The sequence below is a fragment of the Oxyura jamaicensis genome, chromosome 1, assembly GCF_011077185.1.
Source record: "Oxyura jamaicensis isolate SHBP4307 breed ruddy duck chromosome 1, BPBGC_Ojam_1.0, whole genome shotgun sequence".
NCBI classification, from domain to species: domain Eukaryota; kingdom Metazoa; phylum Chordata; class Aves; order Anseriformes; family Anatidae; genus Oxyura; species Oxyura jamaicensis.
The window spans coordinates 181,536,887-181,603,216 of NC_048893.1; the positions used below are offsets into that span (position 1 = coordinate 181,536,887).

Sequence of the window (66,330 nt, forward strand, 5' to 3'; positions counted from 1 at the left end):
TGGAGAAGAGGAGGCTCAGGGGAGACCTTATTGTTCTCTATAAGTACATTAAAGGAGGCTGTAGCAGAGTGGGTGTTGGTCTATTCTCCCATGTTCCTGGTGACAGGACGAGGGGGAATGGGCTAAAGTTGCGCCAGGGGAGGTTTAGGTTGGATATTAGGAAGAACTTCTTTACTGAAAGGGTTGTTAGGCATTGAAATGGGATGCCCAGGCAAGTGGCTGAGTCACCACCCCTGGAGGTCTTCAAAAGATGTTTAGATGTAGAGCTTAGGGATATGGTTTAGTGGAGGACTTGTTAGTGTTAGGTCAGAGGTTGGACTAGGTGATCTTGAAACCTGCTGTTGTACACTTAAATTACTGTTATACCTGCAGACTCTAGTCAAATGAAGGCACATTCCTGTCAGGTTCTACCATTCAAGAAATCAGTATTCTGCTTGAGAATACCATACATAATCCAGAGCCATTTGGCTGCAGGCTATTTGGCATGAAAGTGCTCTGATTCATATAAGAGGTCTGCTCCCCCTTGAGTTGGAGGCAGTAAACTAATGCCTGAGGACTTCATGAGAAAATGAACCACAGCCAAGAAACATATTTAATGAGGTTCATTTATTCTCTGATTTATTAATCTGGCACACTGAAAGAAGTGGGGATCCTACTGTGACCACTGAAAGTAATGTGCATTGTAACTTCACAGTCTCCTTCCATTCATAGTGCAATATTTGCTACGCAGTTAAATTAGTTATGAACACACACTTGACACAGGCTGCCTTTCTGCTGAATATGACCTTCTTATGGCATTCATTATTAAATAGTTATTGTACATGCAGAAAATGTGATGGACAACATCCCCTAATGTAGCCCACTCAGTTAGTGTTTGCAGAGTTACAACGTTATTTGGTTGGTTCTAATCTTCTCCCACATCCAGCCTCTGGTTCCCAGACATCCCAGCTCTAGGACTGCTCATAAAAATAATAACAATAATTTTAAAAAATAAATTTAAAATATTAGATTTATTTTTACCTTTTTTTTTTTTTTTTTTTTTTTTCTCATAGCAGAGTCAAATGAATCCTTGGCAGAGAGTCAGCTTTATAAGTCATTATCTCAGAGACTTGCAAATATGCAGGCTAAGGATCCTTAGTGCCCTGTGGAGCTCAGCTACTGAACAAGGGAGTAGGGAAGGTACTTCATACTCACAGCAGCCTATCTTATTTATATACTAGATATGCTCTCGAGTTTTAAGATGTACCTTCAAGCCATCTGCATGTTCCTGGGGATTAAGGAAACTGGATGCAGTAATAAATTCTCTCCTCATTTAGCTCTGTCCGTGTCAATGGAATTCAGCCAGCAGAAGTTGCTGCCTGTAGTTTTTAAGGTCATGAAGACCTCAGTGTGCATCTGGTCTCTTACATTGCACACACCAGAGTTTCCTGCAGAAGAGATTTTTCTTTGTGCTAAACAAGCTATGACTGTGAGTCTGAGCATCCTTGTGCATTTCAGAAGGACGTGCAGCCTTGATTACAATTCCCATGCAATTTTGAATTTGCCACCTACCTAAGTGGATGGTTCTACTGATTAACCGCAGTGACTGTTATAATGCTTCATTTTACTGCCAATCTTAATTTTAATGAGGACTTAATAAGTGGATGCTCACCTTCTCAGACACAGGGCTGGAAGGGATCTGAAGTACTGTTCATGTACTGGTCACACTACTTAAACCTAGAGTTAAAATAACAAGCAGTTATAGCCTCAGCTTACATACAAAGACTCAATAGCTTTTACTTACAGAACAAAAATCCTTAGCACTCGCCAGTTTGCTGTATACAGGTCTTATGTGGACTCTGTGAATTCACCTCATTAGAAACAAGGAAGCCATAATAATATGAGTAAAAAGTGGTTTTGTTACAAATAGATCACAAAATAATGCCTGCAGTCATAAAGTATAGTGATTACAAGTCTTGACATATGATTATTGCTTATTACATTAAAATGATGGTATTTACCTGACAGAGGAAATATGTACTATTATCATAAAAACAGGATGTTATTATATCTAACCATCAGTATTATTCCAACACCTACAACTCACTTGTAAGTTTTTTAAACAACGTTTTCAATAAAATTTCTGACATTTTCATATTTCTCAAAGTCTATGTAGGATATGTTCAATAACTTGGCAACAACTTGTATGATTTCCTATTTCTGTGGAAATATAATTTTAAATGGGTTTTCTAATTAGGTCAAACAGGCTTAAAAAACGAAAAGGCTGAAATCCTGCCTAAATGAGGACAGCTCCTTTTTGATGTGGTAATTAAGTTTTGGTAGAACTATAGCAATAATTCAGAAGCCTGAAGTGCAGAGACAGAAAATTTTAAATGGTCAAATGTTTTATTAACGTACTGGGTAGAAATGAATATGGAGAAAATGTAGTGGAAGAAAGAAAGAGGGAACATGAAAATAAGAAGATGACAAAATACTGAAGAGGAAAGGATAAGAGAAGTAAAACAAGATGGAGGAGCAAAAGAGAAAAAAATAAAAATGTGAGAAAATGCAAAAAGGGAAGATGAGAAGAAGAGATCTGGGTGACAAAATGGAAAGGAAAATGCAATGGAAGCATATGATAAGAAGAAAATGTGAAAAAAAATGTAGCTGTATTTAAACAAAAGTACGTGTGCAAACCAATCAAACTGAAATTTTGGAAAGGTAATTGAAAGCAAGAGTAGGTCAGGTGAAAACCATCTACCAAAGCAAAGCCCCAAGTATCTACTGCAGGACAGCTAATAAATTGCCAAGATAACCTTCTACATATGTTCACAGCTTGACTTCAGGAACTTTTACCATCCTTAGTTATAAAGTCTAACAGCATCTTCTTGAGGTAAGCATCATTTCTTGTCATTTCTCCAATGAACAGACAGTAATACGGGAATACAGTGGATTTTTGCCATTCACAATGTCAAGCAATAATTTTCTCTGTTGCCAAAATCAGAACAATAATTCCCAGGCTTCCAGATCATGTTCATGTTCTGAAAAGAACATTTAGAATCATCATAGGACAATAAGAAGATTGATAGCAGACAATCTCATCCCCAATACTACCTAATATATACAATTTAAAGATTCTTTTCTATGGCACCAGCTACAGTAATTATCTAAGAATGGTGCTGTGTGAAAAATACAAAGCAAATTAGCAGTATCAAAAGCTTAAAAAGATTGCCAGGCAACCATCGTTTTGCATCATTCAGGGATTGGTTTGTACAAATGCACTTTATTCTGACTTGGATGATTACAGCCTTTCTCCATGATCACCCATACACGTTAGGAATTGGAAGTGGGGTTACCACCTGCCTGCTCCATTAGTGGCAAGACAATTCCTGCTTTTCATTCTCTGTTTTACATACTCTGTGCTGGTGCGCAAGAGTGGGTGAAGAGAAAATTTAATAGTGAAGACTAATTGCCACTGGTTTGCCATTCAATACGGAAAAATGTTGCACGGAAAGCAGAAAAACGCTCAGTATCCCAGGTACAAGGATACTGAAGAACTACACATTTGAAACTCGTCTATGTGCACATCGTTCTTCCATTTCCCTTTAGATATTCTGACTAGAAAGATAACTGATATCAAAAAATAGTGTGTCTTTCCCTATCAGAAATTACAGTGTTGGTTAAAGTAGCTTCTTATAATCAATTTTGTTACCATTTTTGTGATACTTTTGGATTTCACTGAGTCCCAACATGTTGAGTGCCTTGGAAATTTAGCCTATAAGTTTTGACAAAGTTGGACTTTGTACATATGCAACTATGACTTATTATGATGACAATTCAAACTTTTTTCTCCTGAAGCTTAAGACTATGGTAAAAAAAAAAAAAAAAATAAAAAAAAAAAATCATCATGGCCAATAAGTTAAACCACATCTGGGCATTGTAATATTAAAATATACTCTCTTGGGAGAGTAAGAGTCACAGCCAGTACTTACTAAAACAGCTGGTGAGCAGTCATCAGGACTGACAAAAACATTTCAAGGCCCTCAGGGAACTTTGACTTCCAGCGCAAATACCAAACACATTTAAGCCCCCAGTTCTTCTCTGTTTTTTTGATCATCATAGAATCATATAATGGTTTGGGTTGGAAGGGGCTTTAAAGACCACCCAGTTCCAACCCCACAGCCATGGGCAGGGACACCTGCCACCAGACCAGGTTGCCCAAAGCCCCATCCAGCCTGGCCTTGAACACTTCCAGGGATGGGGCATCCACAGCTTCTCTGGGCAACCTGTGACAGGGCCTCACCACCCTCTGAGAAAAGAATCTCCTCCTTATATCTAATCTAAACCTACCTTCTTTTAATTTAAAGCCATTATCCCTCATCCTATCACCGTACCCCCTGACAGAGAGTCCCTTCCCAAATTTCTTGTAGGCCCCCTTTAGGTACTGAAAGGCCACTATAAGGTATTCCCAGAGCCTTCTCTTCTCCAGGCTGAGTAACCCCAACTCCCTCAGTATTGTTTCTCAAAATACTGTGAGCTCACTGAGGACTCCAGTCCCACATCCATACAAATCTGTGCAAACCTTGCAGTGACAGCACTGGGAACACTGTCCATTTGTGGCATCACTTTCAAAGTGATCTTGAAATGTATGGTCTCCAAAGCAAACTAGACAGTCCTTCATAGAGGTCTTCAACTATCCCAAAGGATTCCACTATACATCCTTTCACACCAACTATGCATTTTAGTACTTGGGGTAGGTCAAAGAGAACACTATAAGCATTTTACTTTATTTATTTATATATATATTTTTTGGAGTAGACTGTAATGTATTTGCCTAAGTTAAAAGTTAATGGAATGACAGTGGTTCAGAGTCCCAGTAATCATTGAAGCTAAACACACTTTATACACACTTTGTGCACAGGTCTTGGACTTTTTTCTCTCAGCCCTGTCCTGGTTCACTGACTACTATGCAAAAGGAATTTTAGAGATACGTAGCCTTCAAGTCAATCTTTAGTAAGCCTGCTGGGTACTTTCCTAAGGTTTTACTTTGAAGAAATCACAGAAAATGATGAGTTATCTTCAAAATATTGAACTTCAGCTCATCCTCAGGAAATTAAGCCATAACTCTACAGTACATTACAGCAAAGACTATGTAATGTACCTCTAACATTTCCATTTCATGTTTTGTTGATGTATCTGTTATTCCATGGTATTTCTTTTTCTTCTTAAGCACAGATGCTTTTTAAGCTCACCAACTTTAATGTCATTTCCATAATAGACAAAACCTGTCAATTGTGATAGAAGCTTTATAAGGACAGCTAAACAAAATGGTTCTAGCAAATAGCTTCAGTGTTTCCTACTTCATCACATCTAAAATTGGGAAAATGAAGTCTCAAAAACAGCAGAAAGAGAAATATAATTCTTTTATATCCTCCATTTTAAAATGAACAGAAAATGTCAGGCATACTTTATAAACACAAATTAAACAACCATATTTCTTTTAAATTATGTGCACCAAATATAAAATGACATGTTCCATTTTTTCCCATGGTCTTCAATAAATCTGAATCTTTCTTTCATTATTTGGAGCTAGACATTTGTGAGCTAGATATTTATGAGAATTAACTGCCTTGCATTACCCAGTGCTTCCCTATGGATCATTGTGGAAAAATATAGCCAAACAACAGCAAAAAAAAAAATATTGACCTCTGTTGCCTTACAAAGATTTTCTTAATGTGAAAATACAATTATAGGAAGGTTAAATGTCTGGTTCGCATTTACACTGCAAGCTTAAAGCAGAACTAGAAAGAAAGCTAAGCATAGTGTGAGTCCAAATGTCATGCTCTGTCTCTAAAATGTAATCCTTCTCACCTTTATTTATCTCGTTAACATCCCATATCCCTACATAGCTGGGATCAAATTGGGATAGTTCCCATAATTAAGAGCTACCTGATGCTTTAGATCAGCACCTTCGTATATGTGCTGGGATTTGTTTTCCAAGAGGATTTGTGCCACTCACCCAGATGGAGACTTTGGTTTCAGAATAATAAAATAATGAGTTGATAATGACTGGGCTGAAGGGTGCTGTAATACATATGGTATTGATAAGAGTGGGCAGGAGGCAGAAAAGTGAGGTGGGTTCCACAGGGCTGAGGTGCTGGGGGAGTGCCAACTCTAATCCCGTATCTGCCCCAAGAAAGCTCTGACCAAGTCACTTCACATCTCTACATTTCAAAGTCCTTAAAAACAAAACAGAGCAGATGACAAAATATGGTTTGTAAAGTGCTCGAAGATGTGCTGATAAAACACTCTATGAGACCTGGGTGCTACAAATATCCATACCTGCACAGTCAGGATGGATAAGATCTGGTCTGTCTCTGGGGTTGCACAGTACCTACCCCGAACATTATTGAAGATATCTATGAAGCCTGAATTGGACAATTTGATAGAATATTGGCAGATACCCAATTCAAAAAACTGAAGGGAAGAGAGAAGGGAGAGCAGGACTTCTTCCAAGATCAAAATTAAGGGGCATTCTAGTATCATGGAAAGGTATCATATTTGTATTGATATAAGACCTAAATTATAATTCTTAAAAATGGAGAAATTGTCAACAGAAGTAATTAAGGAGGAAAATAATTTATTAGCTTTTAAACCATAAGATCAGAGGTGTGTTGAAGTAATGAGAATATCCGTAGCTGTGTTAGATGGATGATTTTTTTTTATTTTTTTTTGAAAGGGGTGTAAGCTATCATGCTCCAGAGCATAAGACAACTACAAAATTACTGAGACTAGAAAGAGACTGCCACAATGTGTTTAGGTTAAAGACTTTAAAGTTAATCTTACAGGATTTACACCTTCCTGTGTAGGTCACATTACAAAATTTACATCTTCCCTTGAATCCAGGTTTTTATCACTGACAGTCAAAATACTGGACTAAAAAAGAGTATGGTCAAAGGCGTCTGGCCATTTGAAGTCAATGAAATGGCATCTGGCATGATTATTATTTACAACAGCACTGTTTGGCAAGAGGGCCCAATACAAAGAAGGACAGTCCCTACTCTAAAGAGTCTGTGATCCTTGTTTTATGACTGGACAGAGGGCAACACAATAGGCAGGGATATTCTGGTCATACGTATGATTGGGTATTATCTTACTCAAGATATCAATATTATTACCTAGATCAGATAATTGTTCTTTGTTAAGAAGAAATCTTCGAGTTTTCATCTTACAAATCACAGCATCCCAGATACCTGTTCATAGGTAAAATAGGGACAAATTATAACGTCATGCACCAATTGGATACTGGAATGAAATTTCCCACCAGGGACAAATATGTTGCAGCCTCTTCTGCCAGACACCAGGCATCTACATCAAGGTGGAGTGGGCAGGGAACCACTTCATTTCATCATTTTTTAGTGGAGATCTTTCACTGATGGAGCTTGCTAAGCACAGACTAGCTCATATCAACACATGACTAAGAAAAATAATAATAATAATAATAATCCAACAGTGTTTCATCCTCAGAGAAGCAGAAGTTCAGACTACATGGAACTGTGAGACTGTATCCCCTGAGCTCATGTGTCAGCATTAGATCTGTACCTATGTTGTCAAACAAGAATGCTTGCTTGATTGAATGTTTGCTGTATTTCTTTCCCAAAACAGTCAAGTTTTGAGCCGAGGATATAAGATATGGTGAATTGACTCTAAGAGGTAATAATTCCCCCTGTTAAGAATGTCCTCCATATTTCCAGTTTAACCAGCTTCAGCTTCCACATAACACCTCTTTTGAAATCTCTACCAGATAAATCAGCATTTAGGGTAGAATTTACTCCAGCAAAATTTAAACACTTCCAAGTAGGTATCCATATTTGACCACATTTCTAGACCTGTGACCTATAGTGACAGGAGAGCTGTGACTGGGAGGAACCCGAAAGGTCCCTTTCCCACCTCCTACTCAAAGCAGGGTGACCTTTGAAGAGACAGTAGGTTGCTCAGGGCTATGTTCAGATGAGCTTTGAATAACTCCAAGGTCAGGTATTCCACTGCCTTTCTGGGCAACTTGTACATGTCTTTGGTCACCATCACTATAAAAATAAATAAATAAATTCTCAGGACTAGCCAAAATATCCCTTGCTGAAGCCTGTGAGTGCAGCCCATTGCCCTTTCCTTATGCTCTTTTCTGGAGCTTTCCAGTTTTGCAGGGGATGCAGTATTTTTAGAGGATCCCTCTATGCTTATTAGTCTCAAAAATGCCACTTAAAATAAATAAATAAATAAAAATAATAATAAAATATTCTTCTGTTGCCCATTGTATGTTCATTAATTGCATTAGCCTTCTTCATCACTGTGCTGTACCTTAAAAGATGTTTGATGATTTCCACAGTGTTCTCATAGCTCATATTTCTACAGAGATAATGGTCTAGATTCCTAATTTATAGCTTTAAAGCATTACATTTGCCTATATGAAAGCAGGTTTTTGAGTGACCCTTTCCTGAAGTCACCAAGTAATTTATATTGCTGAATGTGGCTGACTTGCTCTCATCAGTAGTGCTTCACAAATCATCTAAAATTTTATTTGTGGTTTACTTCCAGAATCCTGATAAGTTTTTTGGCTAGATGTACTAAGGAATTAGAAAAGGCATCATTCGATGGCTGATAACTGGTCTTTCTGATATTTTTTAGATACTACAAAGTACTTATCTAAAGTACACACATTAGAGAGAAAAACAGCTTTGAGTCATCCAGGGCGTGACTTCAGTCTTGATTACATGTGGAGAGGCAGGCCTCTGTGTGAGAGCAAAGACTTCTTTGTGGAAATATTTCCCAAATGAGATTTTATAACAGAAATCATTCCAGTTGGGAACTGATGCCTATCATTTTCTCTTATCCTAAGCAATGGAGGAAGAAAAATGGGGAAAGGCAGGAGTGCTTTAAGACAGATTTTGGCTGCCAGGATGAAGACCTACATTCCAGATGAATGAGGACATCTGGTCATCTTCACGGCTTTTCAGAGCAGATCAGCTCCTGTTTAGGTATTTGAAACAGTTGGGTTTTCAACAGTGTTTAAACCCAACAGCTCCTGCTGGGAACCCTGTTGAAAGCTGCAGAGTTAAGCCCTAGAAATTTCACTCCAAATTGGATCCAAATCTTTTATGAGCTTAAACCAAATAAAAGAAGACAAAGAAAAAGAAGGCTAGTGACTTTTTAATGATTAAAAAATTAATTTTTATTTCCACATCCAGATGTATTATTGAGCTCTTTTGAAATACCCAGCCCAAATATGCATAGCTTTTCCCAGACATGTTTTCATGGTAAATTTCCCAACTGCTATGTGCTGAAGTTGTCTCTTTTTTTCCTGTCTTTCCCCAGTCATGGGACAAAAACTACACCCCTGCTCTTCTCAGACTTTACTAGTCCTCCTGAAACTTTCAGAAACAAAATATCTTTGAGAATTTGTAGGCAGGCAAGTTTAGAGAAAGCTGGGACAATTTCATAAGCCTCACTTCTTTAGGAGAATATGCTTAACACTATGGAAATCCAGCAGTGAAGAATAAACAAAAATCAGAAAAGATTAGACAAAGTGCAAGGATCTCTTTAAAAATCCTTCTTGCTCTGCTCAGATTTTGCTTCACTTTCTCTCCCTTCACATATATATATATGCTTATAAAAAGAACGTTCTTTCTTTGGGGCAAGAACATATCTGTTTTGGTGTTTTACCAAACTCACTGGGGAGGGGACTCCGACAATTAGGTAATTTTTGGCAAAAAAAAAAAAAAAAAAAAAAAAATTATTTGCATCAACCACCGCAGAAGATTGTATGTCCCAGTGCACTAGCCCTCAACAGTACGTATGAAAATCTTATAGGTCTGAATCCACAGCTGAAGAACTTAAATTCTCAGGAGATAACATTTTCAATTATTTTTTTTTATGTTTATACTTCAGATGTTTCAGTGATAATTTTCTGAAGCATGTAGAATATTTCACTCCTAAAGAAAAGAGAGAGAAATAATTAATGGGGCCAGTCTGATTCTCCAGTTTCCTAAAACTTATCTTATTTGCTGATTCCAGAAAATCTAACTAGCAAATGAATTAGCAATAAGTCAGCAGATGCTCTGAAGTTTCCTTAGTTACATAAACAATTGTGTAAAGCAAAATAATTTTATTTTCTGCTGCTATGCAGGCCAGTACAACCAATTCAGACAACTGATAGCAGGTTTTTCTTTTCCAGAATAGTCTTTGCAATCTTTCAGTACAGAGAGCAAATGAATAATTATTGTAAATAACTGGTAAATATTTGAGGTGCAGCAGTGCCTCTGCATCCCAGCTGAGACTGCTAGCCCATTATGCAAGTCCTTGTACACATAAATAGCAAAGATGGTCCCAGCTCTGGCAGCTTCAATTTCAATTGGCAAAATGGACAACAGCCAGAAGAAAAGCAATGTTATTTTTCTTATTTTGCATCTGGGTCACTAAGCCCAGGAAATTTAAATAAATTATTTACCAATGGTACATTACATACATAATTATCTGTGGTTTTTCATGAAGTCCATGTCAAAAGAGGAGAAAATTCAAAGCTCCCACACCAGAATGTTGTGCCTTTGCTGTGAGCCCATCTTTTGTCAGCAATTTTGGAAGTTTACTGTTACTTTGTAAGTCTGTGGAAAGCAATTTGAGGCTGAGCACACACTTTACCATGGTAAAGTAGCTTCAGGTATTTAGAGGACTCTTTGGAGAACACAGGTCTCCAAGTCACCCCCAGCATACTGCCACACTGAGACTTCTAGTCACACTTGTGGCCAAACTCAAGGAAAACTGAAAAGAGAGACAAATCTTAAGGGAGTTACCAGTGAATGCTCTGTATATCAAGATAGGTGCAGGAAATCAGTGAATATTTACCCTCCCTGCACCTAACATGAAGCCCAACAGAAAAGAATGTCCATTACTTGAAAAGAGAGAAATCTGGATGCTTGCTGTGGAGGCTTGTTTTGGCTGTCAATACTGAATTGCTCATAAAGTAAGCAGCATGCTGAAATCTTGGGTTTCTGTGTTACTTTTTCACCTTTTTTTTTTAGCAGAAGATAAATTACAGCTTCTACTTGTGAAGATATATCAAAATACCGCATCAAATATTACCTCTTTGATCACAGATGAGTGTATACGTTAGAGTTTTGCAAATTCATTTACTTACTTTTAAAGTCCTACACCTGCACTTGCAAAAACTTTTGAATATACATTAAAAGATCTGAAAGGTCAAAGGTTCTTAATACACAATAGGCTCTTTCTCCTACTACCCTCTAGGAATAAACAGCCTACACTTGGCATTGCCTTAGATAACAGGTGAGCTAAGAACAGACCAGTTCCAGCTGACCACGAGGCCAAGGCAGAAAAGAACCATAAACCAAGCAGTTCCTGCTTCCACACAACAGCAGTGGGAATTCACAGCTCCCAGTACTGCACTGCAAGTAGTATCTGACAAGGTATGGGAGATACTAACTGCTGAAGAGACTTCCTTCCCCCATTTTTACATCAGAATTGCACCTGCTCACATCTAACAGAACTAATTGTTCATGCAATCAGGTGAAAAATGGGCATTCAAAGGTGAAAGAGAGCAAATCATTGCTATCACCAGAATTTCACAGTTTAGGAACTAAACCTACCTTGCTTCTTGATACCAGATCAATATCTTGTCAAACCCAGCAACTGAGGCTTCCTGAGTCCAGCATCTGGGGAATGAATTACTGCCAGACCTTGATGGTTATCTTGAAACATGAGTTATGGTTGCAGGGCTAAACTGCCTTCTCCAGGTCTATGTTTGGACTGATTCAGTTGTTTTTTGTTTTTGTTTTTGTTTTTTTTTTCCACTCATTTGCATTAAGCATAAATTTAATTCCAGTCCCCACTCATTTTTCTACTGTTGGTGGGGCACATACAGCAACGGGCCCTAGGAAACACCAGGTGTGCATCAAAGAGGGTGTCCATGGAGGTCTGCCAGTGCCAGGAGTTTTAGCTGACAAATCTCCTATTACTGCAGCTCTGGCTCTCTGCTAAGCAGTATTTGTCAGCTATTTTGTGGCATGGACAAATGGGGCCTGTGATGAAACCAAAGCGAGGTTTAAACTCAACCCTCCAGAGGCTTGTGGCTATTTACCCCTATAGCATTTCGACCACTCCCTGTCACTGAACCTTTCCCAGTTACTGAGTTTTACCCTGGTCAGTATTTCTTTCCTTTATATATGTCTTTTATTACAGGTGTCTGTGGGATGTGTCTGTGGACAGTTTAAGTTTATTAGGGCTCTCAGTGCCAAGTAAGTACAGTTCAGCTTGAAAAGGCCGTCAAAATTATTGGCTCCACTTACATGGATGCCTGAGTTTCTTCTGAGATGAATTCTCATGATTCAAATCTGTGGACTTAGGCAGCCAAAATCAATGATGGCTCCTCTTAAAATACTGAACTGAGGGCCTCAAGAGCTGATTTCTGAGCAGTCAGACATCCATGAACTGGGAGTATGTAGACACCTGGGAGCAATAAATGAATCTCAGGCCAAGCTACCATCAGTGAGACCGATTTCATCCCTCTTCCTGTCACTGGCATGCTGTGCAGGACTCGAGTTTTCAGTATAATATGTACCAGCTAACTCCACAAACCAAAGACACAGATAAAAAAGATTAATGGTTCTTGCTACTGATTTTTTTTTTTTTTTACTGATGCAGTTTAATTTCACCTGGACACTCACAAGACCTGTAGTGGAACAAGACTCAGTGGAGCATGGCTTCCTCCTCACCCCAACAAAATATAGAATATTAGAATCATAGAAAAAATAAGGTTAGAAAAGACCTTCAAGACTGTCTGGTCCAACCATCACCCTACTACCAATGTCACCCACTAAACCATGTTCCTACACACCAGGTTCAACCTTTCCTTGAACACCCCCAGGGACGGTAACTCCACCACTTCCCTGGGCAACCCATTCCAATGCCTGACCACTCTTTCTGAGAAGAAATGTCTCCCAATTGTTTTAACTGTTGAAGAGTAGGGGCATGACGTTTCCATTTTTCCACTCACCAGGGACATCGCCCGAATGCCAGGACTTTTCAATTATGATGGAGAGAGGCTTGGCAACTCCATCAGCCAGTTCCCTCAAGACCCTGGGATTCATGTCATCAGGTCCCATAGACTTGTACCTGTTAAATTCATCAGGTGGTCTCGAACCTGCTCTTCATTTACAGTGGGTGAGACTTTGATCCCCCAGCCTCCATCTACGGGTTCAGGGAAATGAAAGACTTGGGAAGCCCATCTACCAGTGCAGTCAGAGGCAAAGAAGTTGCTGAGTACCTCAGCCTTTGCCATGTCTGTCGTTACCAATTACTCAGACATAGAAACTCACTCCTAATATAAGAAATTAGCCACCTATAATCACTTACACACTACTATTTTCACCCCTCAGTCTATCTTAACAAATGTTAAAGGTGCATGGTGGCCCTTGGGGACTCCTCCTGTCACCCCAGTGCAGCACCCTGAAGGAAACTGGGTCCTCTCTTGTGCTCTTCCTCAAGGCTCCGTGCAGAAGAGATGACACCTCTGGCACAAAGGCTGGGGGATGGGAAAGAAGCACTCACACAACCCCTGAGAATCAGCAACAGAGTTCTTTATTGCCAGGACATCTTGCAGGTGAACCTGCAGGATGTCTGTGGTGTTTGGCGGCTCCAACCTAGTGCTTGGGATGGAGCCTGAGCAATGAACGAGTAGGGAGCTGGCTGGGCACTCCTGCAAGACTGTTGGTGCTCTCAGATGGCAAAGAGCAATGACATACTGCGATAGTTCCAGGTCTGTTCTGGCCGAGGTGGATCCACCTCCATTGCTACCTCCACATCTTCTGGTGGATCCACCTCCATGGGCTCCACGGTTTTGGCAGAAGGATAAGCCAGTCCTTGCCCTGGACTGCCCAGATGGGATGCCTTCTGTCCGGAATGTTTTTGGGCCAGGGTGCTGAACCAGAGGGTCATCCAGTTCCATCCCTAGGTCCCATTTCACTGTCCAGTTATTTTCATGCATGGGTCCAATGCTGCCGTCTGTTTTACAGCTGTGGCTGGGTCCCACACTGCATTCCGGATTATGGGCATGCCTCTGCTCCCCAGGGCTGTCTGCCTGATGCTCCTGCTTTTGCCCCACACCACCATTGCGCCACTGGTTAGGCCCAGGCCCCCTGTCACTGTATGGCTGAGGGGGCGGCCTGTTCACTGGTGGTGCCAGTGGTACCGCCTGTATGTGTCTGTGGGCCGTGCACCAGAGGTGCCCTGAGCACTGGTGTCAGTTGTGCTGAAGGTGTGATCCCTCAGCCCACAACACTTCTCATTAGGTGCACTCCTGCTCGGTGCTTCCTTGGGCTGCACTGCTGTCCTCACACCGAGGAGGCCTGCCGCTCACCTTGCTGCTTCGGCTCTTCTTCCTGCCGCACAAGCCGGCTGTCAGAGTGCCCAGAAGCTCAGCGAGGGGTGGGCCAGCTGCAGGGGTCCTGTTTTATAGGGCCCAGAGCAAAGGCAGGGCAGTGGTGGCCACTGTGACCTCAGCAAACCTCTGTGATGGAGTGGCCCACGCGTGGCCAAAGGCGGCTGTGTTGGGAGCAGCCTGGAAGATGCCCTCACGTGGAAGAAGGAGAGGGGTTGGGGGGGCTGAGGGCCCGTTTTCTGGGGCTGGCTCCTCCAGGCCATTTGTCTCATCCTAACTTCTACTGTACAAATTGTTATCAGCTACTACCACCATCATTGCTGTAAAAGGTCTCTGAATTTTTGGATATTTAAATTGATTGTTTCTGTCTCATCCAATTAATCTCCGTTAACTATTTGTTCTTCTCAGAAACTAAATAAATTTATTTCTTAGCAACTGAAAACAGTAAGGTGATACAGTTGAGAGGCAATTTAGCATTCAAAAGAGTCTGAGCACAAGGAAAAGAGCCTTGGGACTTTGGTCTGACTCTTTCACAGAATTGCTGAACCACAGGATGGCTGAGGCTGGCAGGGCCCCCTGGAGGCCTCTGGTGCCAGCCCTGCCCAAGCAGGGACACCCAGAGCAGGCTGCCCAGGACCACGTCAAGGCGGCTTTTGGAGATCCCCAAGGAGGAGACCCCACAGCCTCTCTGGGCAGCCTGTGCCAGGGCTCCATCACCCGCCCAGCACAGAAGTGCTGCCTGGTGCTCAGAGGGAGCCTCCTGGGTGCCCAGCTGTGCCCATGGCCTCCTGTCCTGGCACTGGGCACCACTGAGCAGAGCCTGGCTCCGTCCTCTCTGCACCCTCCCTTCAGGGATGTAGGGACATGGATGAGATCCCCCTGAGCATCCAGGACAAAGAACAATCACCATGAAATGCCGTTGACACCGAAGACCTTAAAGGGTTTGGACACCATACTCACAAAAATAAGATGAGAAAAATTAAAATGATACATTTGTTCACAGTCCCTGTGTACCATTAACAATTATATTTTATCTCACATAAAACCCTTTGTAAATCAATGCCAGAGGGAGCTGCTCTCACACCTGAACAAGAAGCACCCATAGAGTGCAAGCTGACCCTGGCCAAAACAGTGGTAAGGACTGTGCTGAACAGGGTGGCTGATTACAGGGTTGAACTAATGTGGACATGGAGCCAATGTAGCCAGAAAGCCTGAGGAATCTAGGCTACACCCACAATTTTCTTCTTGCTTCCCCAGTGGCATATTATTGGGTCATGACCCACATGCAGATGTCATGCTGTCCTGCAATAGCTTGTGCCATCCTGGATGCATCGTCCTTCACTCAGACATTTGTTCAACTGGATTACAGTTGATATAGATGCTTGTATATTCTTGTTCCTTTTCCAGAAAAAGCCCTACTCTTTTTGGGTGTACAATCGATCCAATCCAATCCAATCCAATCTAATCCTCTCAAAGCTACTACAAAGGTAAAAGAGCAAAGTCTGGACTCCCTGCCATACCTCCTCCACCCTCCTCAAGATGTGTACACAGAACTCTGGAGATAAATGTACAAGTCATTTCATGATGGAATAACTTGGAGCTTCCTACAGTATCACAGGAGTTTGTATTTCCTTGAAGAGTTTCAATCAGCGGGCTAAACTGAGAAAAGTATGCTATATGGGGATTTGGGTAAATGGTGCCCAACAGGACCAGTCTAAGGTTCTGTTTTAAAAACTAGGTCTTAAAATGAGTCAGGATTTCACTCTTCATCTTTTGAAAAGAAGAGAAACTAGGGAAAATGGCAGGGGAACATGATGGTAGGTTGAGCATTGTTGCTCTAGATTTCCTTTCTGGTCTGCAGAGAGACAGATAGCTTCAGACTTTGGTTGTGGGGAACTTCTTGCAGGTGCCTGTCCATTTGCACTCATGTCAGAGACACCAGGGTGCCTGGTCACAAGATTCACATTCCCTTTTTTTATTCAATCAAGAAAGCCTCCCTTAAGCAGAGTTTACCTGTCTCATGTCCAATAATAAAAATTATTTTTGAGAATGAATAGGATTTCAATTTAAGCACATTGATGTTGGCTCGCATTTTGGTTCAGCACCCCTTCCACAATCTGACCAGCTGGGCACTGTTGCAATGAAGAGGCCAAGTGCCAAATTCCTGGGGCAGGCACCAAAATCCTCTGTTCACAGGGGTAGGGTGGTTGATCTGCACCCCTCTTTCTGATGCTGTCATGCCAAGCTTTGCAGTTGCCAGAGAAAGGGAAATTAAACAAGGGGAAGCCTGAGGGTATTTTTGTTAACTGGTAAGTGATTTTGCTAGCCTATCTTAAGAAGTTATTGCTGGGCAGCTAAGAGATGGTGCCTAGCCTCAGCTCATCCCAGCTGCAAGCTAAAATGAATTATCGCTCACAATCTTGCTGCTGGCAACATGATGGCCAAAGGGCACGATGGGGAACCTCCACATGCAGACCTGCACACACACAGCCTGTACACAGCAATAGGGCACACCACTCCCTACATGGTAAAAGACACAACTGGCAATCCTGTACTGACAGGGTTTGTGTGGGAAGGGAATGCATAAAAAGAAAAGATATTTCCCTGTGCTGCACTGAGGAAGCCAAACCCTAATAAACCATCCTGAGACATCTCTGGGGTGGGTGGGGGGATGAGGAGGAAAGTGCTGCCACTCCGTGCTGTTAGATGCGCTCACAGCACTGTTCCCCTGCAAAGTGTGACAACATCAACCATCTTGCAATTATTAACTTTTCCACACCAGGGTCAGTGAGGACGTGGGACAGGTCCTCACAGCCACACAGCACAAGTTATGCTAGGGGCCATCACCGTCCCTCACCTTCACAGCCAGTGCTGTGGGATCCAGCTGTGGGTAGGTGGTAGAAATGTGCTGAGGTCCCCTCCCCAAATCAGCCTCTCACAGGGCACACACAGGAGTGCAAATTAGGTAGTATAGACCTCAGCACTGAAATCATGTTGGCATCTAATAATACACACACAAATATACCACCCATCATCCATACCAACAGCACCATTTCAGGGCACTGCTCATGTTTGCGCCTTTGAAAGAAAGGTGAAATTTCCCTGTTTTCAAGAGTTTTTATTATTATTATTATTATTTCTTCTTTCAAGTACAGCTTGTTCTACTTATTAAGCAGTTGGGAGTGAAACAGCCCCTGCTTATGGTTCTGATTTAGGTGATATTTTTACTTCCATAATCTTCAGAAAGCCTGACCAGAAGACTGCACAGTACTGGAACTGCGCAAGCAAAGGCTGGGTTAGTGCCAGCTTAGTTAATTGTTACCTCTGCCCTCCAAAACTTTTATTAATTTTTTTTTTTTTTTTTTTTTTTTTTACTGGAAGGCAGCAGTTCTATTTTTAGCCACATACTTCTTCTCTGCACGGTTCATTGGCGTGCCACCTGGAATTAATATTTACCTTATTCTTAGCCTTAGTTAAGATGAGCGAGTGTCTTCTAGCCCAGTGACCCAAGCAGACTGCAAACATAGAACATTCACTTTTGTTTCTTGACTTTTCCCTGCCACACTATGCATAAAGCTAAGTAGATTCCTGTAAAACCCACAAGATCTCTGGTTGTGAAGAGCAGGTGGGTGTCCCCAGGCAGATCTCCCCCCATTCCAGAGCAACACCACTTCTACTGCTCTGATCCTTGGGACAGCACAGAGGAAAGCAGAGGCAGACAACTGGACATTTCTGAGCAAGTTATAGCTATATTAACTTTCCTACCAAATCTTTCACATTGCAGAATTTCCATTTTCAAATGAATTCAAACCAATGGATGACTGTACATTGAAGTTATCCCTGTGAGTCACAAGATTTTTCTGCAGACAGTGTGGAGGACGCCTGAAGTCTGATTAGCATCTGAGCCAACACTTTGCCCCAACAAGTACATGGCTTGTTGTTTATATGAAAAGGAAAATGCTCATCCCAGAACAATATCTTCCATTCTTTGAGAAGGGGTGGCTTTGAAGAAGGACCAAGTGAATCGTGGGAGTAGCATGTTGGGCTACTTGCATCCTCTACTGACCAGGGTCACTCTTTCCTTTCAGTCTGGGTCATTTGAAAGTACAGCTATTTTTACCTAATAAACCATGACTCAAGCTAAAAATATCTTTGCCATTTGATAAGTGAATTGACACAGTGAATGACTGTCACTGCTTAGCATTGATATGTAAGTGATGAGAGCTGGAAGGGCACAAAGTCTAACATGACAGAACTGACAGTATTTTTAATTTCACATAGCTGTAATTCACAGTTGAAACAACTGAGAATATTTGCCTTCTGGGATATTTGAGATGAGGATGTTGATGACAAACTGGAGAAAGTCTAAATAACAGTCACAGAATTGGTGAAAATAAAAGCATTAACTAGAATTTCACATTTAATTACTGGTAGCCGGAGAAAGAAAAAAAAAAAAAAAAAAAAAAGAAAAAAAAAAATTAAAAAAAACCAAAAAAAAAGTAAAAAAAAAAAAAAAAAAAAAAAAAGATTCATAGTGTTATCAGATCACATCTTGTTGCTTAGTGACAATGTGACATGACCTGATGAATCACTAAGCAATGTACCGCCATTCATCAAAATAAGATGTCCCCCATTTTCATGCATATATATCTCCCTCACACACAATTGTAAATGTACATACATAAACATGACATCAACATTCTCATATCACTGGAAAAACAGAAGCTCTTTTTCCTTTCTCTTGTTTTAAATGAGAAGGAAAAACTATATTGACGTCAAGGTTGGTAGCAAGGTCTACTGTGTAAAATCTCACTGGTGAATCAGTACAAAGGCGCTAATGGCCACAGGGGCAGCAAAAATATAGCAAGCTGACATTTAAGAGAGAACTGTCTTTGTAATTAAACTGCTGATGTGCAAACCTGTAACAAGAAAAGTGATCACAGTAATCAGCCCTAAACAAAGACAGAGCATTGGAACAAACACGTCAATAGCTACAGGCAGGGAGTACATTAGAAATGATTGCCACCACAAGTAATCAGTGTTTGGAAATGCTGAAGTTGTCGAAAGGGCTCTGGTTTTGGTGACTGCACTCACTTATCTATCTGTTCGGAGCACTCCTGTGTAACTCCTTTCCACACTCCAGATGTAGGCAGCAGTCCAGTGGAACAGACTTTAAAAAAAGATAAATTAGTACGGATGTCAGCTAAAATAGCTGAATACCAAAGAAGGAGTCTTAACTGTGTTTATAGGAGTGTTTGAGCTCTGCCCAAAGTCTTTGTGTCTCTGGGGAGATTGGGCAGAATATCCGCCTTGCTGGAAAGTACCCACTGTGCACGGCAGTCTGTGTTAAAGGGCATGAAGTTATTTATCCTACTTGCTTGAATCATGGTACCAAGGATGATATATGAGTTCAAGGTCAAAGGGGTTTGCCCCTTGTCACTGCTGCTAGACCTTTCCTTTTGCTCCTTTGCTAAAAACACTCTTCTCCACCAGCATGGAAGATGAGCTCTTTCAAAATAATATTTATTCATGTTAACTCTCACTATGTCTAAACCCTTTCATAACTCAACTTCTCATGGACCTCTACAGAGAGTCCCAGGAAAACAAGCAAGAAATAGTTTTGACTTTATGGTCTGGTACAAAAAGCAGGAGCTAGTACACCTCTCTCACCCATCCTTGATATGTGAAGGGTTGATTTCACAGATGTATGGGTAAAAACAGCTGTAATCCTCCTGTGCAGCTCCTGCCAGAGTTCTCTCTGAGAAGATGCCTGCTGAGCTTAGTTAGAGTAAGGGTTTCAATGAATAATTGTGAAATCATCTTGTAAAAATTTACTCCAGAGGCCCTAGTTTTCACTTTGTCAGAAACATTAGGGAATATATGGGTGTTTTGGTTTTAGGATTTTTCCCTGCCTTTCGAGAAACCCTTTATCCCAAAAAGAAGAAGGGAAAATGTCAGAAATGATCATCCTCTTCAACCAGTTGTAACACTACACAATATAGGTGGCATCCTCACCAGCCAGCTTCATACTCTGCAGGAAAAAAATAAAAATAAAATAAAATAAAAAATTTTCAGTCTCTGCGAAGAAACAAATGAGAAAGCCTGAGAGAGCTACACTCTTCAGTTTGCAAAGAGAGATAGACTAACCAAAAAAAAAAAAAAAAAAAAAAAGTTATTAAAGAGAGAAATGAAGGTAAAGCAGAGTCTGCCAAAACCCATAGAGATTAGAATCACCAATGTATTTAACCAGCTTTTCTTTTAATTAATTTGAATATTTTACGATACTTAAAGAGAACAGAAAAATATCCAAAGGAGTATGATTTCTGGTAATGCAGCCTTTTCATTTAGATAAAGCTCTTAATGATAGTTTGTCTATAATGTCATTGTGTCTTTTTTTTTTCTTCTTGCAACTGTTTTAAAAAAAAAGAAACAGAAAGACCAATGAGTCACCCCCAAAAAGGATGGTGAAAATGGGGAGAGAAAAATAAAGCCCTTTGAAGCTCTCACACCGCTAATAAACCCATCTCACCTCTAAGAAAAAGGGACATACTTAGAGCTGGTCTCAGAAAGCAAGTCCGTGCACAAGCTTCATATGGTTTGAACATTGGAGGTGGTGGTTATGGACGGAGGTCCACCATGGATCCACCCCAGCTGGCTTCCCACCTGTTCTGCACTTACTTCTTGCCAGCTCCTTTGCTGTTCGGCAAGACAGATCTTTGAGTCCTCTTAGGATCTCTAGTAACCACATAATCCTAAAACTCCAGTACTAGCCACTAGTGAGTGCTGATGACTTTTCACAAAGAAGGCCTACACCGTACAACAGGCAAGTGTAACAAGGCCTACAGAACACCTTGCACTGCATCTCCAGAACAAGTCCAGAGAGCCTTCAGGTCTGCTCTCAGCCAGCTCCAGAGAGGAATTTGCCCTGACATTCCTCATGGGAGACAAAGAGCTCGACCAGGAGGTGTCGTGTAGTTGACAGGAAAATAAGAGTTTTAAACTGAAGTGTCCTTCACTGCAGCCTCTCCAGCTAATTTAGATCAGGTTGGCATGAATGACAGAGGAAACCTGCTATTATTTTTTCCCCTGACAGTGCAAGAGTTCTAAAAATTACATGCTTCTAATCCCTCATTAGCCGGTGTTTTAAATTCCCAGGCTGTGTAGCTTGTGCTGAAGGAGAAAGTGACAAGAGAAGAGTTATAATCCCTGTGGCAAGAGCTGTCACTGAATACCTGCTGGGTGATAAATCCACTAGGCTTCTTCAGCTAGCATTTTTTCATGCTTAAACTTCAAGGATGCTTCTCAAAATAAGGAAAAATAAGTGAAAATGACACACAATCTAAACTTTGTGGCGTGTAGCATGACCTGTTTATACCAACTGATATGTGATGTGTTCTCTCTTTGAAAGACCCTTCATATCATAGACTAGAAAAGGCAGGGATTGGCAAGCTATATATTTTCCAGAATAATTGTTTTTCTCTTTTTCTCTCAGAAAATATGGCACGCAGCACTGCAGTTTGCTCAGAAACGGATTTTCCCCTGTAATGGACACTAAGACAAAGCTCTCAATGAAGATGTCCAGCACATTAAAAGAAAACTAATAAACTAGCCGTCATATTTAATAACACTCTCAAATCATATTAAGTCCAATATTCAGCAGCACTAACTCACTCTAACAACAGGCAGGCCAATTGCAAATGATAGAATTTTGCAAATGAACAAGCACAAATAAAATGCAAGGATAACATCATCAAATACATTTGAGGTTATTAAGCTGATAAGAACTGTTTGCTTCATATTACTTCACATCGCATTGCACTTGTCACCCATTTAGTAAAATTTATGGTGCCATAAGCAACGTGACACTCACCCGCTGTGCATGCACTCACAAAGTGCATCCTAATAGTAGAATGATGCTACAAGAAACAGTTACTGGCCTTTGAGTCAGATCCTGCTTTCTAGGAAATTCTTAGGAAATAACTAAATTCAGGGAAAAAACTGGTAGGGAGCTTGTCTGGTTTCCAGGTATAATGTGCACAATGTGTACAGGAGGACAAAACCCGTAGCATTCCCAAAGCTGTGTTTATCTGCCACGCAGGCAGGGGTGAAGCAGCGACAGGTCAGCTTTCTCAGGGTGTGCCACCGTGTGCCCTTCACCTTGCTTCAGAGCAGCCAGCCCTTGGAGAGCTGGAAGGTTAACCACCCTGGGGGTTGATGCTCTCCCTCACTGCTCAGCACTGCGAGGAAGATGTCAGATTTCAGCGACTCCCCTCCCTTGAAGAAATTATCTTATGATCAGGAGCTGAGCTGAGATCAGCACAGGTTTTCACACGGACCACTATCCCACCCGCATATCCCCCAGTCTTCTTACCACTATCTTGGCTATAACAAAAAAAAAAAAAAAAAAAAAAAAAAAAAAACAAGCTTAGGGTTTCTCAAGGTCAAGGAGGATTTTGCAGGCACTGCGCAAGAACTGGATAACAAGTAAATTCAAGCCTTTACACTTTACATACAACAGCTAGATATATTTTATAGTTAAAGTTTTGCCAACTGATGCACTGTCCCTCTAGAAATCAATGGCACTATCTTATATTTATAGAGTACCTTTTGCTGCAGCCTTTAATCCCTCTGCAGAGTAAAACACATAAACATAATAACATTAGTCGTGCTTGGGAACAATTTCAGTCTATCCCGTGGAGAGATTTTCTGTCTCTGATTAGTCAGTTATCCCCTTGAAAACCCATTTTATTTTTTATACAGCTTTATGACTATTATAAATAGAGGCTTCATTTCTGTCTTTTCATGGGATCTCACATCTCTCAGTAGTGCAAGGCCTGGAAACAATATAGAGAGGTCTGGAAATTTGCTGATACTGACTGCTGTGAATAGGGTAAGCGCAACCACCTTTGAAAAAAGAAAACCAAGTTTCAAAGCATTACTCCTTGCAGCTTCTAGACTGCTGAGGGATTGATCACAAAAGGAAAACAAGAGTCTCTAGTGAACCATGTTGAGTGGAAGGCTTACTGCTGCTATGGCCAGTGAATAATGAGTGGAGGAGCAAGGACAAATTTGTACTGTCAGGGAGGCAGTGTCTGAGCATTCCCCAGCAGGGTTACTCCAACACAACTGCTATAGATGACAAGAGAAGCTGAATGTAGGAGAAGCTCTGAGGAACATATAGGTACAGATAAAGACGTTCTATTATTATTGTATCATTGCACTATTGTATGTTGCATTGTATTATTCTGTATACATGACCACAGTTCTTGAACCTTTACATCAGATTGGACCTGCTCATGAGGTAAAGAGCTATTGAGTGAGAGTAATTTCCATTTGTAAGTGCAGGACAATATAGCAAATGTGTGGAATGATAATATCAACAAAAGGAGTGAGCTACACTACAGCACCAACTTCCTTTTGCCAAATAACCATCAGAGGACCAAATATAACAGTGCTCGTAAAGCAATTTCCTCTCCTTTTCTGAACACGTGTCTTTCCTTTGTTGAAAGAGCTTCTTGAATACTGACAGAATCCCCACTGAAGTCCACAGAAAGATTTTGGTTGTCTTTCCACTAAACAGATTATATGTTTCTGTGTTAAAAAGCAGTAACAGATGCACCGATTTCAAGTCTACTTTCATAGCGTTAGAAGAAGACAGTGGTTTCCCATAACTGATAGTTCATTGCATTTGTTTTGGTAACATAACCAGAAAGAGAGGCCTCTTCACAGGTCAGAGGAAAATGAAGCTCTTCATGAACCCTTTTCACCTCACTGAGTAAAATGGCCACCAAAAACATTGGCTGGGATTCATCTGAGCCACAGAGGAGTCTGAGACAGTCACCCCATGCTCCCTTTAAGTCGGTTCAGAGGGACAGGCACTTTCAGAGGATGATTCATCTGGTCTGATTTATGGGCCTGCCTCACGATGACATTTGTTGTCTCCAGCTGTCTGGGGATGCTTGCGTCTATCTTTGACTGTAAAATAACTGGCTAAGGCCTAATGCAAGACATGTGGGTCAGTAAATACCATGGTCACTGATGACTGTAGATAGCATAGCTCACAGTGTGCGGACAGTTACCACGTGGCATGTTGCAGATTCACAAAGGACCTTAGCACTGAAAATAATAGCTCAGCTGGGCACAACAGAAGTTGTCAGCCTCTCTCCGAGTGGGAAAAGGAAGTGTCTCCCAAATGCCAAAGGTACTGGTCTCTGACAGACAATGCTAATTGATCAGCAGAAAGGTTAAATGGGACCTGCTATAACATGACAGCAAAGGACAGGGATCAGAGCTCTCCCAACATACTAAAGATACTGTCTATATATATATATATACATGTTCCCCTCTAGAAGCACGTGCATGTTACCATACCCAGACAGGAATGATCATTAACAGGTACAAGATGGGAAAATATTGGTTACACAGCTGCTGTGCTGAAGGGATCTTAGGAATAATACAGAGCAAGAACTGAACTTGAATTGGCCATGTTGTTTCAGTTGAGAAAAAGGCTATGCTTGCATACAAAAACAAAACTGCAGCTTGAAGATACACAAGATCATGGGCACTGCAGCTCAGAAGAAGGTGAGCAGGCAGAGCAACAGGGATAATCAGGGGTCTACGAAGCAAGTCATGTTAGGTAAGATTGAATTAAGTGGGATTTCTTACACTGAGAGAAGGCTGAGAGGAACATCATAAAACTTTCAAGAATGTAAAGAATGATGCATAACGAAAGAGAGCAATCTTTTCTCCAAATCTGCATTGGGCTGGACAAAAAATAAAAGAATCTGATTTGCAGAATAGAAGATCCAGAGAACAGCTGAGGAAAAACTCTGTAGCAGTAAGCCCAGTATGAGACCGAAATACAGTCAAGGCTCTACTACCAGAGCTCTTCATGGACAAGTCAGGCCCAGACATGATTCAGGCATAGGAGAAGATACAATCAGAAGTGAGTGAGAGTTTTCTCCTGAGTATTTGCTAGAAGCCAGCTTGAAAAGGGGGGTCTCCTCCCAAGTACAGTGCAAAGCTTGAGGTATAACCATGAACTTACTATGACAGTAAGGGGCAGTGCTATCAGCACTGTTCAGTACTCCTTCTCCCCGTGCCCTCTGTGGAGAGTGTGCCACACACCTGATGAGGTTAGCTCAGGCCACAACTTATTTTGCTGCTGGTGAGCCTTTTTCATTGGCTTTTGATTAGCACAGGAGGATTCAGACAAATTATCACCGCAGACACAAAGTATGTAGCAACAGATCCCACAGTTCTGAAATAATCAGTTCAGAAATAGCTTGGATTACAAAAAAGCCCCACAAAAAGCAACATAAAAACAAACACAGTGCAAACAGATGGAAAAACACCTCTCTGCAGCGTTATTTGACACCTCTCCCTTAAAACATGAAAGTGCCTTTGAAGTGCAATGTTAACTGCATACATTAGCACATAGTAAATGAATGAATAAATAAATGGTGGGGCTTTTTAGAAAATCTGTGCTGGAGATGCATTTCTTGCTGAAAATATCATTAATCAGCATCTTCACATCCTCAGCTTCCCCACAGATGGAGCTGCAGTTTAAGGCAGAGCAAGCCTTGGGAGGCATCTCCCTCTCTAACCACAACCCGAGAGATTGCCCTCACCCACCGTGAGCATCCCTGCCACAGCTGCAAAGACTCCAGGTAGGGGAAGACATGCCCGGAAAGTAATTTTTCTGGCTGTTTTGTTAATTTGTATTATCACCTGGAGATAAACAGAGTAGTCAAGCACTTTATTATGAACCATGTCTTTGTGGGGCATAAGATATAGTTTGAAAAAATGCTTTTTCTCCTGAACCCAAGTCCGATACTGTAAACAACATACCCTAGCTCCAATTCCTACTCCAGCATGTCTGGACCAATAATTCTACCAGGTGGAAAATCTCTCCTTCATTTCTTTGGCCCTGTCCTCACCATTAGAAATGTCTTTTGTCCCTTGCTAAGATAAAATCATAAAATATTCATGTTTATGTACAAGATGTTGTTCATCTGTCACAGAAAAGAAGACAAAGGCACCATGAGCCAAAGGCAGTAACGTTTCTCCACTTCAGAATCCATACTAATAATCTTATGTAGCAACAGTGATTTTATCAATATTCCATTTTATATTCCAGTTTTCAAGGCATGTAAAGATACAATGGTATCTCAGAAAAAAATAAAAACAATAATAATAATTTTTAATTTTTTAATTTTTAATTTTTTAAGCAATTTAATGCTTAAAAAAGCATTTAATAATCACTTTCCATTAGTGTCAGTGATTGTGCAAAGTATAAGAGAGTCGGAAAGTTGTGAGGCGCAGCATCTGATACTCTCCCCTTCCTCTGGGCAGAGGTGAAATTACCCAATACACCATTCTTTGACTGAAGAGACTTGGAAGTCACTACCCCTCCCCACCTCTGTGCCCAAATCACTTTTGTCTCAGTTGTGCCATGGTGCCTGTGGGACCACACTGTAGACTGGAATCATGAAAAGAGGGGGGTTAAAAAATAAAATCCCCCCTGGAGGAAGTTGTTTCAATTTTTTAATCCAGAACATTTCCACTGTGTGCCTGATGCACCCCCTGGACTGCTAGAGCACTATTGCAGGGCACCCAGCTGGTGTGCACGGTCCCTCCTGCAGGTACCAACCCCAACGCAAGCCCCGTCACAGCCCCAGGAACTTCTGCAAGTGGAGCACAGATCCTGCCTGGTGGGTGTAACTGATGAGGAAAAGTCCATTCTGGAGCCTGCAGAGCCCTCTCTACCTCTCCCCCAGTCCCTGGCAGTCTCTTTTTTTCTGTGCATTATATTCCATTGATCTAATCTCACCAGGCTTGTCTTCCCTGTGGTGTGGCAACACAGACTGTGAAAGCTTTTTCACTTCCCAGAGAATTAAGCTAAACTCCAAAGCAGTGCTCTCCACATGTGGATTAAAAACACCCCAGAGAGCAGACGGGGGGGGCGAGTGAGACCTTTTCCACCCACCGGTGCCTGACGGCTGCACCTCAGCTGGCCCTGCAGCGCGGGGCTGCCCACCTCTGGGCTGCCTCCTCATCTGAACACTGCACGTTGCACGGCAGGGGAGGTATCTGTGCCACTTCAAAACCAGATAATCACTGAGTTACAGAACTGAGACACGACAATCATTTGATAGCCTGCCTGATTTTTATTTTTATTTTTTGGTGAATGCAAACGTAGCTCCACAGGTTAGTGGCATGCTGTGACATGAAATGGATCAGGTTATGGCTACACCGTCCTGTTGGTCCAGGCCTGGTTTCCTATGTGTTGACTTGCCCGGACATCTATAGCCTGGACTGAGCCCAAGCAGCTCTCCAGGCTTCTCCTGAGCCCCCCTCAAGGGGCAATGAGGAAAAAAATGACTCAAACCACTTGGCTCCATGAACTCAAGCCTCACCACAACTCCAGCTACCAGAGGCAATATAGACACAGCAACACACATTGGCCAGTTCTGGTTTCCATGAAGAGCAGATCTCTGTTGACCCATTGCCAGAAATGTTCCTAATTTTCCTATTAATTTGTAAAGAGCCATGGGGTCTCATTTGTGTTGTGGTATCATGGTGTGGGACCCAGGTAGGTGGTGTCTATGGCTCATCCTTGCAAGATGCTTCGGGTACTGAATTGCCACCAAATATAGTGAATACCAAATGCCTCCTGCTGCTGGCAGGATGCAGCCTTTTATTGCAGGCTTTACAGTCACGTGTTCTGAAGCTAAATAGGAGCTAAAAGACCAGTCAGATAAGTGGTAAGAAACATGCTCCTGTTTCAGATTCATTGCACTTCTTTAAAGGAAAAGGCACATAAAAGGCAATAATGACACTTTTGCAGCTTCTGGCTTTTAGATGAGCCTAATCTGCAAGGTGATGACGCCTCGGTATTCAAAGATCTGTTCCAATGGAGAACAGCTGCACAGATGTATTTCAATCACGTTTTCCAGCTCAGTAAAGGAAGGGAACTTCTGCATTTTGGTTACTGGTAAGGACACTTTGTGTGCTTCTGGAATAAAGAATACTCAGTTAAGTAAAAATACTACACAGTAATATCAGTACCACTAGTGCATTTCCATATGTTGATGTTTTAGACAACTACAAGTTTACAGATGCTTTACCAAAAAATAAAACATAAAACCCCATTTTGATACAATTTTATTTTCACATACGGAGGAAGATCAACTGTCCCTTCCATTGAAAGGCATTGCAAAACAAAATTTTCCTTAAAGCAAGCCTGAACTGAAATGCAGCGATACATTCCAGAAAGGCCACATTTTCATCAATATTCCCAGATGATATTCCCCAACAGTCAGAGCAGTCCACTCCCAAAACCAGAAATGAACAGAAAAGATTTGGACAAAGAGGCAGAACTAAAGAGCTAATTGCCAAAATTTGGACAGCCTTTAATCAAGTAGAAAGATGATTTACTACATACATAAAAACAAATGAACATCCATGTTACTCATAAATTCGAAGACCACACTTGCACCAACTTTCCAGAATCAGCTCATATAATTTTCTCCTCACCCTTCTGCAAAGCATTTTGGAAGGATATAATCATGCATTTCTTATTTTTTTAAAAAAAGCAAAGCATTAAAAAATGAGTTCCCATAGCCTCTGCTGGAGAAGTTTTCACCATGTGCATTCTGAATTTCTCCCAGATCTAAATTACAGAAGCGCAGGGTGGTTGGGTTGAAAGGGACCTTAAAGACCACCCAGTTCCAACCCCCTGCCATGGGCAGGGACACCTCCCACCAGACCAGGTTGCCCAAGGCCCCATCCAGCCTGGCCTTAAGCACCTCCAGGGATGGGGCATCCACAGCTTCTCTTGGCAACCTGTGCCAGGGCCTCATTACCCTCATAGTAAAGAATTTCTTTCTAATCGCTACTCTAAATTTACCCCCTTTTTGTTTAAAGCCATTACCCCTTGCCTTGTCAACACACCCCTGACAGAGACCATCCCCAGCTTTCCTGCAGGCCCCCTTTAGGTATTGGAAGGTTGTTGTAAGGTCTCCCCAGAGCCTTCTCTTTCCCAGACTGAACAACCCCAACTCCCTCAGCCTGTCTTCATAGGAGAGGCTCCAGCCCTCTAATCATTCTCGTGTCCCTCCTCTGGACGCACTTTAATAGGCCCATGTCCTTCTGATATTGGGAGCCTCAGAGCTGAACACAGTGCTCCAGGTATGGTCTCATGAGAGCAGAGTAGAGAGGGACAATCACCTCCCTCATCCTGCTGGCCATACTGCTTTTGATGCAGCCCAGTACACAGCTGGCTTTCTGGGCTGCAGGCGCACATTGTTGGCTCATGTTGAGGTTCTCAACAATCAACATCCCCAGGCCCTTCTCCTCAGAACTGCTCTCAATCCATTCTCTGCCCAGCCTGTATTTGTGCTTGGGATTGCCCTGAGCCAAGTACAGGACCTTGCACTTGGCCCTCCTGAACTTCATGAGGTTCACACAGGCCCACCTTTCAAGCCTGTTCAGGCTTGGTGTCATTGGCAAATTTTCTGAGGGTGCACTCACTGTCCATGTCACCTAGTGCCAGTCCCAGTACCTACCCCTGAGGAACACCACTCATCACTGATCTGCACCTAGAGTTTGAGCCATTGACCGCACCTCTTTGAGTGCAACCATCCAGCCAATTGCTTACCCACTGAGTGGTCCATCCATCAAATCCTTGTCTCTCAAATTAGAGATAAGGATATCACCGGGGACAGATGCTTTGCACAAGTCCAGGTAGATGATGTTAGTAGCTCTTTCCCTATCCACCAATACTGTAATCCCGTCATAGAAGGCCACCAGATTTGTCAGGCAAATATTAGTTTGCACATCACAGAACTGTAGGAGTATGGGGGGCTTTGAGAAGTCAGATTGCTTGTCCTTTACCTTGTCTTTCCAGTCCATTGGTTTCCATGTGTGATCCATACACTTGCATAGATCCACAAAAATTATATGTCTATTGTTAGTCACTAAAGAGATTCACAGTTCCCTCCCCCCCCAAAAAAAAATAAAACATAAATTAAAAAGTGCTGAAATACATCGATTAACTAATGTCTGTAATACTGTCAGATAAAACATCTGCTACATTTTTTTTCTTGGATATATTATGCACAATAATTATATATAGTTATACAATGGGTTATACAATGCACATGTTATACATGCGCACTATATAATGTATGTAGGTAATGCATAGTATGTACTGCATAATGTGTGTGTTTATGTACATGCACACACCTGAAAAGTCCAAAGCTAAGAAAACAAAAATCTGCTTCTATGAATCTCATAAGGATTGCAGCAACTACAACACAGAATGTGCCTAAACAAAACACAAACTTCAGTAGAACAAGTCCCTGCAATCCCAACATCTGCATAAGAAACTAAGTACCTACAAAGCTGATTTAAATCCATGAGAAAAATAAGCTGCTTCTCCTAAACATCATCGCAGCTATCATTGACAACAGCCACTGACAAGCTGCACAAGTCAAGGAAGGCAAAATCTAAATAAAGTTTAGTAAAATATATTAAGAATATATATTTAAAAAAAAAAAAATGTTAACTGCAGAATCTCCATTGGCCTATGAACTGGTTGCATCTACTACAGATATAGTTTACATTTTTTACTTAAATTATGACTTTTCTTCTTGACACATAATGATTCAGGCTTAGCTTCTTTATGGAAGTGTTATATTTTGTTCTCCAAAAATAACATGGTGGCTTAGACCTTCACAGGTACTTTAGGCAGACTCCCATGGTGCCAATAACATGAAAGCTCAGAATATTTGGCCACAAATTCATGATAATTTTAAAAAATGCTGTTGTTTTTTTTTTCTTTGTTTATTTTAAAGAATACCTGACATTATCACAAACTAGTGGCATGACATTTGGAAGCCCTCCTATTTCTGCAGTTAAAGGGATTCCTAACTGCACATCTATGTAGTTTTCACTGCAAATGAAAGAGATTTCTGAGTGGAAAGTATCCCATACTTGTCATGTGCAGTTTTCCGGTGCCTTCATCTAAGGCAAATGGTGCTAGATCACAGCATAGATCTGGACCACACTGATCCTGGTTCCTGTCCAACCTGGCAGCTCTTGGCTCCCCTCCTAACACTGTGTAACTGCTGCTTTCAGCTGTGCTGTGCAAGACAGAGTCTTTCTTCCTGAAAAATTAGCCAGCTCTTCACGTTGAATCTGTTGCACTGTCAGGACCCTCACCAGCAGGGCAGGGAAATTATCTGAATGTTAGTTAGCGAAGCCACAAGATCAAGTGCTATAAAATATATTCCTATAAATACATTACTTTCAAATGCAGAACTTCCAGGCAAATATTTTTTTTAAAAAAATAAAGAAAATGAAGAGGAAGCACACCTTAATTTTCCTCCCTAATGTGAAATGCATGGTGCAGAGAGTAGGATTTTTGCCCCAGCTGATGCTTTCTCTCATGTCCTCTAAAGTCTTAGGCTGCTGCCAGCCATGACAGCAGTCATTGGCAAAACCGCACAGCCTTCCTTTCCTTTTGTTCCTAAGAGGAACATTTTGACATATATTTGTTTTGTTGGATGCTTCAGATTTGCTAATAAAGCTGTTGAAGCTGGGTATCTCTCAGTTCACTTAACTTCTTGTCTTTCAGTTTTTAGTATCACATTAAGTTGATTTACTGTAACGAAATGAGCACAGGCATGTACACACTGATAACGAACAGACATCTAGCCAACTGTAGAAACTATTCAGATGTTCTACCCACATCTATATAACCAGAATATTCTGAAGAAAAGCATCTTCTGATGTCCACACCCAAAATGCGGGTTGGATATGCAGAGGCCAGGATGATGGAAGGCTGCTTAAAAATGTGCCTTTTTTGGCCAAAGCCACATGTCAACTTAAACATCTTTAGGAAGGCTTCTTCTACTGCATGTTTTTCTGAAGTGTTTAGATGGACTATTTATGCTGCACTAAACTAGAAAAGTAAAATGGTATCCATATACAAAATTTTAATAGATTAATATATAATAATTCATCCTTTTTTTTTCACTTATAGTAATGTATTAACTTGTTAATGTGCAGATAACCAGTTCATCTTCCATCAATTTATAAAAAAGCATGAACTACCACTGATACATGGTGTTTTCATCAGCCTTATAGGATGCTTTTTCATAGAATCATAGAATATCCTGAATTAGAAGAGACCCACAAGGATTATACAGTCTGAGTCCATACAGAACCACGTAAAAATCAGGCCATGTGTCCAAGAGCATTGTCCAAACGCTTCCCCAGCTCCAGCAGGCTCAGTGCTGTGACCACTGCCTTGGGGAGCCTGTTCCAGTGCCCGACCACCCTCTGGGTGCAGAACCTTTCCCTAACCCCCAGCCTGACCCTCCCCTGTCCCAGCTCCATGCCGTTCCCTCGGGTCCTGTCGCTGTCCCCAGAGAGCAGAGCTCAGCGCCTGCCCCTCCGCTCCCTTCGTGAGGGAGCTGCAGGCCGCCATGAGGCCTCCCCTCAGCCTGCTCTGCTCTGGGCTGAGCAAACCAAGGGACCTCAAATGCTCCTCATACGTCTTGCTGTCCAGACCCTTCAGCATCTTTGTAGCCCTTCTTTGGACACTCTCTGATAGTTTTATGTCTTTCTTTTACTGTGTCACCCAGAACTGCACACAGTGTTGGAGGTGAGGCTGCACAGCACAGAGCAGAGTGAGACCATCCCTTCCCTCGCCTGGCTGGCAGTGCTGGGCCTGATGCAGCCTGATGCAGCCTGATGCCCTCCTGGCTGCCGGGGCACGCTGCTGGCTCATATGCAACTCCAGCCTCTCCTCCCCCAGCCTGTACATACATACAGCCTTGCCCCATCCCAGGTCACAATGCAAAAGGTTCAGTTGGGCTGAACATCCTTTAAAAGTGTGTTTAAAATAAGTTTTCAAATGTTATTTATTTCAATATGTTATTTTTCTTAAAACAGTTCATAAAATCTTTTCTTTATGCAACTGAAATTTGGTTTAAATTGAAAATCAGCCTTAACAAAATCATTACATACAAGATTTCTGCAATCTATGTGCTTCAGTTGCATATGAGGAACAAAAGTCTCTAAGACCACAAGTTCTTTTGGAGTCTTTTGATCTTGAGATGGTTACTTTTCAAAGTTGAAACATTTCTGTAGGACAAGTCCTGTGACACAGGCTCACACATTCCATTCAGCCTCAACACACCTTATTCCACATGCAAACATCTTTCTGTGACTATTCTGATTTCCCAAGGAATTTACCCCCCCCCTTTTTTTTTTTTTTTTTTGAAACAAAAAGTGACCAAATCATCCTACAAGTCTTTTGCTTCCTATTGTCAGTTCATCACAGTAATTTATTTGTCAACTAACAGAGTAAGTCATAAGGTTTGATCTGTACAGTATCTGTTGTTTCTCATTTTAAGAATGTAAACATTTTGAATACACTGTGAAAGAAACTTAAATTGTACTTGGTTGATTATTTCTCTTCATCATTCTCTCTATTTACATTATTCTTTAAGAACTTTTAAATGTCAGCTAGGAAATCCTCACTTAACATATACTGATTATTTTTCATACTCAAAAGCAATTTCAGATATTTTCAATTACAGGGTATAGAGAGGATACACCTCAGAGTTTCTATGCATTCATGTTAACAAAATAAAACATCTGCTAATTGTAAAATTCCTTTAGTAGATAAGGAAAAGCAACTGAAGAATTTTGATGCAGTGCTTTCAAGGTCAAATGGTGAGTTGCCCACAGGATGTTTTCATGATGGGAGACAAGCAATTGGGCGGAAATAAATACTCATTCTCTTTCTCCAGCTTCATTGTTGTCTTAAAAATAATCATACAATGGATGATTTCCCTTTCAACTATTTAGTAGAAAGCTATGAAAAGTATTTTGACATTTAATGGTTTGAAGAATCATCGACCACAAAAGGAAGTATGTATTTTTTAGTGAAGCCTTTAATTGCTTTCTCAGTTTAAAAAAAAAAAAAAAAAAATCTATTTTGGTAATAACTCCAGTTTCTGTGCTACTTTAAATACAAATGAATCTTAGAAAATAATAGCATTTAATTTCCTGTTATGCTCAAGTGATGGCTATATGAAGATGTACATAAAGTCTAGATATTCTGGTAGTCTACAATCAGCTTCTCTTGTTTCTGCACCAGCCATTATGGTGCTTTCAGCAGTTTAAGATTTTTTAGCAGCAAAATAAAATAATTATTTCAACAGTTTCATTCTTAGAAATAAAATTATTTTTATAATCTGCCCTGTTTACAGGTTACCTTTCACCTGATAGTCTTCCTGACTTTACTGATTAATTCAAAATTTCATTATCCCTTATAACATAAATTGCAAAGCATCTTTTTAGAGGTAAGGGGGTATCTTTTCTTACTGATGGGCTGTAACCATTCCAGTCACTACCACAATCACAATTCATGTAAGAATGTAATTCAAAGTACCAAACATACAGGAACAATATATGGGCACAAAGTTAAAGGGTGATCACCCTGGCAGCTCTGTAGCTCTGCAGCTCTGCATTGCTGAGTGAATAACCCTCAAATGCTTTGTCCCACACAGCTTCTGCGTACTCCCTGATGATGTACATGATGGATCTTCTTTAGACAACAAAAGTTGCAGTTCTCAGATAACACTGGCTGTATTTCTTTTGGGTAGACTTCAGCTCATCTGGCAATTCATCATTTCATGTATCATTTTGTGTTTCACAGGCAGTAGACCAGATATTCATATACAGTCAGAGAAATTTAGGATTCACTCTTTGTGCTTACCCATAAATCAGGATGTTTGAAATCAAGTATGTACAACTTTATTTCAATCAAGATTGCTGGGAAGATGAAACAGCCTTCAGCAAAGGTTACTCAAAACTTCCACCAGAGGAATTACTCAGACTACTTCTCTGTCATTCCCATATCTTTATCTTTTTCTGACCAGGTTATTCAGTCTTCACAGTGCAGACTTCCATCAAACTCTTACTGAGTTGCTCACATTAGGCTTATTTGAAGGGTTTTCCCCTCAGGTCTCCACTGTGATTCAGTCCTAGTCAATACAGTAAGCTCCGAGGGAAAGCTTTTGTCTGCATAGTTCTACCACAGGCCTCAAAAGCTTTCACTTTGCTGTAGCTTTAGTGCTAGAAGTACTCCTTCTGCCAGTACAGGAGAGCTCATCATCCTTTTTCAAAGCTGATCAGTTTGCATGAAAATTTCCACAGAGAAAAAAAAAAAAAAAAACTTTAGCTTTTGTTACAGACCTGGCTTTCATCAAGTTGAATTCTACACTGAAATCAAGGTTTAATCAATGTATTGTTCATTGGGGCTCTTTAAAAGCTGGATTGAGTCAACCCACCTTTTACTCGTGCAACAGTTGAAGTACTGACTCATAGAAAAGGGGGTAAGTAGTAATTACCCTCAGGGACAATTTAAAAACTAAGCAACAGACTTAAACTAGGGGATATTGTCATCTACCAGCTCTGCACATATTCTGTGTAAGCTCTAACTAAAAGTCAGGCAGGATGAAAGCAACAGTCCCAAGAGAGGGATTCATAAAGAGTAGCTCTCCCTTGAGGAGGCTGGTGGCTCAGGACCACAGTCACCTGCCAGGGGAGAGAGATGCTCCATCATGGGAAGTTCACAAAGCCCAGAATTGGCTTCTGTTTCAGGACAGCAGTGTCTCTAAGGTAGATGCTGTCCTTGTCTACTTAGTCCACCTTGTGTGCATGGAGTACCTTCCAGTAACAGAGTGCATGGGGCCTGTCTTTGAAAATGGAGCCATCGTTTTCTGGAGTACCTGGATTTTGAAGACACTGCTTTGCTTTTAAGTTTTAGCGAAGAGCTTAAGAGGCCTAGTCCAGATTTTACTGTACCAGAAACAGTCAAAGTGGTTAGCACACTGAACACAAGATGATCTCACTGTCCTTCCTGGAAAAGGAGAGTCCTCATGATTTTTTCAAGGCTTTTATTACTATTGTCTTTATTCTTGTCATGATTTATCCACTTCCTGAATTTTTCACAGGGCAATACTTGTTGTGTTTTGATCTGCTAAGGTGTGCAGAGGCTCAATGACTCAAGGTGGGACTAGGCACTGATCCTGAAAGCAGTCCTCAGTACCTGCATAGAGGTATCCACACTCCAGCCAAGTGACTTAAAACATAGGCTCAGGGCTTCATTCAGTACAAAAACATTTTATATATATCTTCTATGCTTTTTTTTTCTAAGCTATTGGAAGACTGAACATTGCAATGAGGTCCTACAAGAGTGCAGACATTAAGAAAAGAGCAATAATAATTATCTGGAACTAATGGAACTACAAGTAGTGGTGACCTTTCTGCATTCAGATTGCTGCGTTCACTCTCACATCTAAGAGGATGAATGCAGCAAGTCTGAGTGCCTAAATCTGCACAAAATCCCAGTGGGACCTGGCACAGCCCCCTGCAGCTGGTAGCTGGAGATGTCCCCTCTGCTGGGAGAAGGGAGGCAGATACTGCGGTGGGACCCAGAGAAGGACTGCATGACATGGCACCTGCAGGAAAACGCGGCAGCTTTCAGGAGATCAAAGTGAGCTAAAGTCACCCCAACAGCTGTAAAACCCTTTAACATATCTATAACTCTTGCTGGGAAAGATTCTTCATTCCAGAGAAGGGCAGACATGTTGGCCTGAAACACAGTAAATTGGTATTAATTATCATAATGAGGCTGAGATAGCTGCAAAAAGTACAAAAGCATCCAGATGTTGGGTGAACGCTGTGCTCTGTCACAATTTATTACTCTTGTTTAAAAATTCAAAGCTGAAGTGAAATGACATGAATCAAATAGGAAAAAAAAATCATCTCTTAAGCAGTACGCGTATCATAATAAAAAATGCTGGTTTAACTGGGGGAGACTGGAAATGATTTGAAAAATAAAATCACATAAATTTTGCAGGAAGGTCTACGTATACTACTGCATGGATTTTCTGTCATTAGGATTGCTGAAACACACTCTGAGACATAAATCCACCTACATCACAGAGGCGAGTTAATCTGCTCCCTGCTGTAAAATGGGGCTGGCTTTTTTCATAGGCAGAGATATTGAGGCAGAGATTTCACAATTTATTTTTCAAAGACTGCAAGACTACACAAAGCCTTGTGGTGCACAGGGGCTCTTTTGGGGAAGGTGTGGGGCTGTATCTGCTATGCCAAAGTCCAACTCTGAATGCAAGGATGGGTCTTTCTCAGTGGGGAACAACCCACGCACCAGGATGCTAAGAGGCAAGCCAGACACTCCTAGTACAATTAGGGGAAAATGAGAAAAATAAATGTAAAGGTTTTTTTCTTTTCTTTTCTTTTCTTTTCTTTTCTTTTTTCTTTTCTTTTCTTTTCTTTTCTTTTCTTTTCTTTTCTTTTCTTTCCTTTTCTTTTTCCCTCTATCAAAATCAGCCTGTTGTATTTTTTTTACATATTTAAGTGGTATTTTTTTAAAGTACACACACCCACAAGCCAGCTGCTCAGAGACATGCCCTGTGAAGGAGGATCTTGCCGCATACAGGCACGGAGCAGCTGCTGTTCTGCTGGTTGCAAGGGGTGAAATGCAGAACTGGGTCATTTTTACTGAAGTGCAAGCCTGCAGATTTCCCACTTTGGTTAGGCGGTGATCAAAACGTGGACCTCAAAGTTTCAGACATGCTGAAGCCCATGCAGGACAAAGGGGCAATAATCCTTCCATTTTGATTGCTGTTTTTTTTACACCTCAAAACCAGACTCTAATTAAAGCAACTATCCCTAGGCAATACAGGAAGAGCAATTCTTTTCATGAAACTGTAAAGATCTCAGATAGAGAGTGCCTGGACTGCCACTCACACTCACTGCAAGACACTGATAGCAAGTCCTCCAGAGCCTCCTTTTTCACCCCTTCATTCCCTGCACAATGCCAAGGAGTTTCTGTACTGGGAAGAAGTCACTGCCTCCAGCAGTGGTCCTGCCTTTGGAGCACCGTGCATAGCTTGTCCCAGATATGTTGTTGATCTATGCTGAACTATCAGGGGTATTCAAACACTCCCTAAACAAACAAACAAGTTGAAGAAGGGATGGTGACTGTGAATATAACCAGTAACATGGATATTCATGGCGCTATCACCTCTTCTCTTATCCTGGGGGAGTCTGCCTGAATTTTACCGCCAGTCTGAGGACACCTCTTACAGGACAGCTGCATCTCATAAAGAAGTGTTTAAGAACCGTACAAACACAAGGGCATTGGAGCTTGCTTTTAGGAGCAAATGGCCTTGAATTATGACAGCATGTTTCCTCCTGAACCATCTGCAAACAGACCATGGGGCTGAGAGCTGGCAGGCAGAGGCTCGAAGACTCACAGAGTGCTTTCAACAGCCATTCAGCCCTCCAGTGATAACTACCAGGATCATGTTTATCTACACCTACCTTGAAGAAAGAACCTGAAGGTTTCGAAATGCTGCTTGAGATTGCCTGGCAGGGGGAGCAAGCGGGGATGGGAGGGATGGGAGCCTTGCTGGCTATGCAGTCACAGGAATTTCGTGCTGATCAACCGTGGGGGAAGTCCTGGGGAAACCATGGCACTCCCACCACCTAATTACAGGAATTTCTATTGCTGCTGACTTTCAGTGCAGCTTAGTGAAAGGTCTGCTTGAAAGCTCAAGCCTGCAGGCCGTGGCTGCCTCCTTTCCTATACATGGGTCACATCGTGTATGCTAGAGGTTGCCAGCTGGCAAAACAAAGCTTGCCTATAAATAAGGATCTGACTGCATTATCCTTAAAGCACCATCAAAACAGACAGGACAAAAGTACAAAATACAGTCTGAAACATTTGCAATTGTGCAAACAGAGCAAAGAGCACTCAACAGGAGCTGAAGGCTCTGACTGGACTTGCAGGTGACCTGAGGCCACAGGAGAAATCTTTGATATTTGAGGTGACAGGGATCTGGCGTGTCACAGTCACAGCCCAGTAACTGGGTGCAAGGAAACTGAGTTGGACAGAGACATTTACCCTCTCAGATGGCTCAAATCCTGGTGCTGTCTGTGAAGGGGGGACGCTAGGAGGCCATGAGCAGCTTTGGAACAAGTCACCCAGCAGCCCAGGCTACTTGGTCATTGTACATCCCTGCCCATTCAACATCACCTGCCCTGCAGCAGCCAGATTCATTGTAGTCACCTTGGGGCTGTACACCAGCCTCTCAAGCCTCATCAAAATTGGTGGATAAGAGAGCACAACCCTTAAAGCAATCATGATTCGGTGTGCACCCTACTCAGTCCCGCCCTCCAAACCATTTTCCTTCTCTTATCTCAAGAACTTGCATTTTTTAAGCCATCCTCCCATGCTTCAAGGAGGCCTCCACAACACTGGAAACAGTGAATTCTTCTCCGCCTTTCCTCCCATGCTCTCTGGTATGCAGGGGTGCTCAATTTCCTTGGCAGACAGAATTGTCAGATTCACTGTGTGCTGAGGAGAGTCTGGTGAAGGGTCACAAAACTGGTCACGGGACCGGAGCTCAGGATTTACAAGGAAAGGCTGAAAGAGTCAGGTTTGTTCAGCCTAAAGAGGTTCAGAAGAGAAGACAGAGACAGACGCTTTGAGGAGGTCACAGATGGTGACTGGACAAGAGGCAACAGGCTCACAGGAAATCCCAGTTTTTTATATATATATATAGGTATATAGAATCTTGTTAAGATCTGTTAAATACTGGCCAGCACGGGTTGCCCAGTGAGGTTGTGAAATCTCCTTCCCTGGCGGTATTGAAGACTTGACTGGATAAAGCCCTGAGCAAACTGATCTTGGTGGACCTGCTTTGAGCGGAGACTGAGCTAGAGGATCCCCTTCTGATTTAAACTTCTCGGTGATTCTATGATTTCATTTACCACTTGAAAAACTGTACATTGCCAGACTTCAGTGGGAAAGTCCCTACTTAAGAGCAGGAACAGAACAGCGAATGGGACATGTAGATGAATTGTAATTGCATTTGCACAGCTGTCAGTCATATTCCTTAGTAAATAGGATAAAGCAGCAAGAAAAAGTTCCACTTAAGAGGTCGTGAAGGATCATGAACCATATGAATGGATCTTACTCATCACTGTGCTTTTTGGTGTTTGACAGGGTGAAGGGTGAAGAGAGCATGAGCTCTTCCTCAAGGCAAGGAAAAGAGATCCGTGTCCTGTGATGGCTGTGTCGCTGCTCAGATATTTTCTGTCCAAAATATTACATTTCACATTCTCTAGGGCTGTATTTAAGGTTCCCCACAACATTAATGGTGTTTTTAAGAATTTCATATTTCTAAGAGTGCAATTTTTTTGTAATTCATACTTTGCAATGCACCGCTTACTTGTAGTTTGGTTATTGCCTTTGCTCATAATAAATTTAGAAACTGCATTGATAAGGTTTTGATGGCTAAAAAAAGCCTTCAGGAGTTGTTCTCACATTAAAAAGGACTTCATAAGATTAATATTGATGTAAAAAGTCTTTCTAGGATTTGTTGACATAAAAAGCCTCTCAAAGATTTTACTGAAAACTCCACCATGAGATTTTAATAAACATAACATTAAAAGGCTCTGAACATAACAAACTGGCATCGATTTTCTGCATTAATAACCTCAGTTGCCTAAACTGCAGGATGTTCTCTTTGAGAAAGCCATGCAGGGTTCACTACACAACAAATACATTTTTAATCTGTCACAAGCAAGACCTCAGCAGGTGGAACAGGCTGGGATCTGGGTGGGAAGCAGGCAATAGTAGGACAGGTATTGTCAGCCCACCAGGGAACAGGGGCACCAAAAAGGCACCTGTACCTTGCTGGGAAGCAGACAGGGTCTGCAGGGAGGCATACCTGCCTCCCTCATACCTGCCTAGGGTGGCATATACCTTGGGAACAAGCAGCTGCTGTTTGTGCATCTTTGGATGAAGTAACACCACTCACAACAGACACAAAAAGAAGCACAGTCAGCCTTTCCTACAGAGGAAAGGTGCTGGCAGCAGCAGGCTTGCAGAGACTGTGTTGTGAGTCCTAGAGGCTCTGGTTCACCTGCCTGGGCTCCAGCCCTGCTCGTGCAGGCAAAGCACTGTGGCTGCTGCACACATCTGTGGGAAGAGCTGTACATCCTGCGACCACTGGTGTATCTTGCACAGTCACCTGCATCTAAGACAAAACAAGGATTTAGGTTGGCCACTGATGTCTGATTATGTTCTTCATTCCATGGAGTGGTGGTGGAAGCACAGCCAGAGCTGCACCTCCTATTTTAACCCACCTGTAAAGCAATTTTCATGCATGGTGCTCTGCTTATATCCTTTCTGAACCACTGGAAGCTGCTTCTTTTACTGTGCTTGATTTTTAGGGGAGAGAACAAAGGGCAAATGGCACTGTGTAGAGAACTACAGAACCTTTGACTGGCCTTGTAGAGAGAGGGGGTACTTGAGGAGAAGGCGCCTTAATTTTGCAGTGAATATTTTTAAAAGGGAGACAATAATGAAAATTAGCAACAGTAATGAATTCCACTTATTTCCTCATAATTTCATTAGGAACCAGTATTAAGACAAGCTAAATGCCTTGGGTAAATCCCCACACTTCCTGTAATTTGTTTGTATTACGTGTTTTATTGCTCCATATTTCTCATACACCAGCGCAGAGTACCCAGAAAGCAATACAACTCAAAATAATGGCCTAGCTGCACACTAATTTGTATACATACAAAAAAAATCATTCCATCAGCTGTAAATTATCAAAAAGAGGTTAGTTAAGAGTTCAGTGGCTTAGTTAATGGCTAGTGCAATAGGAGTAAGGAAAAACAGAAAAAAATTCTTACGTCTGACTTTGTCCCAAACATACCAACAAACAAGGTATTTTCTTAATGATTAAAAAGCCAAATTAATGATCCATGTTATTGAGGCAATAAGCTTCTCAATGGAGACTATTAATAGTTTCCCTGAGTCACTGGGTCCCTGGCCTCATACAGCACTTGCCAAGCACGAACTGCCACAGGTCCCCTGCTGCAAATTCATCACACCCTTCTGGAAGGGAAACGCTGACGCTAGGTTGCACAGCCCTGAGCACAGTCCTGCTAATAATGTGGCACACAGAGATGGCAGCTTGACTATTCAGGAAGCCCAGGAGGCAGTTTTGGGGGGCACGAGCTGTCCCACTCACCTCGACGGTGCCCTGCTGCACCAGTGCGTGCCAGCTTATCTCCAGCAGTGACCCCAGTAGGGCTGGAGCAGGGCACGTAGCCTCTAGTCCCTGGGAAAGCACTCGCTGTCCCCTCTCCTCGGTGCTACAGGCTCCTTCCCGCAGCTCCTGGTGAGAAAAGAAGCCATGTGTGCAACGTCTGTGAGAGGCAGTGCTGTCTGGTGGCAAAAGGGAGAGTGGGACCTATTCGCAGCTCTGCTGATGGTTAATCATTCGCTTTTCTTTCCCTGGACTTTTATCACCTTCTAAATGGTGTTAATTTTGTGAAGCCCTTTGAGACCCCTTGACAAAAAGGGCTCTGTGAGAACTCGAGCGATTTCAATCCCATTTCAAAGGGAACAAACCAAGCCCCCCTATCCGGATTCCTCATCTCATGTTGTGCCTTGAATACTGATGTGCAGCCTCTCACCCCGGTTTGCTCAATGGGTTGAATAAGTGAATAGGGGCAGAACAAGGAACTACTTTACTCACGACAGCAAATGGGGTGACTAAGTACCGTCATCGTGACAGCAGGAATGCGGTGGCCTTTGGATCTCACTGGCCTTCACTGCAAGGCTGTTGCTCTCTCTTACCTGCAGTCACTTGGCACAGTTAGAAAAAGCACTGCATGGAAGAAAAATACAAGGGATAATGTTGCATCCATTCTTCTTACTGAGCCATGAGGCGTATGTACAGATTATGACCTTTTCCTAGCACTGTTCACTGTGACAAAAACAGATGGTGCAGACTTTCATACCGACCCAGCAGCTTCACCCGTCTTTTGGATGTGCCAGAAGAGAGAGGACTAAAACCTGTCTCTGAAACCAGCAGAAGTCTGAGGTGTTGCCACCTTCAGAAAATCATGAAGGGGAATTTGTGGCAGGATGCATCTTTCAGTGATGCGAGTACTTTCCATGAGTACAATTAACAAGGGAACCTTTTGACAGGACACTTTTTGAAAATTTCTTTTTCCCTTTATTAAATTCCTACACATAAGATAATTTTACCCTAACTGACTCCCTGTATAAACAAAACTAAAATGTGAGAAGCAGCTGAATAGATGAGCCTCTCATTGTACCCCACTGGACCTCTGCTGAAATCCTAAGGCTCCTCATGCAGTTTAACATTTATTGTACGTTATATTTCTGAGTTCCATATTGTACTTGGCAGTCCACGATCTTTTTATACAATATAGACAGATTAAATGGCAAAAGATTTCTGAGCAAAATAGGAAGTACTCCTCAACAATTGCTAAACAATTGCTGTAATTTCAAGCTATAAAGATAAAAATGGATAAATACTCAAGGGAGTTATGAGAGAGATCTAAAATTGGAAGGAAAACATTTGCTTAAATTTTCAGGCATTAGAGCTTCTGCTCTCACTACAATACAAAAAAAAAAAAGGCAGAGGAGCTTGCAGCAAGACAGTATTGAAGCAACAAATCATTGTTCTGCCATGCTCAAAATAAAATCACACAAAGTCATATTTGTTGTTTTGCCTAATGGTTGGGATGGAAGTGATTGAGTCGTGAGCATAAATGTGGGATAGGTGAAATGTCCTGCCTACAAAATGTAATTCTGTTGAATACATGAGGTCCTTTAGGTACAACTGCTGGGTGAACTGGCTTCACTGTGGGGAGACACACATGAGAACCTTTTCCATTTCCCCAGCTGAATAAATTGTGAGGACAGACACTAACAAATCCTGAAGCATTCATGACCTTAAACTCAAAAATGGGATGCTATCACTACTTAGGCTTAAGAAACTCATTTCATCATTTCAAATAGAAATGTATCACTGCCTCTGTATGGAAGCATTAAACAAGGAAGAAATTTAGTTTAGAATCAGCTCCATAACTCTGCTGACACTTTCAAGGCATGTTGCAAATGTAATTATCTACAATAGCAAGACTATTTAAGTCATGTAACTGCATAATTAGGGTCTCTTCTGGTTCATCATTACAAAGGATGAAATAAGATTAAAAAATGACTTGATGTCATCTAATTTTTCTACATTGTCACCTGACTTTTCTTGGTAACTATTAATAGGACAGATAATAAAAAGGAAACATTTTGTTCCCCTCTTCAGTAATAGCCATTGCTAATTTCCATTACAAGTGGTTTTCCTCAGGCTCTGGAAAAAAAGAGTTGCATTGATAATAAGTTATGTATTTCTGTGAACAGTAAAGCTTTGACTTTACAGCTGATAATAAACAAGTAAATATTTTCCTTGAGCAAGGACAAATTGAAACGTGTAAAAATGACCTCAGAGTGGAACCTGACCATTACCACTGATGGAAAGTAGGGACTTTTTCCATAACAGTAGTACCAAAGTCTCCAGATGTGGAAAAAATGTCAAAGTTGTTTACAGGCACTTGTGTACATGACAAGCAAATAAAAGGCATAGTAGCCTTAGATGAGAAACCAAAACCAGAAAATTAAGGCAAGCATCTTGAGAGCATGTTGGTAGCAGCCAACTGATGTCTGAGATCACAGTGCCACTTGGAAGAAAGGTGGGAAAAGTAGATCAATTAAAGCTTATTGCAATCCTAGCTTCATACAAGTACTGATACATACATTTAAGGTGTATGCTCACCATTGAGGGTTATATTGCTCTAAATAACTCATAGAGCATTAGTATAGTGAAGGACGAGGCACAGAAAAGTGAAGAAAATAGACATCAATCAGTGGCAACATGTGCAAAAGAAGACATATCCATATATCCATATATCCATATATCCACGTTACTAGGCTCATGTTTCAACCACTCAATCACTTCCTTCCTTTCCTGAAACAAAAAACACATTGCAGCAACTCTGCAGTTTGCTTATAAAAGGATGAAGTACATCAGAATAGAGGTGAGGTAGAATATTCACTCTTACCTGGAGACAGGATTGTTAAAAAAAGCTCAGTTTTAAGCATTTTATCTGGCAACTTCTGAAACTTCTCTGCTCGTATGTATTTTCCCTTAATTTTAATATCTGGAAGTGAACAAGGAAAGATCTCTGCCTGTAGTACCTACTACAGCAAGATAACTTCCAAAATAAAATATTTATTAAAATAGATTCACTGCATCTTTTGCCTTTAATAATATCCTGTTAACAGATTTTTGATAAATAAATAAATTGTCTGTTTGGATTCCTCTTCATCAATACATCCTATGAGCTACAATGAGACACATTCTAATCCTGGACCCTCTGAACAAGTCTCAACAGTGATACATAGTCTAGTCTACATAGGTTTAGTCCCTAAAATTTTTCCGTGTGTGTTTATTCCAGGTCTTGAGACCCAGCAGGACAGATACCTGGGTAGAGAAAGCATTGGGAAAATGAGAAAACTAATGTATAATTCTTCCTATTTGAACCAACATCACTGGGGATACTACCAGAACACCAAGAGTCATTTCAGGTTAGTCATGGCAATTATTTCCTGATGCTGAGGGGATGTTCAGGCAAGTAGCCCGGGGGGAACTGTACCACTTGGAAAGCAGAACAGTGTTTATGTTGAGTAGATCCATAACCAGACGTGTCTTTTCCTCAACACCACCATACTGGTAAGCCACTGCTCCCTGCTAGGCAGTACTGGTAGCACAGCTTATGCTGAGACCCTCTACTCCCACTCCTTTTATAGGGGAAGGCTAATTGAGCTCATAGGGGTTTAGGCCAAACTGCACACTGTGATGGATGCTCTGGCTATAGATGGCACAAACTGCTGCTGGAGAGCTGAGATTGCCCATCTGTCTCAAAACCCCTGGCAAGAGCTGGGCACTTTAAACCTCTCTGCCTCATGTTTCTCATCTGCTGAGGTCAATGATCCACAGAGATGTCCACTGTCCACCTTCCCATCCCCAGCCTCTCCTGGCCTTGCATGCCACAGCACACATGGGTTACAAGCAATATTGGAAGACAAAAGACAGCTAAGAGTGCAGGAGGAAGCAATTACATCCTACATGAGTTAGACTGCAATGGAATAGAATAGCTCATTTGGATGGGACCTACAGAGATCATCCAGTCCAACTGCCCACTTCGGGGCTAAACAAAAGTTAAAGCATGTTAATGGGAGCATTGTCCAAATGCCTCTGGAACACTGACAGGCATGGGGCACCAACCACCTCTCTAGGAAGCCTGTCCCAGTGTCTGACCACCCTCACGGTAAATAAATATTTCCTCATCATGTCCAGTCTGGCTCTCCCCTGGCGCAGCTCTGTGCTGTTCCCATGAGTCCTTCCATCGGTGATCAGGGAGGAGAGACCAGCACTTCCCTCAGTGCTTCCCCTGCTCAGGGAGCTGCAGACAGCAGGGAGGTCGCCTCTCAGCCTCCTTTCCTCCAAACTAAACAATCCCAAGTGTCCTCAGCCTCTCCTCACAGGACATGCCTTCCAGCCCTTTTACCAGATTTGGTGCCCTCCTCTGGATGCATTCAAGTACTTTAGCATCCTTTTTATATTGTGGGGCCCAGAACTGCTCACAATATTCAAGGTGAGGACACACCAATGCTAAATATAGTGGGAGAATCATCTCTTTTGACTGGATGACTACACTGTGTTTAATGTGCCCCAGAAGGTGGTTTGCCTTCTTGGCCCACTGCTGGTTCACATTGAGCCTGCTGTCACCAGCACCCCCAGATCCCTTTCTGCTGAGCTGCTCTCCAGCCACTCATCTGACACCATGGTAGCCAGTGTCAGCTCAGGTCGAGCTTTGGTTTTTCTTGTTTTGTCCCTGCAAACGTGAACTGCAGCTCTGTAATCTCCCTGTGAAGCCAGACCTTGTTTCCAGAGATCATATATTTTCTTTTTCTTCCCTAGTTCCAGGAGTTTCCTGCTCAGCTAAGTCTGCCTTCTGCCCCACTTGCTTGCCTTGCAACACAATGGGATTGCCTGTTCCTGGGCTTTTAAACTTTTAAAAATGAACCAGATCTCTTGGACCCCTAAACCCTCTAGAGGAGATTACCAGGAGACATTGTTACCTAGCTCCTTGAGAAGCTTAAAGTCTTAAAGTCCAGGATGGTAACTCTGCTGATCTTTTTCCTCATTGCATCAAAAATCTTGAACTCAATTATTACATGATCACTGTGGGCAAGACAGCCTCCTACCATCACCTCTCCAGCAAGGCCTCCCTATTCTCAAACATCAGACCCAGGAAGACACCGTTCCTAGTTGGCTTACAATGTGCTTGTACAGGAAATTACCTTCAACACGCTTTAGGAATTTCCCAGCCTTGCTTGACACGGCAGTGTGATACTCCCAGTGTATGTCTGGGAAGTTGAAATTTCCCATAAAGATGAGGGGAACTGATCCAGAGATTTCCCCTAATTGCCCATAGAATAGCTCATGAATGCTCTATCATCCTGGGCAGGTGGTTGACAGCAGACACCCACGATGACATCTGCTTTGCTGTCCATCCCCTTAATCCTCACCCAGAGCCTCTCTGCTGCGTCACCGCTAACTGTAAGAGCTGTACAGAGCTGCTTCAAAGTTAGTTTACTTGCTCAGCTTTTCTTAATATTTGAAGGAGGGGGTGGCAGTGTTTCTCATGTCACTTCCTGATGAGTATGACCTATTCTGTAGTGGGCGGCATGTGGGAAAAATAAAGAAGAAAAGCCCAGGTGACGTGCAGTCAGCACAGGAACACTGAGCTACAATGCCGCACAAGAGGATACACAATATTCAGAAAAGTAATGCAGGCTGCGGATGAGCTGTGCCCATTTCCCCTGGAGAACCATTGTCTGCTCCATACACCACAGAATACATTATGCCAGGCAACAGAAGCAAGATAACCATCATCTTTATTGCTAGAATTGTAATATAGAAAAATGTCATTAATATCTACAGGGTTGAGTTTCACCTGCCCATCCCTCCCTACTCTCTTTCTCTGACTCCTCCACTCCTATTAAAGTTCCCTGCACACACACATGCTGAGCCAACAAGGGAAAAAGAGCTCATTTTAAACAACCAGGAAAAGAGAAAAATATTACATATCAGAACCTTGAAACGCTACACATGAGAAATTTAAGACACAGCATGACCTTATTTTTGCTAGTGACTTCACCACTAACTCTTTCCTACTCCCAGTCTACATGCTGCTTATGTCTGAGGTTTTGTAGTGATACCTGGTTTTAATACAGGGCTTTCTATCCCTAAAATTCCTGCTGGTATTGTTAGCGCTCTTTTCAAATGGGGAGACTGAAATTACAAACTCATCTCCGCCTCAGTTATCTGCTCCATTCCTTTCTTGGATGTTCCCACCTTGCCGCAGGGTTCAGCTGCTGCAGGATGGGCGGCAGAGTCCTGACCCACAGCTGCCTGGACACCTTCACAGCTTCCGAGCCAGTGCCTGGTATATGACATTTCGTTTTGCAGCTTGGCAGCTTAAATCAGTGCCCGTTGTCTCAATATCCTATCTGTGAACTGTGGCCATTAAGCAGTTGCTAGACAAGCTGCAACGAAGAGAAATGGAAGGAAATAGGATGGACTGCTGGGGACAGACACCAGTGGAGACGTCTCTTCTTAGGATCCCTATAAGCTGCTTCTGAGCAGCCATCAGGCAGGAGTCCTGAGGAGTTCAATGGAGAGCAGCAAATTCCTAACTGGTGATCACCAGTGCCTTCAGCAGCCTGGATGCAGCCATCAGTCCTTCCACCATGGCTATGACATTAAAGACAGACAGTGGGAGCAAAGTTACACGATGCTTTTGTAAAAAGCACTGGTTCTAAATGTGGTCAGCACTGTTCTAAGTATGAATATTAGGAATAGTGTAAATATAGCAGCTGCGCTATAATTGTGAAAAAACAAACAAACAAACAAAAACCTGTTCTCTCTGTTCTCTCTGTTCAAGGATATAAGGATATCCCTCCACATCACAAATAGCTTTACTTTACCAGAAAGCACAGTAGATCCTTGATGAAAACACAGCAGAGCTTGGACCGTGCAAATACAGCTGCTAAGCAACCTTACCAACATCCTGTCTGCTCCTGCATTATAGCTATGAATAATTACTCTTCCATGTAACCTTTGCCTTTCTGTCACTGCTCTTCCACAGCTGTATACCATCGAAACTGCAAATGGGCCTATCCAAAATCCCAGATCTGAAATTATACTTGTATTTAAGGAAATCTGGAAAGAAATCTAAGCAGGTGTCTTCCCTCCCTCGCTACAACTGGATGATGGGGAGCCCTGAATATAAACAACCCAGACTTTCAAGGCTGCACTTGGATTCAGATTCTATGGTTGAAGCCCCTCCATGCTCATTTGCTTGCTCTGATCTTTCGTGATAGAGGCAACTTCTAAAAATCAACCTGTAAACCAAACAATTTCCCCATACTTAAAAAACACCTTCAAAGCATTGGGGGCAATTAAACCATTTACTGCACTCGCTAACTACTCTGGCCACTCTTTCTGAAACAGCTGTTGAGCGATTGCTGCTCCATATGAGGATAAGATTTTATTGTATAACTGAATCCAAGAAGTTTGAACCCAGTGTCTGGGGTACAAGAACATATTGCTGCCCCCCTGGCACATCTCCCTGTTAACAGAAAAAATGAGCATCACCCAACTTTACCTCATCCTTTGTGAAGCTGCCCAGGGATTTACTTCCTAAGGGTCCTGGTCCATTGAAACTCCTTAAATTAGAATCAGAGAATGATTGAGGTTGGAAAAGACCTCCAAGATCATCTGGTCCAACCATCCCCCTACCACCAATATCACCACTAGGGACTGCACAAATTTTAAAAAGCAAAATATAATAGAAAAACTAAAGCCTGCTGTCCATGCTTCATAAATTCATATAAAGCTGTTTGTTTAGGTAGGTAAATAAAATTTCTGCACTATTGCACTAAGATCTAGTAGTGATACCACTAAGAGTGCAGAACTTAATCTGTCACTAGAATATTGCGTTCCTAATCAATGTGGGATTGCAATATGGGATTGTATAACAAATCATCATTACTAAAAGACCATTAAATGACAAAGATTGAAATAGTTAATACAGAAACTGTCAATATTTATAAAAATAAGTGTCTAGCATTGCATCTTTTGTGGCATTAGGAGGTAAATTGGGGATACGCTTTTACACAGCAGAGTTTTCCTCATAAAGCATTATTATTCCAGCTTTCATAAACTACGAATCAAGATGATGGTTTTCCATCTTTTCTAAATATAGGGGACTCTGGAAATACCCTGGAAGAACTGAGGATCCCAGTATGGTGAAGTTCAGCCTAGTGACCATAACTTTGATTTTCTTCTACATTTGTCCACAGGTCCATTAGGAAGCATCAGCAGAATCCAGCAGTCTGAGCACAGACTGAAATCCACTTTTTCTATACTTTAGACGTCAAAGTCTTCTCAAAGGAAGGCAACTGCCTTTGGAAAATAAAAACAATCTTGAGGCTGAAGAGCAGGAACTTTCTGGGAATGAGACACTGCTTTCTGACTACAGGCAGGCCACTTAACTCCCATGTTGTCTTCTGTCTGTCTGTCTGTCTGTCTGTCTGTCTGGGGTCAGCAAGTGGCCAAAGCCAGCAGCTGGCAGTGCAAGAGGAGATTTACAGAGAAAACGAAAAACAGTAGCATAGCATTTTTGCTTCAGCAACAACTCCTCGTCTATGTTTCTCTCCGTCCTCTAGCAAAGTTGAAAGGTTCATATGAAAAAGTACCAAAAGCAGATTCCCACAGACTCACGCAACCAGAGCAAAGAGGAGGGGAAGCTCTGCACACACCATCGGGAAATCTCTGCTTTCCCTCCAGACATCCCCACCTGCTCATGCTTTGACAGAGAATTTCTGTTAATTATAGATCCCTAGCACTAGCACCAGCTAAATTACATTTATTTTAAAAATTGAGTGATAATTTTGACACCACCACAGTCAGTTCAGATGCTAAGAACCAGCTAACACCACACTGTCACTGCTTCTTGCTCAAATTGTACTAATCTAGGCACATTTTCTTGTTTATCTAGATTATAAAACCAACAAACCCATCCCTTTCCCTCTAAGAAGCTAAAAGGCTATATACTCATTGCAGCTTGGGTCTTGCAGTAAATTGTTATGTTTTTAACTCTCGTCGCAAAAGGCACATAAATAATATATTTCTATTACACACGCTACTAAAGGTTTTCAAAGCGGTTTGCAAAAATCAATTCATGCACACGCTATTGCTGCAAGACAGGAAACTACCTGCTCCATCTAGTCACTGATGTGATAAAAATCAGTATTAGCCAGGTGTTAACTAGTCTGTGTGCATCTGGGAGAGTTGTGCTACTCTAATGAAACTGATTTTAACCACGGTTTATTCACGCCTCTGTAATTTCTCCATGTAGAAAAGGCATGTACCTTCCTGTATCTGTCTGCGTGTACATGGCCATCCAGTAGTGTGGGAATGAAATGCACTTTCTGGCTGCATAAAGGGGCCCCAGTCCTGGATGGTGATGGAAAAATTGCAGAGAATTCACAGAATTATTCATTAATTATTGAAGGTGAGGAATGCAGAAATTCCTCAGAAATGAAAATACAGGAATGCCATTGGAATGGATGAAAATCCAAGTCTACGCTGAACAGGACACTCAGTTTTGGGGCTGCTAATGCCCCTCCCTGACCAGGTCCATTGGAATCATGGTAGCTTTGTGCTGTGTGGGGCTGAAACACTCTCACCTGTCTGTCATCTCTTTAATTACTTGTGCACAAGCCACAGGGAAGCCCCCAGACATTCACAGCTGCACGTACGTGCAACCTTAGGGTCCACCTGGACACACTGTGAGGTTGTTTTTCCAACAGTCTTGCTAGCTATTTCATTGGCATCTCTGCAGTAAGGTTTTGGAAGTAATTAGCACGCACAGTAAGTGGGGTTGCTTTGCAATTTTGTATGGCATAAAGCTTTTGTTATGACCTTCATTTTGCGATAATCTTAGCATTCAATAAAAAAGAATGCTAATGGAAAACATGTTTATGAGGGATTAACATGGCAAAAATATAAAACTTCTGCTGCGCAGTTTTTAAAAAATTGCTAAATACTTTTCTCATGACTCCCTTAGATATTCTAAATTATTTATACTGACCTTCTGAGCAAATCTAGCACTTTAAATTTAAGCTGCAATACCAAATGTAATAGAAACATTAACAGAGTGCTTGAAGTTGCACGCCTCATGTAACACACTGGCAATGCCCTTCGCCTCTGCTGTTCTACTGCGATGCTCATGTAGCACATGAAATTTGGAGCCCTTTGTACTAGAAGTATCAGGGGGTTTGGTCCCTTTCTCTCTCTCCCTTGTAGTTAATTCCCCATCTGAAGTGCAGGCACAGAGAAGAAAATCAGCTCCTGGGGCAAGAGTCATTGGCAGAGCAGCCCTTTTCCCTTTCCTGTGGGACAAGGTTCGTCCTGCAGGATACTGATTGAGCTTTGATTGAGCTACCACTTTGTTGTGTATTAGAGAAGCATTCTGTGGCTTGATGTATCCTGGAGGAGGGTGGTCTTTTAGGGCTTGTTTTTTGGGTTCTCATTAAGTCTGAGATCTACTACCCAGGAATCCGTGGTTGTGGAGTATGAAAGTTCTGAAGATTCATAGGAGCTTTTTGGTTTTGTGATGTATAAATGTAAACTTCTTATTCTTTAATAGCTATCATCCCATTAAAACAAGTATCCATTTCAATCTCATTTGTGCTGAACCCCGTCTCCATGATCATCAAACCTTGGTATGGTCCAGGTTTGAACACTGGCTGATATTGTTCACATCTAAGTTAACTCATTTCTGCTTTTATGATCAGAGGTCAGACCACATATTGTAGTGGTAGGAAAAAATGACTGGAGGCATGGACACTATTTTATTTGAAAAGAGATTGACTGGCTTGGGATGTTTATCTTAGGGAAGGATAAACCAGACATGATAAACAGTTATGACCCAGTCAAGCATCTGCAGTGCTTCCTTCAGTGAAGTTCAGCAGTCCCCAGCTGCTGTGTCAGGGACTTTTCTAAGCCTTTTCTAGCCTTTCTGGTTGGATGCTCAACAGCCCAGATAATTTAGTTATAACAGTACTTGTAAATACTGCTAAACTCTAGGCAATAAATGGTGATTGCAACCCTTTTTTTATTCCATCCCAAGAGCGCCAAACATAGGGAAGGAAATTAAAGAAAATGACAGGAAAGGCAAAGCTGCTCTTCACAGGGCAAGCATACTTAAAAGCATACTGCTAGAGAACAAGTGGCACAGTCACTCCAAACAGCCTAAGGGATATTAGTTACACTGTCTATTCTGCAAACGTACTCAAAGTCAAGTCCCTTGAGATAGGAAAGTATCATCTCTACCTCCTTCTAGCTTTGCACCACAAAACAACAGCCAGCTCCTTATTTCTGGCATCTTTTAATGGAAATTCAAAACCCTGCAGTTCTCCTCTTTAAATTACAAAGTTAATGATAAAATTGATACAGACTAAACATTAACTGAATGGTTCGCTATGATAATTTTATATGTACCATGCATTTTAATTAAATTATAATCTGCCTATACATTTTCTGCTGCTTGCAGTTTCTTGGTTTATATCCCTAGAAATGTCTGCCTACCTTAGATCAGAAAAACGCTGAAAACCAAACTTTTGTGACCATTTTAAGATTGCTTGCAGCAATTTTGCTTTCCTGAGGTTTGCTATGTAAACAACTGAAGTTAACCAATTACTCCAAAAGGCTTTGCTGCCAGGTCGTGTGGATTTTCATATAATGGTTGGGTTGGAAAGGACCATAAAGACCACCCCATTCCAAACCCCTGCCATGGGCAGGGACACCTCCCACCAGACCAGGTTGCCCAAAGCCCCATCCAGCCTGGCCTTGAACACTTCCAGGGATGGGGCACCCACAGCTTCTCTGTAGCTACTGTAATGTGACTTACGGATTTTGCCAGTGGAACATGCTGGCTTATGATGCTCAAGCGGGCTGGCATTAGTCTTACTGACAAAACCAAAATTCCAGAGGAGGTGCCAATGAAAGGCATGCAGGATAAAGGCCTTCATCCAAGATCATTGTCTCAAAATTCAAACACCAGTTTTATGATCTGTAAGCTGGTGGGCAATATTTCACTCTGAAATATTGTGGCATTCAGCAGAGAAGATTAGCTAATAATCCAAATACACAGATAGTTTTTCTTTAAGACTTTGACTTGAATATGCTTACAACAGTGACTGAAACTGTGTTTTCCAGCTGACCTGAAATAGAACATCAGACTAAACTCTGATTTGCTCTGCCAGGTGTGTCAGGGTAACATATGGCTCTTCACTGTGCAGGCTTACCCAAGCGGAAACAGAAGGCAGACTAGAACATTAAAAAGCCAAGGTCCTACTGCAAGTATTCCTTAAATCTACTTATTGGGCTTGAGACAGTGTGTAATTTTGTCCTTGAGTTAACTATTAAAAAGGTAGCCGTTTTAAGTACAGCCCTGAAATACAACATTATAAAATGCGAAACAGGTGAACCGGCCATCTGGAAGGATACAAGCTGAATACACAGCCACTTGCTACCTTTAAAATGACAGCACAATCCATAAGAGAAATTACCAGGCAAACAAAGTGGACAAATGCTCTTTTGATCACTACGTCGATTTTCCTTTACATGCACCGGTTGTTTGCCTACTATCAGGTAAGTGCACAGTGTGCAATGTGATGGTTGAAAGGCCAGTGTTATTTTTAGCTGTGTACACATCGCGAGGTAGCAGTAATGTAGGACAATTCACACAGGCAAGGCACAGGCAGCTCTCGCCTGAAAGCATGCAGCACTCTTAACTGCTGCTTGAAGAGAGAGGACTGCCGTCCCGGTCAAGACCTGGTTTCTAACACCTCCGCATCAACGTCTAGTCTAAACATATACACCCTCAGACTTGAGCGGCCAAGGGTAATAAGATGTTTTCGTCTGGGGACCTGGTTAAGCTGCCAAAGGGGTCACCTCATGACCCTCACAAGCAGCCTCCCAGACTTTCTGAGCTGAAATGTTTAATTCTGACCAATGTGTTTTAAACCCATGTTGGTTCTGGCTCCGGCTTCTTGCAGAAAGCAGAGGGACTCCCAGGGGGTACAGAGCTGCACAGGCAGCCATCCACCCTCAAGCTCCTCATTGTGCTCTTCACTGCATGCAGTCTGGGGATCCACAGTGTAAAAAGAACATAAAACTATCAGAGAGTGTCCAAAGAAGGGCTACAAAGATGGTGAAGGGTCTGGACAGCAAGACGTATTAGGAGCATTTGAGGTCCCTTGGTTTGTTCAGCCCAGAGCAGAGCAGGCTGAGGGGAGGCCTCATGGCGGCCTGCAGCTCCCTCACAAGGGGAGCGGAGGGGCAGGCGCTGAGCTCTGCTCTCTGGGGACAGCGACAGGACCCGAGGGAATGGCACAGAGCTGGGACAGGGGAGGGTCAGGCTGGGGGTTAGGGAAAGGTTCTGCACCCAGAGGGTGGTCGGGCACTGGAACAGGCTCCCCAGGGCAGTGGTCATGGCACTGAGCCTGCTGGAGTTCAAGAGGTGTTTGGACAGCGCTCCCAGACACATGGTCTGATGTGTGGGTGGTCCGGTGTGGATTCAGGAGTTAGACTCCTTGATCCTTGTGGGTTCCTTCTAATTCAGGATATTCTATGATTCCATGATTGTACCTATGGCTCTGGGGCCAGTACAAGGATATGAGGATGCACACTGGCCAAGGGCAACTCAGCAGGGGTAGCAACATGCTTTCAGATTCCTGACAGTCACAAAGCATCTTTGCAACTCTTTCCCACAGGTGCCCACTAATGGGCACTGGTGCCATTCCCTAAGACTCACGTCCTTCTGAACAGGTTTCTCAAATATTAAGACACAGAGGTTGCTCTCTAAGCCTGAACTGCTGTGAAATTGCCCATCTACATGGAGTAGCACATAGGAGAGTCAGCAGCACTTTTTCTAGCTGCCTTGGGCAATGAAGAAGCTTTTGCTGCTGACAGGAGAGATGAAACACAGATGTGACTCCAAGCTGGTCCTTGGAGGTGCCAGACAAGTTCAATGTCAGTGCAGAAGACTGCCTAGCCCAGGAGGGTGGGCACAACAGGACAAAGAAAAGGAGCTGAGCCCTGCAATGACTAGGCCACATCAGACAGCACACCTCAAAGGGAAGAAGTGTTATTTAGGGTAGAGGGAAGAATAATGAGATGCAACTGGAAAAAGGAAAATATTGTGAAGGCTGAATGGTAGGAAACTTCTGAAATGATGAGCAAGTTGCACATGATTTAAAATGAGAACACGAGAAAGAAAAAGCTTTTGTGCCTGACCTGCCATTTTAGCAAATTACAAATTCTCTTAACTGCAAAAAAAAACACCATGTCTGAGTTAAGTTGAACGGAGCTCCTGCAGAGTTATTAACAGAAAGGCTCTGGGTGAGAGAGGTGGTGGCTTAGCTACCTCTCAGTAACAGTCTCCAGATTATTTAATGTCTGTAATGTGCTTTAAAGATGAAAAACACTGAGTGCTTAGTAAATTAGAACAACAACAAAAATCCCCAACAGCAGCATCTATTAAATTACAAAATAACCTCTCCAGGGAAGTTTCAGAAGTATTGTCACTAAATACATTTAAAACAGCAGCTTGAAATGTATTTACTATAAGAAAGAGACCTGCATTTGCCCCAAGGAAAAGAAATGAAATGTCCTAAGGCTTCAACAGTCTTTCATCTCCTTTTTTTTTTTATCACTCTTTCCCGATGCACAGGAGAGAGAGACGATTATTTGAGCTGTTTTTTTCTCTGGAGCTATCTAGTGAAATGTGCTGACAGGTGTTATCCATCGACTGTGTATTTCAGGTAGTTCACAAGGCAAGCAAGTAAGGGGGCCCACATTCCTTGATGAAAAGCACACGCATGCTGGAGGAGGATGCAGCTTCTCTTTGAGACCAAGACAAGCTGCCAGCATTTGCCATTTTCAAGGCAGAACATAAAAAAAAAAAAATCTTTACCCAGACACATTTCCAGACAGATGCACACAGCAAGCAGCAAGCAACAGCTCAGTCAATCGGAGGATGTCACAGGGTGCTCAGAACAAAAGGAAGAGGCAGCATTTTCTTTTTCCTTATGGTACTACTGCATCTGGTCTGTGCAAAAAGAGCAGCTCCTTTCTCTTGGTCTCACTGACAAGAGCCAGGACAGGGGCTGTTTATATTGCCAATAGTAGAGGGAGGGGCAGGGGCAGGATGAAGGTGAACAGGAGTCCAAAGAGCAAAGTCAGCTGGTGGAAGAAGGGATTCAAGAAGTGAAGATTTTTATACAGGAACAAGAGGCTCAGTTATTTTGACTCTGATTTCCCATTAGCTCACAGGTACATCCCTGTTTGGGGTGGTTATGCATTGCAACTCCTGTGCTGTGAGCACCTCTTTGAGCAGCTGCAGCTGCCATAAAAATTATGCAGCATGCTAGAAGCTCTGGTGAGGTTTATAGCCTCCAGGTGAGGACTGAGAGGGGATAGTCCACGGTCTGTAGAACAAGCCTAAGCATACCATATACAACTCAACCATGCTTTAGGATGTAAGCTCGTCTTCCACAGTGCAAAAACGGACATTCAACATCATAGAGCAGCTCCCATCCTAAGACAGTTCTGAGGGTAGGATGTCTCCTGTGAAGCCCTAGGAGGCACCATCAACTATAAAGCACGATCCTCAAGTCACAGGTCAGCGTGAGTACCAACTACACTAGAGGAAGCTCCTTTGATTCTGTGCTACAAGGCTGAAGTGTGGGCAGGCCTTTAAGGAGACATAGCTCCTGCCCCACCAACTGAACCATTCTGCAGCTCAGCAAGAAAGAGATGTCCCATGGCAGCAGGCAATGTCTGAGAGAGGTCTGTCCCACTGCAGAGGATGCCATCAAGAAGAGCAGGGAAGATAACAAAATGCAAATTCATTACTGTTTTTTAACTGCTAGGCAGCTACAATTCTTTTATTAAATTACATTGTCTGTCATAACTTGATCATCCCTAGGTTTTTTTTGCAGTAAATAAGAAGGCCCGGAAAATATATATATATATATTTTATTACTGAGATGTGTCAAGTGTAGAAAAGTTCTTTCTAAGAGTACACAGCAGAATTATAGCAAGTTACCTTGCTACAGAGCTGCCATCACTGCTTAGTTGTTCTGGTCTTATATTTTCCTTTGCATTCAGCAAGATGACAGATGTTGTAAGGATATCTTTCAGACACAAATATGTTTGCAGGCCATATAAACCTTACTGTCAGGGAGAAGTGGGGGAAGAGAGAGAAATGAAAATTGGAAATTCTCAAATGATGCTTTCATTTCCAGCTACAGATTATAGCCCAAGCTGGGAGCACATGGAAGTCAGGTAAGAGCTGATAAACTCCATTTCCAGAGGCCATCAGACAGGTACCACAGAGGCAGGCAGGAGGAAAACTGACCGATACACTTTGAACAAGATATTTTGATGAAACCTATCACTACACATTCCTTACTGCAATTTGCTTATGCAGCTTCAGCAAAAGAGGATAGCTGGCCACTTTTTCACTTTGTATCTTTATGAGATTTTTGCCTAACTTGTTCAGTCCTGCAGTCTGCAAAGACATGGTATGTTGTTGGTAAATCCAAGTCTTCTCCCACCTCTGCTTGTCCTACTTTATCTGGGCTAAAATCCCAGTGCTGCAGTACAAAGTGGCAGACCAGGTGCCATAATTCAGGTAAGCAAATAGCTGCAGCTCAAAACCCAAAATGCTTGCATGAGAAAGTCAGATATGTCAGAAAAGGATCTGACATCTCACATCACATCTCACATCACAAGATCTGATGATCTGATCTGATGCTAGGCATCAAAAATCAATCCAGAACTCTACTTCTCAGAGTAGCCAAGTTCTTAAAATGTGTGTTTCTCAGTGGTACAATTTCTCTGCTGTATCTTAATGGGAAATTACTTGTTAACCAACAGTTGCACTAATCAGGATTAGAATCAAAGTCTTAGTTATGGCGATCTCTCTATGCCGAATCAAATTTGTCACTAAAATACGTCAGATGAAAATTTCACTATCAACAAATTTGACTGACATGCTAGAGGATTTTTCAAGAGGTATATTTAAGCTGAACTAGAAAGTGAGAGCATATTCAAATACATCTACCAGATTGCTGTAAATTACATATAAAACTGGTTTTTATTAGAAGCTTATTTTATGACAAGGTATGTTAATATTCATACTTGTTCATACTGTCACAGTATATGTGCTAAACTTCATTATAAAGGTATTTGATTCAACATCATATTCTAAAAATAAAAATAAATCTTGTTTCATTGCAAGTTTCCTGTAGTATATCCATTATGATGCAAAGCAAAATACAATGCTTTAATATTTTGAACAAAGCCTCATGAAATATCCAGATGAAATATTTACTGTATGTAATGGATGAATAATTTAAAAAAAAAAAAAAAAAAGAAAAAAAAGTCTTCTGTTTTTCTCTTAATAACCAGCAATCCATTCACTTTCCTTTCAAAAGAAACATGGTGCAGAGTACATAACACTTTGCAAAGCTTATATAAGTACTGATAACAAACATCCCAAAAAAGATATATGCTTGACTGCAACACCTAAGTCATAGGGATGCCTTTCTAGTATTTTATTACGCTGTTTCACCTCCTACAGAACAACTAAGCAATTTATTCTCTTGTAAGTAAATGCCTAAGAAAAACATGTAGTAGAGATTTTATGGAATTTCTGAGCTATTCCAGCTCTAAAGCTTTTACTGAGTATTCTGAATGTGTGATGACACAGGAGGACACGTGGATGCATTATGAACATCGTGTTATGGTCAAGAACCTTGATATGGACAAAATGAAATACACCTTATGAGCAAGACCAAAAATGTATTGTTAATATAATTGAACTGTCGACCACTGAATTCAATCATTGAATCATTAGTCCTGATGTAATTATTATAGAAAATGGAAAAAAAAAAAAAAAGAGAGAGAGAGAGAAAGACAGTGCTATTAAGTCTCAATAATGATACAGGTAAAATTGTTGCTCCACACACCTCTTAGTTCCTACCCCTTCTTCACTGTTATACTCACTTTTCCACTGCTCCTCTGGATGCTAAGGTTGCTGGTTTCATACTATAGAGGAGGTTTTATGTATGCTGGATGCTTGCTCTTTGTTCCCACTAAAACCAGTTTTACCCACTTTCCTGGTCCACCTTCCTTCAGCTATTAGTAATTGATCACCAATGAGTTTATAGCTCTGGGGTCTCCAATCTCATCTCATGCCCCCTGTTGCCACCTTGTATCTGTACACCTCTCCTCTACAGTGCATTCTGTGGCTTTCCTCTTGAGGCTTTGCTGTGATACCATGTGCACTGCCCACTGCACTGCACCATTTTGCTAGAGTCCTACATTTTTCATTCCATATAAAATAACTACTTGTTACTCTCAGCTAGGTAAAAATTATGGTTCTGTCACACAACTGTACAAAGCTAAGCAAAAGTAGAACAAATTGGGCAATAGTCATCTGGTGATTAGAAAACTGCTGCTACAGCTTAATGAGCAAAAATCAAAGCTGCAGGCAGGCCATGACAGGCCCAGACAAAGCCTGACAAATCCTGAAGCCTTTGAGAGCTCATGCAAAACCTCTGGCACCCTGAAAGTAATAGCCACGTGTGTTACCATGAATACAGTGAATACTGGGCTACACAAAGTTTCGAGGCATGGCAGCCTACAAATGTAGTAGTCCATCTTCGAGAAGCTGCATCACCCAGACACAGCACCTCACGTAGAGAGCATGTTTCATTCAGACTCCTCTTTGTGATCACTTCGTTTTTATTTGGAAGCAATTAATTTCTCTTCCTTTCTAGTGACAGCTGGACCTACCCCTGACCCAAGCATCCTAATTGGTGGTACGATTATTTCCTTCCTACCTTGAAGAAAGTCAGCCTGGTCTAAAGGACAAAAATACAAAAATAAAAATAAAAATATTATTAAAAAAAAAAAAAAAAAAAAAGTTTCTCTAGCTATTGACTGGCTTTTCTCATACTTCAGCCTAGGTAAGAGCAAACGAGGAAATGTATCTTCCTGCTTGGAAGTGCAGGACCTGGCTTAATATTGAGCCATACATAAGCAGAACCCTAGACCTAGAGGGCACCTTAGCCTCTCGTCCTGGTTCTTCAGCGGTTCCATGCATGACCTTGAGTAAGTCACTGGCAATCTGCGATTGGGGCTGATCTTCCTCCTGCCAAATTGCATCTGTGTTGTCAGCTAAGCTCTTATGACAAAGCATTTCAATGGCTAGAGAGAAAACATACAATTTAAATGCAAATACTATTTTATTATCCACAAAAGTCACCTTCAGGCTGGTTTTGTTGTTTCTAACATGGTTTCTTTTAACTTGTGTTGTCACACTGCGTCAGCCCTGTTCCCAGTGAACAGCCACCTAGAGGAAGTGCTGTGGGTATGGATGGATAAGGTGCACGAGGAATGCTGCCCTACCTTCCTTGCTCCCGTTTTCTTCTGCAAGCCAATCATATTCACTGCATCCTTCTGGGAACAGCCTCAGACAAAAGAGGAAGGAGGGGAAAAACATAATACTTCATGCTGTGCCTCCTTTATTGTTCTTCCATAGTCCTGACCTCGACAGCTTCAGACTGGCTCCTGCTGTGCAGCTCCCTACCATGCTCCTGCAGCAACTCCTGTGCCTCAGAAACACATCCTGCTAGTGCTCAACTCACCTCGTCTTCATTTCAGACCAGACTGATTAAAATTGTGAAGCCAACAAAAATGCCAAGCACCTGATAATTCAGTTGTTTAACTGCATGTTCAAGGTCACAAACATCCAATTTGGTTGACTTCCAGGTAGGGTTTCCTCAGATCCTTGGTTCCCCCCATACTGACTGGTCCCAGTGCTAAATTATGAGCATGGCCATTTGCACACAACTGCAACCTCCTCCTCTTTTCTGCAACGTACCCTGGTGCTTTATGCTGCTGCTGATGTATGCCCTTCTGCCCTGCACTGTTAAACGTTCATGGACTTTCATAAATTATAAAAATCACAGCAGCTGTACATTAATTACACTATGTTATACCCCAAACTCACACTGATCTTTGTAAATAGACAAAATGTAAAAAAATCTTTGCTGTACCATGCAGGAGGAATTATGGCAATAGGAGATTCTTTCTATTAGTGATTACTCTAGAGGTAGAAATTACTGCAAAGTAATTTCTAAGCTGTTACATGGATGGTTTGAATTATAGCTGTATGCTGAATCCAAGTCAGAGCTTTCTTAGAGAAATTATTATCTGAATCTTCTATGTACCCGGTGCTATTAATTTTCTCTCTTCAGAATAACTCACAAATTTATCTTCTCTTTTTAGGATATTTTTCATCTCCGATTGCTCGAGTTTGCCAGCTTAAGCTGTGTGCTCCCCAACGGGTCTGTTATCTCAGCACAAAGACCCTGCATGCACAACAAGTCCAAACTGCACCTTACTTCCATTCATTTGGTTTGAAACCAAACAATTCACAGAATCACAGAATCAACCGCCACCTCGCTACAGCCTCCTTTAAGGTACCTGTGGAGTGCGATAAGGTCGCCCCTGAGCCTTCTCTTCTCCAGGCTGAACAAGCCCAGCTCCCTCAGCCGCTCCTCATAAGACTTGTTCTCCAGGCCCCTCAGCAGCCTCACTGCCCTTCTCTGGACTCACTCAAGCACCTCCATGTCCTTCTTGTAGTCAGGGGCCCAAAACTGAACGCAGTACTCGAGGAGGGCTCTATTCAGACAAAAACACTGCGGCGTGATTCAGACACTCCCATGTGTTTTTCTTTACCAGACTTACACAGCATTTCTGTCCAGACCGCTTCCACTCCTTGGCGTATGCCGGTTAATGAAACCAGGCCTGTATGGAGAAAGAACTAACGTGGCATCTGAAAGGTCTCAGCCCACGACAGCCTGTTCTGCAGTGCACATTTCCAGCACTATCTCCAATTAATTTCTAAATACTGCTGTGCAAAGGTCTTCTATAATTAGGCCCCCAACAATCAATTCCTAGAGCACCTTTGTTTTCCCATGGTTCAGAGCAGTCATTCAGGACTGTTGCATACTCTGAGTTGACTGCGCATGGGAATTACTTTATCTCCAGGGGAGATGATGATCAGTATTTCCCACTCAGTTCCTGAGCTGTCTTTACTAATTTATCTTAATAACATCTTTGTGCTTTTACTCAGAAGGAAAGAGATCAAAGCAGAGAACAAGGCAGGCATACTCTCCAGATTCAAATTGGCCAGAGGCAATCAGCAGAGCAAGTAAACAGCTCTTCAGCAGTCTGAAGAACAGCCTGGTCTAATGGGAGTATTTTTGTGCTCCTACAAGCTCTCTCCCCGTTAGCCTGGGAGGTCACTGATGCTGCTCATGCTATTTCTTGTCATCATCCCATCCCTATTGCTCTTTTTCACCCTTTAACTTGGTAAACCAGTAACATTACAACAATGTTCCGTTTTCTCTTTAATAAAACAGCACAGAGCTGTATTCCTCGGGGGAACAAGGGCTGGTCTTGCAAGTACACCAGGCAGCTCCAGACCAGACTTGAACCCTGGGCCCCGGCACGCAGAGGAGCAATGCCTGCGGTGCAGTGCTCAGTCTCCCCTGTGTAAAGTTTAGGGCTTAAAGGGTCAGTCTATTTCAGTGTTTCAACACCATCCCATTTCACTTCAGCAGGAGCAGAGGACACAGCACTCCAGAGGTGGAAGAGCCCAGGTTTTATTTGATGCTCGGTATGTCTCACTTGGTGCCTTGCCCTTTTGGATGGTCGTCTCTGTTCGGACCTTCTCACCCCAGATAAATGAGATTATCTCACTGTAAGTTAGCTCCACGTCACATATGGGAGGTTGCACCTCTTGTCTTTCTGCATAAGAGTCAAAAACATTTCTCATGCTTATTTTCATGGCTTTTTTTTTTTTTCTTTTAATTGAGAAGACAGACTTTATGCAAAGGAGCACTTCAGACTGTCCTTTTTGTTTGTTTCCACTGGAGTTTGTTTTTTAAAGCAAATTTTGTTCCCAGTGAGCTCAGGAGCCACTGCAATCTAGTTTAAAACTGATATTTATTTTTATTTTTTTCTCAATCAATGAATGTTTGGTCCATCCTGTGCTCTCATCCTGCACAAAGTCAGAGGTTGACAGAAGAAGCCTTACTTTGACTGAAAATCGATGCATATAAATACAAGGTCATGTGCCTGGGAATAACAGAGACATTCTTCCCGTGGAATAGGGAGAAAGACTCTGGCAAGCAGCAGCTCTGGAGAGGGCAGTGAAGGTCAGAGTAGAAAAGCAGGTGTCAGTACCACAGTGCTATAACCAAAGAAACACTGCTACTACCTGTGTAGCAGCACACTGAATACAGAAGCTGTACACTCTGCGTTTGGCAGTGATGAGACTGCCGCTGACACACTGGAGCCCAGACCTGGGCTTTGAAGCTTTGGAGATGCAGGAAAGGCATTTGCAGTTTGTGCGTGCTGTCAGTTTTGCAGATCCTCTCATCTTTCTTCTCTTCCCAAAGGTTTGCGTACACTGCAGACATCTTTGCTGACAGTCAAGCTGTGATGGAGCCCAACACTAGAAGACAGAAAACTCCAGGAAGCTTTTGAAAAGTAACGCTGAGCAGGTGTTGGTGTTCTTGTACTAAACATTCACTTGAGGTGCAGAGACCAGTTCAGCTTGTCTCTCCACACATGCTTCTAAGAAAGGAAAAAGAAGGAAAGCTGGCACTAGCCTGAAAGAGGAGAGCAATCCTGTCTCTGATGTATGCTGCTCTCCAGAGTTCTGCTGTGGCCCATATCCTGCAGAGAGACAAGCTGAGCTTAACCTGAGGGATGGGTCAAAACCTGAGAGACCAGAACTTGAGGGGTCCTTCATGAAAAGCCTGCCACAGTGCTGGAAGCCAGCTCCCAGAGCACAGGTGATGAAGTAATGATGAATGGGGCTCAACAGGCTGCTTTGGAAAACCTAACTTCCATCCCTACAAATTTTGTCGCTCCCTTACTTCTTGCTTCCTTAGATTCATTGGCGAAAATAGGCCAGAAAGGTAGAAACGGTAATTTAAATTTTTTGCCTTCTCAGAACTGCTACTGACAGCTAAGGAATATGCAAGAACCAATATCCACCTATGGCTTATTCACCAGCTAAAAGGCCTGTCAGATTTATCATGATATCCAGCGTTCCGCCACGCATGCCAAATCAGACATCCACTGGGCTCTGCAGAACTAGGTGGTCAGCCCTAATTATGATTTCCTATAACAAAGTAGCTTTAATCTCCATGCAAAGCATGTGTCAGCCCTGTTTAATCAGGGAGGAAATTGGGCAGAGATGAAGTAGTCAGGGTAATTAGCTCTTCTCTCTCCCCTTGATATCCCCTCTACAGGCAAGTGTTTAGATAATACAAAAAGTATCAGCAAGTTTCTCAAGTCCAGAGAGTGACACCAGAGAGGCCAGCTATGACCACTGACACAAACGGAAAAATTGCTCCCTGCTCATTGCCCTGGTAGGGCTGATTTCACTCTTTTATGTGGAAATGGGGACTGTGTCTCGCTTCCTACAAGGCTGTCCACACTCAGCCTAGGGGGGGCAGGAAACTTGCCCTTCTGTTCCCTCTTCAGTTGCCTCGCTGTGTGGAGAACTGGGATTTAAAGGATGAACTCATTCACACAAATGACTTCCAGATATTACATCATCTTTTGGCTTCATCACCAAAACTGAAAAAAAAAAAAAAAAAAAAAAAA

The 66,330-nt window shown here is 42.0% G+C and overlaps 2 long non-coding RNA genes across 2 annotated transcripts; both read right to left on the reverse strand.

Moving 5' to 3' along the window:
* Nucleotides 1-36,267: 36,267 nt before the first annotated feature.
* On the reverse strand, nucleotides 36,268-37,704 carry LOC118166060. The gene is made up of 2 exons (XR_004750331.1): nucleotides 36,973-37,704; nucleotides 36,268-36,371 (listed from the first exon to the last, which is right to left on the reverse strand). It is a non-coding gene; the product is annotated as an uncharacterized LOC118166060 (long non-coding RNA).
* A 3,770-nt stretch (nucleotides 37,705-41,474) lies between these two features.
* LOC118166054 lies at nucleotides 41,475-57,698 on the reverse strand. The gene is made up of 5 exons (XR_004750328.1): nucleotides 57,545-57,698; nucleotides 43,102-43,233; nucleotides 42,592-42,738; nucleotides 41,696-41,770; nucleotides 41,475-41,586 (listed from the first exon to the last, which is right to left on the reverse strand). It is a non-coding gene; the product is annotated as an uncharacterized LOC118166054 (long non-coding RNA).
* Between the last annotated feature and the right edge of the window lie 8,632 nt (nucleotides 57,699-66,330).